Genomic DNA, 72,089 nt, shown 5'->3' on the forward strand with positions numbered 1-72,089 from the left:
ATACAGCTTTTTAAATATCAAGCAATAAAATAGTTTAAAAATAAACTACAGCTATTTGACTTTCAAGTCTAGGTCTTTTTCATTGTCTGAAGAGAACTTGGGTTTGTTTTGCTATTTGTTATAAACCATAGTGTCTAGCCACTTATACTTGAAGAACTTCAAGTCAGGCATTAGCAGCTGCTGGCTCCTATCTCTTCACAGGCCAGCCTCCTGCCCCCATGCCAGGGGTGGCAACCTTTTTGTGAGTGTGTGCCAAAACCAGCAAAATCTCTGACTCAGAATTCTTCTGCGTGCCAACCCTAATTTTTTGAGAACATGTTATGCCTACTTGATATCTCTTAAGTTGTACGTATGTGAAGAATCTTGAAGAAATAATAAAATTCATTCAAGCGACAAAAACAGTATATGATGATGAAAAATACATTTATTTTTTTTAATGTATACGTGTACACTGATAGTCCGACAGAAAACTTTATGACTCTGTTTGATATTATCAGTGGGACTTGCTGCTGCATCACTGATGACAGAGATTTTACATCAGGTTTATATTTCGTGACCTTCAGAGATATGCACGAGCTACTACTTTCATCCGTCAGGCTACTCCTATTATGAGACTTAACAAAATTCATCACTGAGAACAAAGATTCACAAGTGTATGTGGATGAAACGAAAACACTGGTCGGATTTAGGAAGGCAGGGAGAGTTAAGGCAGAGGCATAGAAATTGCTCTTCCCCTCTCTCGTCAATCCATGTCTATGGTCTTTAAGATAACTTGTTATGTAAAATTATTTATTTATCTAAGATGCACCTACACTGAATTTATCTGAAAAATAAAAAAGTCAATATTAAGAAAAAAAATTGTAAATGGAAGATTATAAGAGAGGGTTTCGTGTGCCAGCAAAAATTACTGGCATGCCATGTTTGGCACGTGTGCCAGGGGTTGCCCACCCCTGCCCCATGTTATAGTAGAGAGACAGGTTGGTCTGCTCAGTGTCAGTGAGGCTAGGAAAATAGCAGAGCTGTCCACAAAGAGAGAGTGGGTTCATGTCAGCTGCATATACATTCCAGGGTCCTCACAACTCTATGTGGAATTGGCATTTCCCTCACCTTTTTCCAATCATATTTTCTGCATTGTTTCTTAAAATTGCCCTGTGGAAGTCTGAAACAGGAGCTGCTTTTCTCACCATATACACTCTCCTCTTCTGTCACACACACAGACTGATCTGTTATTCCTAGGTTGTTCTTGAGTGCTGGAGTGTTGTTGATCATTGATTTTTTTTTTCTCAGAAAAAGGCACTACAAGGCATTGCCTTTCAAAAAAAAAAAAAAAAAAAAAAAAAAAGCAGAGCAAGGGAGAGAGAAAAAGAACACACATCTGAAGGATTCCATGGACTTTGTAAATAGATTTGTTTCCAAAAGTTTTTATTTTCACCCAATCAAAACATTTGAGCAACCTGAATGGCAACTCTGCCTTTAAAGGAATGTAGCTGCGATTTTGCAACAGAAACACACCATTCTGAAATTTAACTTGTGGGGGCATGCCTTTAGATTTAGTCACTAGGAGTGGAAAATTATCAGGGAAAGTGGCAACATGTGTCTCTTTCTAGTTGTTGGTTCCTCTTTTCTTCTCAGTGCATGATCTCCACATACTTTCCCTTTGAACAGACTTCAGTCCTAAATCAGCTTGGTCACCTCTTTCATCTTTCAAATCTCAGATTATGTTAATATCCACAGCTCCAATAGTTTAAATCTCTGCCCCCGCCCCCCCCCCCCAACAAAACAAAACAAAACACCCTGGAGAATTAACTGTGAGGTTAGGAACTGGAGCTCAGAGCACAGACATGTGAAACTCTGTTCTGCTCCACCACCATCACCATGGAAATAGCCAGTGGTCATCTGGAGCAGTCCATTAGGTGGAAGGTGGCTGTTAAAATAATTTCCTATTTTTGCTAAGGTGAGAGAATATAAGCAGGTGCAAAATAATTATCCCTTACTTTGCATTATGCTTTACTGCCAGTAAAAATTCATACATACATTGATTATTATATTTAACTTTATAATTCTTGAGGTGAAGAGTCAGACATTACTCTGTTTTGGAGATGAAGACAGTATGGCTAGGGATTTGAGGGTATTGTCTGTGATATATTACATTATTGGCTAAATCCCTCACCCTTCCCTGTATCAATCCCCTTTTCCATGTGACTTTAAGTTCCTCCCACAAAAGGAATGGATAATATTTGCCATCTTTAGACTGTGATTTTGCCTTTATCACTTGCATTGGCTAATGCAAGAGGGAAGCAATGGTATATCAGTTCTTTTACAGGGCCAAGAAACCTGTATGTTTACATTTACGCACTGATCCTCCACCAACAATATGAGAAGAACATGCCCCAGATGGCCAGTGGGTCCCAAGAGAAAGATGAGAGCAAGGTGAAGTAGAGCCACTCTGGCTAAGCCCAAGCTAGGTCACCTGGCCAGCAAACCCAGGAGAAATAGTATATGATTCGAATTTTAAACCACTGAGTTTGGGCTGGGTTTAATAAGTAATTGACAAATTGCCCAAGACCACACAGTTCTTCAGGAACAGTCAAACATTACTTTTTACTCCAAAACCATTGCTGTTCCATTACCCCAGGTTGCCTACTGAACTGTCATTAGAAACTAGACAGATTTTCAGTTACAAGATTAAGAAACTTTCTTTCAGGAAGCTGTACCTTAGCTAGTACAATTTATCTCTCATTATTCCCTCACATAGTTCTCTGATAAAGATAGGCTGGTGTCCTTCCCACCAGCCATTCATACACGTTATCTTTCCCTATATACTCAATCCTAGTGGCCACTTCTCCCTCTCTGCTCAATCAAATCTTTTACTTATTAAGACTCACTTCTAACCCATCCATTCATTCCTGAGTTCTCCCCTATTCACTTATTCTCTGCTTATGTGGCATTTAGCATTGATATATATAGTCTCAGTCCCACATAGTGACACTCTTAATCCCTGTTCTTGGTGACTGCATGCCCTGCCTCCATAGCTCAATATAAGAGCTTCCCATAGGGACCATGACCTCTGCTCCCTGGTGCACCTGTGAATAAATAGGAGAGTGAATTAACAAGTAATAATTAAATTCATAGCATATAAGTTATACTACAAGGAGGCTAAATTAGCATAGCATCTTTTTAACTGCTTGTATAATTGCTTCTCTTCTCTAGAATGCTAAAAATGAATGCAAAGATTCATGATCTCTTATCACCTGAAATATTATTGGAAAATAAGAAATCAGTACACCTTACCCAGAGAGAAAAATGCTTTCATTCTCCACCAGGTGTCTCCTCAGGTTCAGCCATTGTTAGCAGTATCCTCTGTACAAGATGAGGTGTAGCTAGTAAGCACAGTGCAGAGGAAGCCCACCTACTGTAAAGGACTGCAGGGCTTGTTACACACCGGAGCAAAGCAGGCAGATACCACCTCAAAAGGTTGCTTCCCTGTGTGTGTGTATGTGGGCGCAACAACTATTTCAAGCACAGATACCTTTTGAAAACATAGGTCATGGATCATTACTTATTAAAGATTACCAGTTCTTCTTTTAAAATGGCATCTCTACCTCAAGGAAATACTTAATTTCTTTGCATATCATAATCATTATCTTAGGTACATAGGTGGCCTATTAGCAGATTTGCATATTCTTCAAGATTGCTCTATCAGAACTTCTGCATTTGAAAGAAAACCAAATCGGCCAAAATAAGTCAGCATTCGCTCTGCCTTTCTTCTTTTTAACTGCTGCACTCCCAGTTGTAGGCATATGTGAGCCTGGCCCCAAACTGTCAACCCAAAGAAGGGTTGTTCTAACCCCAAGTAGTTACCTTTGTCGGTCCAGAAACCGGACGAGTTTCCCAAGATGCTTCCTGGGCCAGATCATTAGAGCTGTGTAGTTAGTGAAGGAGAAGGATGTGAATCTGCCGCTTCTGTACAAAAAGACACAGACTTGCTAGGGTCTTTATATAATGAGGCCTTCCTGGCAAGGAGCTTTTATTTTGTATTTAGCATGTGTGCCATGTAACCATTTCTTTTCAGGGTTTCCCCTGGATATTTTCACACAAATTTCTTAGACGTGTGTGTGTGTGGGGGGGGGGGGGCGGGGGGAAGGGCGGGTATTGTACATGCCCACATGTACAAGCATCCTGTACAATAAAACTCTAATATGCAATTCGACCAAACAGTGGAATGACCAGTGGAACGACTGGTCGCTCTGATGCACACTGACCACCAGGAGGCAGACACTCAACACAGCAGCTGCCCCCTGGTGATCTGTGCACTCCCACAGGGGGAGTGCTGCTCAGCCAGAAGCTGGGCTCAGGGCTGGTGAGCACAGTGGTGGTGGCGGGAGCCTCCCCCACCTCAGCAGCAGTGCTAAGGAGCAGTGAGCCAAGCTGTACGGAGCAGCAAGCAGATGGACAGTAATGAGTGAGGGGCTCCAGACTGGGAGAGGGATGCAAGTGGACATCCCCTGAGGGGTTCTGGACTGCGAGAGGGTGCAGACCGGGCTGAGGGACCTCCCCCCCCAGTGCATGAATTTCATGCATCAGGCCTCTAGTGATCTATAAAAGAGATTAAGTACTGCTTTGTCCTGAGCACTGTGTCTTCTAGTGATGGTCTAGTGAGAGGAGAAAGCATTATTTGCCCACTGATTAGATAATCCCCTTTCCCACAGAAACCCATGGGGTCGAATGATGTCATGTTATTATTCTACCTATAACCTAACATCAGGTAGATCAGATCAGAATGAGGATGGAGACTGTGCATGGTGAATGCCTGGCGCTGTGGGTTGAAATTTGCGCCTCCCACCCCCCACCCTCCAAAAAAAAGGATATGTTGAAGTCCTATATCCAATCTCTCAAAATATGGCCTTACTTTAATAGAGGTAATGAAGTTAAAATTAGGTCATTTGGGTAGCTCTTACTCAATATAACTGGTGTCCTTATAAAATGGGGAAATGTGGACACAGAGATAGACATAGGAAGAAGGCATATGACCATAAGGAAGAGATCAGGGTAATGTATCTAGAAGCCAAGCAACTCCAAAGACTGTCAGCAAACGACCAAGAAGCTAGAGGAAAGGCATGGGACAGATGGTCCCTCACAGCCCCTAGGAAGAGCCAACCCTGCTGACACCTGCACCTCAGATTTCTGGTCTCCAGAACTGGAATAGAATAAATTTCAGTTAAGCCGCCCAGTTTGGGGTCTTTTACAGCTGCCCTCAGAAACGAAAACAAATGGGGAGGGAACAGAGACTCAGTGCTTCTGGCCTGATTGATAAAAGGTGTTTAAACCTTGTTAAGAACTTTTCTTTAACCTGTGGTGGATGGAATGGGGGTCAAAGGAGGTGAGCAGGAAAGGCATTCCTGGTTGAGCGTTGCACTGTTCTAGTAATATTTATCAGTCAACTTGGACTCTGACTCCACCAAAATCAGGGTGACCTTTATCCAGTAGCAGAGTTTGTTAAGTAGAGTTTTCAGTAACTTACTAGCTATGTGTTTAATAGGCTTATTGTGAGACATAGAGTTCTGAATATAAATGCTTGATATTTCCTAATTTTATTGGATACTATTCAATCCATCATGACCATGGTGTATAATATGTCTTAGGAATTGGTCATTAGCTTGTCTACCCATTCTCAATTAGTCCTATCTAGTCATTAAATCCCAAGTAAATGCTGTGGTTAGGGTTATCATTGTTATGTTAAACAAAAATTCCACACAATCCCAAGGTAAAATAAAAACCTCTAGTGACAGCTTTGTCCTGCCTTTTACCTCACACAATGTTTAGATATGAAGGCATCATTAAGCTGTGAACAATTAAAATCAAATAGACACTATTGCAAAGTTCTTTTTCACTCTACTTATCACATTTCTCTCAACTCTGAAGCAGGTCTGCTGTATCATCCTGGGGTTATAATAAGGGCCTGGATACCAGCATTCCTTTCTTTTGTTACTGCCAAGATCTATTTCACATGTATCCACATTGTTTTTCTAATAAGATATGGAGTAAAATATTGTTATGGACATACAGTAATGATACTGAGTACTCATGGGTCTGGTCTTAGAACTATATAATCTGGTCAAAGCAGTTTAAGAGTTGAAGGGGGTGTGAGTAAACAACTCAGTATATTCAAGAACATCTAGAAAGAAATTATTATTTATCAATTAACCAGCTCTCCTTACTAGGTGAGAGTGCTTCCCAGTGCACACAGCACTACTCAGGTTTCCCTTTAGCCCAAGTTAAGTCAACATCTATTACACATCCACCATGCACAGAATGTTGCATTGGGGTTCTTGCAATGTTTCTCCTGTTTTAATTTCTTGCTTTCAAGAAAAAAGAATATTGCAAGATTACCTCCCCAGACATATTTATTTCTTGTTAAAAAATGATTTTTAAAGTAATAGAGGAAACCAAATTTCCCTTTGATGAATGCATTAGTAAGTGTCTTTTTTCTTGAGACCAGGGATTTGAAGCTGATACTATTTTACATGTATAGGAGTTTAAGTTCCAAGGGGCTTCACCGTGGGCCAAGTGGTACTTTGATTATGACACTCTCAAAAAAAAAAAAAGATAGTTTTGAATGTCCACATAAGAAGACACATGGCTTCAAAGTACGTTGTGATCAAAATAGTGTGTGGGCCTTCTGAAGGAGACTCCGTGAGGGCAGGGAGAGCATCTTCGCTATCTTTAATTCCCAGGAATGCCTGGCCCCAAATGAGACCTCATCAGTGGAACTGAAGGAGTAACATTTGGAGTGTTCCTGGCTGGACTTTTAACCATGAGGCTGCATACTCACATCTGGACATTGAGATTTTCTACCCTCTGAACCTCTTGTCTGTACTATTCTTTCTCACTCAGAGTCAGAGTGAAATTGTTAAATCAACAAATTTCAAATCCTGTATTGCTTGAGACTTGCCTCTGTTGGTTTGTCCTATGTGGGCATGGAGGCGCAAGCGTGGTATATTTGAGAGTGCTATAGTACAGTTGGGGAGCTTTTCTGAAAAATTCCTACAGAGACTGGCAGTTCCCTGTTTCTCTCCCTCTGTCCACACAACTCCCCCAACACTGAATAGGGTTTTCACACCATTACAGTCCAGCTCATGGCAAGTTAGGGTGGCGTGAGTAAAGGACCAAAACCTGAGAACTTTATAGCACACTGTGCATAGAAAAGTCATTCTCAGGATAGCAGACTATGCACATAGAGAAAAAAGAATTCACACTTCAGCTCTTGGCATTGCCTGAAATTTGTATAACAATCATTAGAAATGGCAGTGGCTATAGATACAGGAATAATTGATGTATTAATTATGAGTAAGCACAGAGACAAAATTCCCTGAAAAAAGGTCCATACTTTCAATACAAATAATTAATTCCATGTGGGCAAGTTTAGGACACAGGATTAGCAGAGAGGCCAAGACCAGGATTCATAACACAAAGGAGGGTCCAAATAAACCCAGGGCATAAAGACTAGTTCTCTCTCTCATAGCGAGGCAAGATTTGATAATAACATTGGAATCACAAGCATACCATTTGCAGTTGTAAATATATGTTTACTCTTCAGCTTACTTTATAGTTAACTCAGTCATTTACTCCACAGTATGGACCTGGTCATTCTTAAGCAAGCCTTGAGTGCTTATTTAATTCTGTTTCAAATAAAAGATCCTCTTGGTTATTATACAATTCTTTCTCTCTTTGGTGGCTTCCATTTGACAATTACAGCCAAGATTCCAGCTTCTAGGTGAGGGAAACAGGTGAAAAACACCTCTTAGAGAATGTTGGCTACTGCACTAAAGGTGTGCTTCTTACTATATTGCCTCACAAATTCCGAAGCTGGCTGTGCCTTAATTGCTATTTGGATTGCTAGCAAAGCAAAATGCTGAGAAAAACAGCATCTGCTTATAAAAACAAATTCTGGTTTTGAAGATCTAGGTAACAGAAATAGCCACATAGTCAATGGAGAAAGCAAGTTATTTTCTTTTAGTTGTGACAAATACTAAACGTATACCTTTTAGTCATTTTTCCCTTGGGAAAAGGACTGCTGCAGGCTCCTTGTGACTAATTCATTTTCCTCTTTTAACAATACAAAGAAAACATTTTCCATAAGTGGAAGTGAATTTGCTACATTATAACTCAATCACCAACAAGGAGAATTTTCCTTCTGCATCAGCTGAAAAAACATTTAAATCTTTCTCCATTCTTTGCAATGGAAAAAAATCTGTGTGCTTTTATATTAGTACTTTTAATCCTGAAAAAGTGGTTCCTTTCATTCTTGAAACCGAGTATCTTTATAAAGTTGGCATAACTTACATGGATCTGGGAAAGGCACTAACTCTGAAATTATTAAAAGTCTCCAAATGAGTAAGTCAGAGATAGAATTAGGAACCAAATAGAAACCATGCTGACACCCAGGTTTTCTGGGAAGTCTTCTCTTATTTTTTTTTTTTTTGTATTTGTAAGTATTCACTACCTAGATTGGATGCAGTTGAGCAGAAGATATATTAGAAAATAATATGTTTTCTTTTTCTTTTAAAATATCTAGGACACAAATGAGGCAAACATTTTAACATATGTTGCTTTCACAATGACCATTTAATTTAGAAGACAAAAGTCAGTTTTGTAATTAAATATCAGTTGATGCTGAAAGATTATTTTGGAGGATGTGTGTACCTAAATTTAGCTTAGTTATACTTTCTCCAAATTACACAAGTATTGATGTATAATTAGGGAAAATTGAAGATCTTTGTACTATAGGGATTTAAAATGATAATGTTGTGACTCTAGTAGCAAAGAGATCCCCATGCAGAAGACCAAAAGCAAAACTCACCACACCACAAAACATCTTGAGGTGCTCTAACACAACAGTGGTGTCTGTGTAGTCAAATTTAATTCAAGTGTCAGCATCCCCAAGATGTCCAGGCTTTCTCCATTGACATTCATGTCCCAGGAAATAACTGCAATAGGTTTATAAAATAGTCTTCAAAACTTTGCTGCACCCTAGAATCAATTGGGCAGTTTTATTGCTGACACCCAGTTCACATCCCACATGAAATAAATAAGAATTTCTGGGAGTGGGGGCCAGACTTCAATATTTTTTACAAACCTCCTAAGTGATTTCATTGTGCAATAGAATTTGAGCATCACTGAATTATTTTTTTTTAAAGTTTAAAAGATCAAAATGAAATCAAATGTTCAGGCAAATAATCACATTTTGACAGGATGGACATACGCATAGGTTCTCAATTCCTAATTCCTTATCTGAAATCTTTGGGAATGAATGTGTTTTGCTATTCAAAATTTTTCAGATTTTAGAAGTTAAGTTATATAGTGTGTGTGTGTGTGTGTGTGTGTGTGTGTGTATTTATAGTATGTAACTCCCTGATCAGGGTATGGGGATAGATCACTCTGTAACCACAAAGCTAGTATTTCTTCAGGAAATCATTCACACTAAGTGAGAAAACTGAAACTAGGTACAATTACATCTACTAAAGTCAAGTTTTGACACCAAATGAATTTATCCATACTTAAAAAGACATTTTTGTTTTTCAAACCATTTGTGATTTCATAGTTATTGATAAGGGCATGTAAACCTTTACTGAGTCAAACTTTCAGCTAACCAAATCAAGACCTAAAGCAACAGAGTGCACTTTGTTGTATGTGTTTACACACCAATGTACATACAACATACACACACGAGTGTATATAATTAAAATGCCAACGCATTTGGTCACATACCTTAAACAGTCAACCGACCACATTCCATAAGAGTAATCAGTAATCACAGATTCCCTGGTATGTATCTCTCAGGACTGTCAAACACAATCCTTATGATCATTGGCACGATCCTGTAGTTTAGTATCTGTAAACCACAGCTGTAGTTGGACATCTCATAGAGTCTAGTAGCCAATCTCATTACATCCTAAAACAGAGCATGCTGGTCAGTTACTATAAATAACCTATTGGCTTTCTGTCCTGGGGTGGGGTTGTTCACTGGTATTAATCAGATGAGGAGAAAACTCATAGATTTTTACTGGAGAAAGATGTATATGGTAAATGAAGATAGAACCAACCCAAAGGTTAAAGCTTTTAATCTATAGGCATCTTGAGAAAATACAATTTCATGGGATTGGGTAGAAGGTCCAAACTGGTTATTCAATTATGACAATATTTAGCCAGTTCAAGACACCCCATGATGAGGCTCTGATAGGATAATCAAATGACAAGAACTGAAATTGGAGGTCAACTGAATCCAGAGCTCAGTCTACCTGTCACTACTCGGGCAAAAAAAAACAGACAGAAATTGGATTATAAGTGAGTATTTAATAATATCACATGCCCAAAATCCTGTAATGTGAAGGGTAAAAACCCTAACATCTATCTTCCCCTTAAACTTGTTAGGAATAATTATATAGGGGAATCAGAGGAAGGGAATAAGAATAGAGAGCACAAGTGGGGTTCTGGTGATGTGCAGTCCTGGAATTTGAGTCCATGTAGTAGTAGTCTTGGTCTTTATAAATGTCTTTTTTTTTTTTTGCCTTTTATTTTTTCTTCTTGTCTGATCACAATGGCTAATACTTCCAGTACTGTGTCGAACAGGAGTGGTGAGAGTGGGCAACCCTGTCTTGTTCCTTTTCTTAGGGGAAATGGTTTTAGTTTTTGCCCATTGAGTATGATGTTGGCTGTGGGTCTGTCATATATGGCTTTTATTATGTTGAGGTATGATCCTTCTATTCCCACTTTGCTGAGCGTTTTTATCAACAATGGGTGTTGGATTTTGTCAGATGCTTTTTCTGCATCAATTGATATGACTATGTGGTTTGTTTTTTTATTTCTTTTTTTAAATTTTTTTTAATTATTGCTTAAAGTATTACAAAGGGTATTACATATGTGTCCATTTTTCCCCCCGCCTTAGACAGTCCCCTAGCCTCCCCTATCCCCCAGTGTCTTATGTCCATTGGTTATGCTTATATGCATGCATACAAGTCCTTTAGTTGATCTTTTACCCCCCTACCTCCTGCCCCCCAACCCTCCCTGGCCTTCCCGCTGCAGTTTGACAATCTGTTTGAGGCAGCTCTGCCTCTGTATCTATTATTGTTCAAAAGTTTATAATGGTCTCTATTATCCATGAATGAGTGAGATCATGTGGTATTTTTCCTTCATTGACTGGCTTATTTCACTTAGCATAATGCTCTCCAATTCCATCCATGCCGGTGCAAATGGTAAGAGTTCCTTCCTTTTTACAGCAGCATAGTATTCCATCATGTAGATGTACCACAGTTTTCTAATCCATTCATCTACTGATGGGCACTTAGGCTGTTTCCAGATCTTAGCTATGGTGAATTGTGCTGCTATGAACATAGGGGTGCATATATCCTTTCTGATTGGTGTTTCTGGTTTCTTGGGATATATTCCTAGAAGTGGGATCACTGGGTCAAATGGGAGTTCCATTTTCAGTTTTTTGAGGAAACTCCATACTGTCTTCCATAGTGGCTGCACCAGTCTGCATTCCCACCAGCAGTGCACAAGTGTTCCTTTTTCTCCACATCCTCTCCAGCACTTGTCGTTTGTTGATTTGTTGATGATAGCCAGTCTGACAGGTGTAAGATGGTACCTCATTGTTGTTTTGATTTGCATCTCTCAGATGATTAGTGACTTTGAGCATGTTTTCATATGTCTCTTGGCTTTCTGAATGTCCTCTTTTGAAAGGTGTCTATTTAGGTCCTTTGCCCATTTTTTGATTGGATTGTTTATCTTCCTTTTGTTAAGTTGTATGAGTTCCCTATAAATTTTGGAGATTAGGCCCTTATCAGATATAACATTGGCAAATATGTTTTCCCACACAGTGGGTTTTCTTGTTGTTTTGTTGATGGTTTCTTTTGCTGTGCAGAAGCTTTTTATTTTGATGTAGTCCCATTTGTTCATTTTCTCTTTAGTTTCAAGTGCCCTAGGAGCTGTATCAGTGAAGAAATTGCTTCGGCATATGTCTGAGATTTTGTGGCCTTTGGATTCTTCTAGAATTTTTATGGTTTCCTGTCGTACATTTAAGTCCTTTATCCATTTTGAGTTTATTTTTGTGTATGGTGTAAGTTGGTGGTCTAGTTTCATTTTCTTGCATATATCCATCCAATTTTCCCAACACCATTTATTGAAGAGACTGTCTTGGCTCCATTGTATGTTCTTGCCTCCTTTGTCAAATATTAATTGAGCATATTGGTTCGGGCCGATTTCTGGGCTCTCTATTCTATTCCATTGATCTATATGCCTATTCTTGTGCCAGTACCAGGCAGTTTTGAGAACAGTGGCTTTGTAATACAACTTGATATCTGGTATTGAGATCCCACCTACTTTGTTCTTTTTCAGGATTGATGCAGCTATTTGGGCTCTTTTTTTATTCCAGATGAATTTTTGGAGAGTTCGTTCTAGATCTCTGAAGTATGCCGTTGGTATTTTAATGGGAAGTGCGTTGAATTTATAGATTGCTTTGGGTAGTATGGACATTTTGATGATGTTGATTCTACCAATCCATGAACACGGTATGTTCTTCCATCTGTTTATGTCTTCCTCTATATCTTTTTTCAACGTCCTGTAGTTTTCTGAGTAGAGGTCTTTTACCTCTTTAGTTAAGTTTATTCCTAGGTAGCTTAATTTTTTTGGTGTGATGGTAAACGGGGTTGTTTTTATAATATCTCTTTCTGAAAGTTCACTATTGGTGTATACAAATGCCTCAGATTTCTTGGGATTAATTTTGTATCCTGCTACATTGCCAAATTCATGTATTAAGTCTAGTAGCTTTTTGATGGAGTCTCTAGGGTTTTGTATGTATAATATCATGTCGTCTGCAAATAAGGACAGTTTTACTTCCTCTTTTCCAATTTGGATGCCTTTTATTTCTTCTTCTTGCCTAATTGCAATGGCTAACACTTCCAGTACTATGTTGAACAGGAGTGGTGAGAGGGGGCATCCCTGTCTTGTTCCTGTTCTTAGGGGAAATGGTGTTAGTTTTTGTCCATTGAGTATGATGCTGGCTGTGGGCCTGTCATATATGGCTTTTATTATGTTGAGGTATGCTCCTTCTACTCCCACCTTACTGAGAGTTTTTATCAAAAATGGGTGTTGAATTTTGTCAAATGCTTTTTCTGCATCAATTGATATGACCATGTGGTTTTTTTCTTTCAATTTGTTTATGTGATGTATCACGTTTATTGATTTGCGGATATTGTACCATCCTTGCATCCCTGGGATAAATCCTACTTGGTCATGGTGTATGATCTTTCTGATGTACTGCTGGATCTGATTTGCTAAGATTTTGATGAGGATTTTGGCATCTATGTTCATGAGGGATATTGGCCTTTACTTCTCTTTCATTATGTTGTCTTTACCTGGTTTTGGTATTAGGGTGATGCTGGCTTCATAGAATGAGCTTGGAAGTGTTCCTTCCTCTTGAATTTTTTGTAGTAGTCTGAGGAGGATAGGTTTTAGTTCTTCCTTGAATGTTTGGTAAAACTCCCCTGTGAAGCCGTCTGGTCCTGGGCTTTTGTTTGATGCAAGCTTTTTGATGACTGCTCCAATTTCTTCCATAGTTATTGGCCTGTTGAGGTTTTTAGATTCTTCCTGATTGAGTTTTGGAATGTTGTATTTTTCTAGGAATTTGTCCATTTCCTCCAGGTTGTCTAGTTCGTTGGAGTAGAGCTGTCCATAGTATTTTTTAACAATCATTTGTATTTCTGTGGGGTCTGTTGTTATTTTGCCTCTGTCGTTTCTGATTTTGTTTATTTGGGTCCTCTCTCTTTGCTTCTTGGTGAGTCTGGCTAGAGGTTTGTCAATCTTGTTTATCCTTTCAAAGAACCAGCTCTTGGTTTCATTGATTTTCTGTATTGTTTTTTTGGTCTCTATGTCATTTATTTCTGCTCTAATCTTTATTATCTCCTTCCTTCTGCTCACTCTGGGGTTTTCTTGTTGCTGTCTTTCTAATTCTTTGAGTTGTAGAGTTAGATGATTTACTACCATTTTTTCTTGTTTGTTGAGATAGGACTGTAGAGCTATAAACTTCCCTCTCAGGACTGCTTTCATTGTGTCCCATAGGTTTTGGATTGTTGTGTTTTCGTTGTCATTAGTTTCCAGGATGTTTTTAATTTCTTCTTTGATCTCATTGGTAACCCAATCAATATTTAATAGCATGCTATTCAGCTTCCAGGTGTTTGAGTATTTTGGGTTGTTTTTATTATAGTTTATTTCTAATATTACGCCATCGTGGTCTGCGAAGACGCTTTTTATGATTTCAATCTTCTTGAATTTAGGTATACTTTGCTTGTGTCCAAATATATGGTCTATTTTTGAATATGTCTTATGAGCATTTGAGTAGAATGTATATTCCCTGGCTTTGGGGTGAAGTGTTCTGAAGATGTCTATTAAGTCCATCTGATCTAGTGAGTCATTTAGGATTGCTGTATCTTTGCTGATTGTTTGTCTAGCGGACTTTTCCAGTGATGTCAGAGGTGTATTTAAGTCCCCTACTATGATTGTATTTTTGTCGATCTCTCCTTTGATATCTTCCAGGAGTTGTTTTATGAATTTGGGTGCTCCTGCATTGGGTGCATATATGTTTACCAGAGTTATATCTTCTTGTTGTATTGATCCCTTTAGTATTATGAAGTGGCCTTCCTTATCTCTTGTTATGGCCTTCACTTTGAGGTCTATTTTGTCCGATATAAGTATTGCTACCCCAGCTTTCTTTTCCTTTCCATTTACCTGAAAGATATTTTTCCATCCCTTCACTTTCAGTCTCTGTGAGTCCCTTCTAATGAGGTGGGTCTCTTGTAGACAGCAGATGTATGGGTCATGTTTTTTTATTCATTCAGCCACTCGATGTCTTTTGGTTGGAGCATTTAGTCCGTTTACGTTTAAAGTTATTATTGAAAGGTACTTGTTTGTAGCCATTTCTTTTTTTGTGTGGCTGTTTTCTTCCTGAGCTTTTTATTTCTTCTTTTTACATCAGTCCCTTTAGCATTTCTTGCATTGCTGGCTTGGTGGTGATAAATCCCCTTAGTCTTTTTTTGTCTGTGAAGCTTCTTATTTCCCCTTCAATTTTGAATGATAGCCTTGCTGGATAGAGTATTCTTGGATTCAGTCGTTTGCTTTGCATCACTTTGTAAATTTCCGTCCATTCTTTTCTGGCCTAATGTGTTTCTGTTGAGAAGTCATTTGATAATCTAATGGGAGATCCCTTGTATGTAACTTTCCGTCTCTCTCTTGCAGCTTGTAAGATTCTCTCTTTGTCCTGAACATTTGCCATGGTAATTATGATGTGTCTTGGTGTGGGTCTTTTCGGGTTCACCTTGTTTGGGACTCTCTGGGCTTGTGTGACTTTTTTCTTCCCCACCTCAGGGAAGTTTTCTGATATTATTTCTTCAAGTAGGTTTTCTAATCCTTGTTCCTCTTTCTGTTGTTCTGGCACCCCTATTATTCATATGTTGTTCCGTTTCATGTTGTCCCAAAGCTCCCTTAGGCTCTCCTCCTGTCTTTTAATTTTTTTCTCCAATTGCAGTACAGTTTGGGTGTGTTTTGCTTCCTTGTCTTCTAATTCACTAATTCGGTCCTCCGCTTCTCCTAGTCTACTGTTGATACTTTCAATGGTGTTTTTTATTGCAGCTATATCACTCTTCATTTCTTCTTGGGTCTTACTTAAGTTGTTGATTTTTTCATCTGTTTCTTCTAGCTTCTTGCATATGTTATTGATTTTTTCCTCCGTCCAGTTTATGAACTCTAGGACCCTTATTCTGAATTCTTTTTCGGTCATGTTGCATGCCTCTGTATCACTTAGCTGCTTTTCTGGCGAGTCCTCTTTTTCTTTCCTTTGGGGGTTTCTTTGTCTACCCATGTTTGATCTCACTGACATATAGACGTTGAGTCGTTCAGTGGCTGCTCCCTTGGTGGCAGTGACTCCTTGGGCTGTGGTTGCTCTTCGGGCGGTTGCGGTAGCAGCTGCTTCTCAGTTGGCAGCAGCTCCTCTGGTGGGTGCTGTTCACAGCTGTGGTAGCTCTTCTGGCTGATAGGGGGAGGTTTCACATACAGCTGCTGTTCCTCAGACAGAGGGTGTGGTGCTCAGGAGGCTGCTGTTGTTTGGATCTGCTGCGTTGATTTAAAGGCACAAAATACAACACAACAAGGTACCGTGTACCAGGCACCACTCTCCTCTGTGTGTTATAGTTGTTTGTATATGTCTTGATTCTCCCAATCGATCTTCACACCATTCTTTGCCTAGTGCCATCCACTTTGCTAGTTCTCATTACATACTGGATGCGTGAATGAATGAATAAATGAATAGCTGAGAATAAAGATGCAAGAGTAACTAGGATTTAAAATGAGTCTTTGGAGATTTGCTAAGTGGCCTATTTCTTTAAAATATGTGGACTGCCAGAACTGGTTTGGCTCAGTGGATAGAGCGTCGGCCTGCGGACTCAAGGGTCCCAGGTTCGATTCCAGTCGGGGCCATGTGCCTTGGTTGCAGGCACATCCCCAGTGCAGGGCGTGCAGGAGGCAGCTGATCCGTGTTTCTCTCTCATCGATGTTTCTGGCTCTCTATCCCTCTCCCTTCCTCTCTGTAGAAAATCAATAAAACATATTTAAAAAAAAATAAAATAAGATATGTGGACTTCTAAACTGTGTAAATTTAGCAAACAAAATTAAATAATATGTCCTAAATTTTGCATTTAGTATTAGATCCATTTGATAGCCAAAGTCTCATTCATTTTTGACTGATTTTATACTGCAAGCAACTATACCAATGAAAAAGGACAAAGGATTGGAAAGTCTATTTGAAGTCTAACTAATCTTTACTATACAGATTTATGTTGTAAATGTTTATTTTACATGCCAACCAAAGAATTAGCAACCTTAGGTTAGCTATGTCCCAAAAAACATTTTTAACATAATCTTTTAAAAGCAATTTCAACAAATAGCTGCATTTCCTCTTAAAACATTTTTTCCATAAAAGACCTATATATATTCATCTACCAAGCCTTTAAAAATAAGTTAATAGAAGTAGGACTGGGATTGGAATGCATAATGGAGCCAGCCAAGATTAGAAACAGGTAAATGAGTTCATTGAAACAAGATGTTAATGAAGTTGGGGTTACATATTCAGTCCCCAAATTGATGAGTTTGCTGGACTCCATTCAAGTTCCAAAGTCTAAATTTTAGTCCCCAATCCAAGGAGAAAATAAAGCTGGGTCAGCAAAAATGTATCCTTTATTTAATTTAAAAGATTAAATAAAAATACTTCTCTTGTGTAAAGAGTATCGGAATAGCCATAAATTTATAAAATACATCTCATTAAATACATCAGGTTTGAAGATAGAGGGGTGGAGAAATCTTGGAAAGAAGAAAAACTGTTGTAGAGTTAAACAGGGAGCATACTAGCTATCATCCCAAAAGGAAGTTTGGAAGTTGAAGAATTGGGGTGGGATGGTTCAAAGAACCTTCATTTAAATAGAAAAATTATGTTGAAGGAGATCTATGAAAGTCTGAGTGGCATCAAAAGCTAGAGGAGAGTTTTATAAATTCTGCTCTAGCCCCTTTCTCAATTTTATGTATTATTGCATGCTTGTCATACTAGCTTATTGCATTTTTTTGAGGGGGTAATAGGAATAAGAACACTATCAAAGGGTTTACTCTCAAGATAGTTATGCTGCTAAAAAACAATTAAGTGCAAAACACCATTACTTGTAGGATGCAATGAAGCAAACATTTTTTCCTTTTATTTTAAATGTACCAGGGATTTTTTTCCCCAAGGCAAATACTGTGGGTTGCAGTTAAAAGTAAAAAAAAAAAATTAGAAGTTGGGAGCTGTATAAGCAATCAGAAACTGTTACTGGAATTTGAACTTTTCCTAAGCAAGTAACCATGCTTGTCTAGAAAACTGCTTCAAGTGAGAAAAAGAAAGGACAGTGATTGAGGCAAAGAAATCCACTGTGAAATGCTCTTGTCTCCTTGGTGAGCAGCACATTTAAAAGTACTGTTTCCAAATTACTTTATCCTGGGTGTGTATCCACTTCCTGTCTCTCCCTGTATCATATGTGTATAATGACATATTGATTTCAAGTCCAGCTTGAAATGGAATGGAAGCCCCCCCCCCCCCCCGGGAGAAGGGCATTTTTTTCTGAGTAAGCTCGTGCTGTGCACATTCTCAATGTACCATCTGTCTCCCGGATTATTGGTCATTGGACCACGTGGAAAAACGAGGTCGAAGAAGAGGGGATAGGAGAGGGACAAGAAAGAAAATGTGACCTTTCTCATTTCAGAGGTGAACTGAGTTCCAGGCCTGGGTTAGTAGTTGCCTATCAGATTTTGTCCAAACCCTTTCCAAGGTCAAACACTTTAAATCTAACAGCCTGGACAACACAGAATATACATTTTAAGCCACAAAGCTTACTCAGCATTCTGTCTCTGCATTGATAGCTACTGCCAGAATTATTATCCTGTCATGATTTCTGTAGAGGCTCAGGAATAAGACACTGGCGAAGCAAACAGATGACCTCAGAGAGTTTCCATTCTAATCTCAATTCAGTGAATGTCCTTAATTCTGAATAATTGGTAGTGAGCAAAGTACACTGTAAAATACTGCAGCAGCAAGTCATATGAGATGACACAGAAAATGTTAGCCATATAGAGGTCAAAATAAAATGCATACAAAAAATAAGCCAAAATGATAGATGTTTAAAGGCAAATACAGTTTTATTGCTTTCAGCTGCATAGAGTTACTATTATAGAAGAGTATTTACACTTCTATAATGTGTAAATACTCTTCTATAATAGTTACTGAGATGACTGGCTCCAATATAATGAACAGATAAGATGAGTTGGTTTCAATAACCTTCAGTTTTCATAGAAATACAGTGACATGTCTAAAATGCACTTTGATCTGAAGTAAGGTAAGGAGCAACTATTCATGGAATTATTACTAAATGTTGAAACCTATGTTATAAAATGTACATATGTCACCTCCTTTAATTTAATTCTAAGGTTTATTTGATGTCTTCTTTTTTATAGATGGGAAAACTGAGGTTTGGGAAGGTTAAGTAATGTCCAAGTTTATAAAACTAGTAAGTAATAGAGCTCAAATCTGAATTCAGTTTGAGCCAAAGAATGCACTTGTTTCTATTATTAAAATGCACCATAGGATATGTGATGAAAAAATAAAGATTGGTTTATCAGATAAGTAAAATTACTTGGTTCATTTTACATGAACAATTAATGTAGATAAATGCTTTACAAAAGTAAATTTGGAAGGCTTTTTAACTTATTCCACTAATGTAACAATCATTAAAAATCTTATATATTTAGAATTTCTTTTTGCAGTTTCCTTTACAGCCAGTATGAAACTATATTTATGACATTGAGCACCTTCTAAGTCACAGTCACTAAGTTAGAGAGAAATAAAAACATATAAAAATCAAGTAATGCAATTCCTGATCTCTGTTAATTTGAAATATAGGCTGAATGAAATATTTCTACATCTACCTCAACACAAGGCTGTATAGCAGTGCACACAGTGCACACACCCTGTGAGTGGCAAATGTTTTCATATTGCACATGAGAGAATAGATGAATACTCTGTAATTTGACCTACTGGAGCAGTGGTTCTCAGCCTTCTGGCCCTTTAAATACAGTTCCTCATGTTGTGAGCCAACCATAAAATTATTTTCGTTGCTACTTCATAACTGTAATGTTGCTACTGTTATGAATCATAATGTAGATATCTGATATGCAGGATGGTCTTAGGCAGCCCCTGTGAAAGGGTCGTTAGACCGCCAAAGAGGTCGCAACCCACAGGTTGAGAACCGCTGCTGGAGAATTTCGGCTTTAACACTAGAAAGACTGAAATTTAGTATATACCTATATTGCCCAAAAGCAGTCAAAATGACTGCATTGTGAAAGAATAATATCGGAGCACTCTTCACTTATGTTCCTTAGCTTTTCCAATAACTCACTTCTATTCGACATTTCTTTCATGAATTTAGGGCGCAAAAGAAATAAAACAACTTATTAGAACAAGTACTGCATAAAGATTCAAATAACAAGTACTAGTTTAGCTTATTGAGCAACTGCAACTTATCAAGTATCGACAATTTATCATGTACTTGTATGTTATGTGACGGTAATCGAAAAAAAATGAAAACTGTTATTTCAATACAGAGCCGAACTGGTCATATAAGAAATTTACTCAATTCAATAATAAGAGTCATTTGATTATTTAAAATTTCCCAAGCAGTCAAAATGACTGCTTTTGGGCAATATAGGTATAACACATATATATATACCGGAAATGAAGGAGGGGGAGGTAACTACAATTATTAATAAACGCATTTATATGTTTTACAAAAAGTCACAAAATTCTAAGACATTGTGTCCTTATATACATAATTGTTTTTCTAATTGAAATTAAAAAGCAATCAAAATGACTTCCTTGGGCAATCTAGTGTTAATTTATTTTAAAATTTTTCCTTGAATACCATTTCAATAATGTACAGAATGAGTAATTTACATACATTTGGAAGAATAGACAACAATATGCAAATAGAAGGAGTTAGTAAAGATTTTTTTTCCTTCCAGTCTAACAATGATTAGACATTATGTGTGTGTATTGAAAAGTAAAAAAATAAGTAAATTCTACATTAACTGATATGACTTAATTTTGAGGGTATTTTAACAATATTAATTGATCATCCTATTTTATCTACTGTGTCCTGGTTAAGATAATGGGTCTCATTACCTCATGGTAAATACAACCAAGAGTGGATTAAACTCCCAGGTTATCAGTTTAAATTTCATCTTTTAAGGGTAAGTTTTATTTTATTTTTTTAGAAATGAGCACAGTGTTCTGAGCTATAATAATTTAGAATTTGAAATATATCCTGTCACAGGTTCTGATGACAATTTTTAAAAAAAGAGTCAAAATGTGTACATGGCTCCTGGGAAGGGGGCCACCTGCCTTTGTCAGTGCATCACACATCACAGGTGGTATAGCACTTACTCTGAAATGTCAAGATCTTTCAGTCATTGGAGGCTAAACTAATACGATTTTATTGTTGCCATAAGTAAAATGATTTGGAGGTTGAGAGTCAGGCTTTCTTTACTTTTCTAATGAGTATAGGCAGGATTTTTTTTTTTAGTTCAGAGACCTTCCAAAACAGCCTTTGTATTATCCACAATATATTTTAAGCAATTGTTAGCTATTTCCTCTTGCTTTAGTTAATCTAATTCCATAAATGTATATGTGCTTATGGAACAAAAATGAGGGCACTTAGTAATTAAGTTGTTGTTTTTTGATGCAGAAATACATTCTAAATAATCCAATAATTCAGTCATGTGAGTGGATTTTGGTGGGGCCTGAATTGTTCAAATAGGCCATAGTAAGCCATTTGTAACCACAACAGTTTCTCTTTGTTAGTGCTGTAAATCAGTGGCAAAATGAAAACACTTCCTAGGAATAGTGCAGATAAAAAGGACACAAAAAGCAATTTTGATACTGTATTTTCCTTCCTAAGGCTTTAACATTTCTGATTATTAATCTGGTGTGGGAAGTTTCTATCTGTGCTTCTTTCCAGTTATCTTGCAAGCAGGTATTCCAGGAGACTTGCTCTTTCTAAATCTAACCTTTCAATGGATAAGTAAATATTCTAGAGGCTGGGAAATAAACAAAACCAGAAATATGTTTTCCCCACTAGTCACCAGAAAACAAATATCAATAGCATATTATAGGATGGAAATGGCTCAGGCATCCCCCTCTTTGTGGTTGAACCACCCACCTACACTGAGCCATGGAAAAGGAGAAAAAGTAACACTTTATTTCTGATTTCCATGGTGCAGTGTTGTAAAGATTTGCACAGGAGCCCTAACCAGTTTGACTCAGTGGATAGAGTGTTGGCCTGTGGACTAAGGGCTCCCTGGATCCATTCTAGTCAAGGGCATGCGCCTTGGTTCCTTCCCGGCCAGGGCCTGGTCGAGGCTGGTGCAGGAGGCAACTGATTGATGTGTTTTTCTCACATGGATGTTTCTCTCTGTCTTTCTCTCTCTCTTACACTCTCCCTAAAAATCAGTGGACATAAAACTTAACAAAAGGAAGAGAAACAATCCAATAAAAAATGGGCAAAGGACCTAAATAGACATTTTTTGAAAGTGGACATACAGAAGACCAAGAGACATAGGAAAACATGCTCAAAGTCACTAATCATACGAGGGATGCAAATTAAAATGACAGCGAGGTACCATCTCACACCTGTCAGAATGGCTATCATCAAAAAATCAAAGGACAAGTGCTGAGGAGGGTGTGGAGAAAAAAGAACCCTCGTGCACTGTTGGTGGGGATGCAGACTGGTGCAGCCACTGTGGGAAAATGTATGGAGTTTCCTCAAAAAATTAAAAGTGGAACTCCCATTTGACCCAGTAAGCCCATTTCTAGGAATATATCCCAAGAAATCAAAAACACCAATCAGAAAGAATATATGCATCCCTATGTTGATAACAGCATAATTTATAATAGCTAAGATCTGGAAACAGTCTAAGTACCAATCAGCAGATGGGCGGATTAAAAACTGTGGTACATCTGCACAGTGGAATACTACGCTACTGTAAAAAAGAAAGAACTCTTATCATTTGCAACAGCATGGATGGACCTGGAGAGCATTATGCTAAGGCGAAATAAGCAGTTAGAGAAAGATAAATATCACATGATCTCACTCATTTGTGGAATATAATGAACAACATAATCTGATGAACTAAAATAGACCCAGAGACATAGAAGCATTGAACAGACTATCGAGCTTTGGAGTAAAGGCAGGGGAGGGTTTAGATGGTGGGGGAGAGATCAACTAAAGGACTTGTATGAATGCATATAAACATAACCAAGGACCCAGACAGTAGGGGGGCAGAGACATGTGCTGGGGGTCAGGGAGGAATGGCAGGAGAGAGGTCAATGGGGGAAAAAGGAGACAGTGGAGAATTTTTTAAAAATCCATGGAAAAATGTCTTCTGGTGAGAACACACAAAAAAGATTTTCACAAGATATGCTTATGAAAGCCAAGTTTATTGCTGGGCCTAGAGTTTATAAAAAGGTAACCTGGTGGTTTGGAATAGTTGGAAAAATAATATAGTAAATATTTCTATCTCTCTGGCCATTAACTAAAATAAGAACTAAGCCAAATAGTAATTAAATCCCTATTCTGTCTTTCCTTACCTTCTATACCCATCCCTTCTTTATTATTAGGCTGCTGGTAGCATGCTCTCTCCCTCTTCCTTCTCTCCTTTACTCAAGTCCTTCATCATCACAGCCTCCTCTTGGAATTAGAAGACTCAGGTATGGGCACTAAGCTGACTGTTAGTACTCTCAACTTTGTTTTCTCTGGGCAGAGGGAGGTGATGCTATTCTCATTGTCCTAATTGGTGAGGGGGAGGGGCATTCTTATTGTAGAGGAGAGACTATGAGAGATATGAGCTATATCCAAGCTAAGACATGTTCTTATTTTTGAATAGTAATGGATTTGTGGCAATTTTACCATTTTCACAATCTCACTCTAATTAATACAAATTTTTTAAAAATTAATTATGATTCCAAACTGATTAATTACTCCTAATGAACAAAATTCATTCACTTGCACACACATACTCTCATGCTGGAATATGGCAAATAATTGGTCCCTTGATTCTTGTTAATGCATCTGAATATTGTTTAAGTGGCACCTGCTATTCAGGTAAATTAAAAAAGTACGCCGTTTTTCTGAGTGTAACATCTTCTTGAAATTTTGACTTGTTGGATTGTTTGTTGTTCTCATCATCTTCTCTTGTCCACAGAGCCGTATAACTAAAGGATCATCTTGGACAACCACCTAGGTAGTGCATGGATTTTCCTTCACAATATCTTCCAGCTTCTGCTTGAAGTATCCAAAGGGATTTGAAACTGACTGCGTTCAATTGCATCTTGAATGACTCCAGACATTAGACTATCTGCTTATATGAAATCTCCTTCGTGTAAGTCCCATCCCCTGGTCCTTTACTCTTTGTCACTGTGTCATTTAATTCCTCCATGGGAAAATTTTGATACATGTTACAAATGAAAAAAGTTACCACTTATATAATTTAGAAGGAATAGATATAGAAAAGCTACCCACTTGCCACTTTATGTATATTTTTATACATTTATGTTGTGAAGTAATTTTCTGTTAAAAACATAGTAGGATCACACACATGGGTAGAGAGTAGGGTTTTCCTGAAGGGAGTAGATATTCAGACTGTTGACTTTCCTGAAATGAATCAGAGCTTAGAAAAAAAGTTTTATGACACAGAATCAGGAGAAAACTCTATTTTCTCTAGTCTTGACTATTTGGAGACCAGTCTGCTAGAAATATAGAAAAACTAAGTACATTTCTAGGTGGTAGAGAGCTCTGTAACAAAGCATCCCTATGGTTGGGCATGAAAGTTGCTTTGCAGTTACTTAGATCTTCTGTTAGAGACTCAAGGGCTCCTGGGTCCTGAAAACAGCCACATCCAGTAGTCAGTTGCAGTATTTTTCTGGCTTAAGATATTCTTTAATCTTCAGATGTCCTTTACTGTCTTAACAATTGTATAATCTGGGATTAGGTAGGTTGAGAGTCAGATTCCTGAGGCCAGTGTATTAAAGGTAGCAACCTCTAAAGCAGTGGTTCTCAGTCAGGGCAAACCATTCTTGCCCTTCCAGGGATATTTGGCAGCATTTTTATTATCATAATTGGGGGTGCTACTGGGAACTAGTGGTAAAGGCCAGTGATTCTGCTAAATGTCCTATAATGCACAGGACACCTTCAAAGCGGAGAATCATCTGCTCCAAAAAGTTAACAATGCCAAGACTGAGAAACCCTGCTCTTATGAGAGCCTGCTAACTCAGACCTGAAGGAAGTCCAGAGTGGGGCCTATGTGTGAAGGCAAAACTGGCCACCTGGAACCAAATAAAGTGAGTGGGAGAAGCAGGGGTTGGGATGATATCATGGGTGACACTCACTGTGGATACAGTGAAGTTTCCTGGAGTGGAGAACATTTGAAAGGGAGATTGAGTTCCTTATATCATCCTGATGACTCTGAGAAGTTAGGTTCTAGGAGTTAGCCACTTCAGTCAGCAGAATTCTTCTAAGATTCTGACTTAGAATCTTAGACCACTCCTAGACCACTCTGAAACAGGCAACCATGACCTGGACTTGGATGTCACTGCCTCAGGCCTTGATCTGCTGCAGCTTTTAAGGCAAAATATCAGCACCTCATTGTCCAGAGCCTCGCTGTGGTCATTGCCCTGTGCATGTGTCCTGCATGAACTTTCACAATGATTTACTGAATGGCTTCTCAGTCTCTAACAGGAAAATGTTTCATCTTTCCTTCCTCAGCCTTATGTAGCTGTTAGTTTAGTGTTTGTCAGTATTTTTAATTCTTTTTATCTGATTCTTAGGCTTATTTTTAACTTGCATTTTTCTGAGTCTTTGATTCCACCTCAGTACATGTCTATATATTTTCTGTTATTTTGGCACAGTAGATATTTTCCTGGATTGAATCACAATGACAATAGATTTCTTTAGTGTTCTAAGGTTGATTCTGAGTATTACTGTACCATTTAATATGTTGCATCATTTCTATACCCCACATTGTAGTTATTTATCTAGTATTTGTTAACAGGCCTATGCCCATTGCAAATTAAAATGCAATAAATATTATTATAGTGTTGATAATGTTTAGGACATATATTTGTAATAACAATGAATGTCATAAATCATCTGCTTTGTTTCTAAAATAGATGTCTTTTCTATAACCATGTAATTATTAATATCTACTAGTATATATCATGTCCTTAGTAATTTTTCAGTTTTCTTAAATGACTGTCTCACTTGATTTAAACATTTTGCCTATCCTTTTTTATATTAATGAGTATGTTTAGGTAATCATAGTCATTTATATTTTTACGTCTCCTAGGGTTGTAGAACTTTATTTATCACTAACCAGAACTGAATGACTGTCCACTATGTGCCTGGGAATTTAAAGGAGGAAGGTTACAAATGGTAAATAAAATCCACCAGTGTTTAAATTCAGGGCAATTATAATCTAGGTTGAAACCAAACCTAGATTTCTCATTTCCTGATATCAGTTATTGCTATGTAATAATTTTTATGCAAATTTTTGAGATAAGATTTACCCTGGATTTAGGTTTTCAAATTATGACCTCCAAAAGGTCATTTTGGAAAAAAGGGAGAATGAAGATACTTGGTCTATATATCCTTCTCAAGCTTTGCAAAGTTGTCTTGAGGACCCTTTAAGGGTTGGTAATGCATGAATTGTTCCCCCTCCCCCTTCTATAGTTGATTTGGTAAACTCAAGGTTCTATGATGCAATTTGAAACAGAAGAAACAGAGAGAATACGGAAGAGTGGTTTATTAGGAATGTATTATATTCCATGCTAATGTCAATATAAATGCAAAATGAAAGCCTTGGAAAGATTTTGTTATTCTTCAGAATTTCATTAATCCATTCACAAGTAACAGAGGGCTGGTCTGTTTCCCCATTCCACCTCCATTCCCCCACCTCTATTCATTGTTCATTTTAAACAGTTTAATGGCTGGGAAGTATTCATGAATTCTAGTTGCTTCACTCTCCTAATCATGTTGTCGGCTTAAAATTCACATTTAATTAACCTCTTCACCCAAGGCATAAATCAATAATAAAACTCCAAATGCCTACCATGCCAATAGTGATTTTCATTTTGAGGAAAACTGTTGAAAATTAGACATTAGAACGCCCAAAGAAAAGCAGAGAGCTAGTGGCGTGGAGCAAAAAAGGAGCTAACATAAATTGTGGTGATGAAAGCCCTGGACTTGAGAGAGAATATTTATTTATTCAGATTTCAGAGACCAGTATACGTTTAAGATGGGTTCAGAAAATAATTTTTTCTCTAGAAAAATTAGAGGCAGTCTGACACTGATAAAGGAATAATGTAGCACTCAAATTCTTAGTAGAGGAATTTCTAAAAGAAGAGATGTTGTTTCAAGAAAGGAACAAAGGCTTGACACACTCAGTTCAAAATCTGGCACTAACATTTTAGATATATGACCTTCATTATATATTTTAATATCTCTACATGATAAATTTTCTTTATGTGACATGGAAATATTGGCTTCTACCTCATAGAAGTGTCCTAAGAATTAATTAAGATTAAATAGATTAATAGATGGAAAAGAAATTCCATGTGTGTATGTGTGTAATTAAGAGCACATACACAACACACACACATATACACAATATAGCAGAGAGAGTCTGACCTTCTAATTGCTATTGATTATTGATTGATACAAGGAGAATTCACACCCAAACCAAGATAATTGAAGTTTTTAACCAAGTAGTAAGTTAGTTTCAGCCCCTCTCCACTAAAAATGCTATCCTAATAAAGAGGAAATATGCTAATTGACTCTCATGCTGTTGCAATGATGGCAGAGCCCACAGCCAGTAAGGAGGGAATATGCTAATTAACTGCCCCACCCTCAAAGATGGCAGCACCCACAGCCAAAAGATGGCTGGCAGGGGAGGGCAGTTGTGGGCGATCAGGCCAGCAGGGCAGGGCAGTTAGGGGCAACCAGGCCAATAGGGGAGGGCAGTTGGGGGGACCAGGCTGGCAGGGGAGGGCATTTGGGGGCAATCAGGCCGGCAGGGGAGCGATTAGGTGTCGATCAGACTGGCAGGGGAGTAGTTAGGGGGTGATCAGGTTGGCAGGCAGAAGCAGTTAGGGGCAGTCAGGTGAGCGGTTGGGAGCCAGCAGTCCCAGATTGTGAGAGGGATGTCCAACTGCCGGTTTAGGCCTGATCCCACAGTGATCAGGCCTAAACCAGTAGTTGGACATCCCCCAAGGGTTCCAAGATTAGAGAGGGTGCAGGCTGGGCTGAGCCCCTCCCCCCCCCAGTGCATAAATTTCATGCACCGGGCCTCTAGTTAAACATAGCCAAGAAACCATGTCTCCTGACCACAAAAAGTGGTATGTAGGAAGTTTAGGTGAAATACATATACACACAGACATACACACACATACACATACAGAAGTTGAGATGGAGGATATAGAGATTGATTCATGGTATTCAAGTTAAGGGTTACTGTGGTTCCCAAAGAACTAGCTATATTGCTGTTTCACTTGTGTTTGATTGAATGACCTCTCCCCTTCATTCTCATTTTTTTAAACAGTTTTGTTGAGGTATAAGTTACATATCTTAAAATACGCCCATTTTAGGCATACAATTTAATGAATTTTAGTAAAATTTTAAGAGTTACGCAACTAATAACATATTTCAATTTACACTATTCCCATTACTCCAAAAAGTTTTCTTGTGCTGTATTACAGCCAATTTCTATTCCTACCTCCAGTTCTAGGCAGCCACTGATCTGCTTTCTGTCTCTTAAAGATTTTTTAAAATAAAAATTTATATATAAAGAATCATACAGTAACTGGTCTTCTGAATATGATGTCTTTCATTCAGTATAATGTTTTGCAGGCTCATTCATGTTGAGTCATCTATTAATATTTTGTTTCTTTTAATTGCTGAATAATATTCCATTATATGAATGTACCACATTTTGTTTATCCTTTCACCAGCTGATAAACATTTGGACTCTTTAGTTTGGGGCTATTATGAATAATGATGCTAAAAAAAGTTCATATAAAAATTTTTGAGTGGACATGTTTTCACTTCTTTTTCTTGGGTAGAATTTAGAGTATAATTATTAGGTTATATAATAAATTTATGTTCAAATTTTTCAGAAAAAATCTGTTTTCCAAAGTGATTTTATCATTTTATATCCCTATCAATAACATTTCATCACTTCCTGGACAATGCTTCATTTGTCAAACTTTTAAGTCAGTCATTTTATTGGGTATGTGTGTGGTGTTATTTCATTGTGGTTTTAATTGGCATTACCCTAGTGACTAATGATGCTGAGCTCCTTTTGTGTTTATTGGCCATTCATACATCTCTTTGGTGAATTGACTATTCAAATATTTTTCCCATGTTTTAATTGGGCTGTTTGTCTTCTTACTATACTCCTGTAGTAAGCGTATATTGTACATTTGGGATACAAGTACTGTATTAGAAATAAAATTAGAAAATATTTCCTTGTATTCTATGATTTGCTTTCCATGATTACAGTGATATCTTTTGAAAAGGAAATATTTGGATGAAGTTCAATTATCAATTATTTTATGAATTGTGTTTGTGGTGTTGTATCCAACAATCTTTGCCTAATCCAAAGTTACAATTTTTTTTCCTTTTTTTCTTCTAAAAATGTTATATTTAAGCTTTCATATTTAGTTCTATGATCCGTTTTAATTGATTTTTGTGGTATGAGTTAAGAAGCTAAGATTAGTTCTTGTGTGTGTACTCATGTGCGTGTGTATATTTGTAAAATTCTATGGGGAAAAAAGCTTGCTGTGATTTTTTTTTCAAATGAGTATTTTGTTACTTTATTTTTTTTAATTTATCTTTATTGTTGAAATCATTATGATGTCCCCTTTTTTCACCAGAGATTCCCTCCCCCTTTCATCCTTCCCCCCATGCCATGCATTAAATCTATAGATCAGTTTGGAGAGAACTGCCCTCTTAAGAATATTGAGTCATCCAAAATGTAATCTCCTTTCAAATTTTGTCTTTGAATTGGATTTCTGCCAGTTAAAACTAAAAGATTCTTTTATTTATATATCATTGTTTCACTTTCTCTTTCCAATTTCTTCTGATTGGTGATTTCTAGACAAAATTACCCTATGATCAAATACATTATCAAAATTTCTAAAAACACCAGAAGTGAGGAAAAATCAGGATGGTAGAAAATAAAACAGAACCGTAACTATTGCAGAGGTAAATGGAGAATAGACCACATGAAGTGGTAAAACTTGTTTCTGGATCACTCTCTGGTGATTGCAAAAATACCACAGAAGTCTATTATTATAGGCCAAGATTTTCTTCTTCCAGACACAATTAGTTAATCAGTTATTTATAAAAGTGGGTTCTAAGCAGGCATATATTAATAGTTCCTTTTAATTTCTGAATAATACTCCATTATATAAATGTACCATGTTTTGTTAATTTTTTCACCAGATGATAAACATTGGATTATTTTCAGTTTTCTGCTGTTATAAATAATGCTGCTAAAAGAATTGCATGCAAATCTTTGTATGGACTTGTTTTCATTTCTTTCTCTTGGGTAGAACTTAGAGTATAATTGTTAGGTTGTATGGTAAGTTTATGTTCAAATTTTTAAGAAAATTGAATTGAGTATAGAATTACATAGTGATAATTATAACTCCTTTGATCTGATCACATATTTCTATGAAGGTTTTTTTGAAGATTACATTTTAAAAAATAATCTTCTTGATAAAACACCCTGCACAGAACTTTTATAAAATTATCAAAAGCTGAGCAGTATGTTTACATAAACAGCTATTAAACCATGGTTCCCATACCTTGCTTCCCTTCCCATTTTTACCTGAACAATTGATTTAATTGAGCCTAAGTGATGAAATTGATATTTACCAGTATAATTTTGAATTCCTTGAATATTGATTCTATTGTTCAACTTCTTAGCTATTCCTCTTAAATTTTGTAATTTGCATAATAAATGACCATGATATTTTATGTCTTCACTACATTTAAAAAATTATCAAGAGTAAGAAAACTTTCAGACATGAAAAAACAATAGGGACCAGATTCACGCTCAAACCTTACATAGCTGGAAAATTGGAAAAAATATATGAAACTATGGTTATCAGATCTTGGACACTAAGCAGTTGTAGACTGTGGTTCCTGAAAGAAGAGAAACAAATGAAATCAGGTTTATTTTACCCCAATTTATTGTCTAGACTAAGTTTTCAGGCTGCAGCACAGAGAGGGAATACATAGTTGCAACCTAATGGCTCTCTTCAGCTAAAGAGATTGAGATCAGAGTTAAAAACAACAAAAAGACAAAGCAAAACAAAAACCCTAGAATTTGTGAAGCAGATTACTCCAGAGATCTGCATAGGTAGAGAGTCCCCTTCTCTCTCTCCCTCTCCCTTCCTTTCTCTCTAATATCAATGGAAACATACATAAAAAAGAAGAATGATGACATATTGCTCATAAGAAACTATGCAAGGCAGACAATGAAGGCAGACAATTAAAAATATATTTTTAAAAATTGTTAATCTAAATTCTATATTCAGTGGAATTTTTTTTTTCAAATGAACGTGAAATCCTTTCAGAAAAATAAAATCTGAGACAAGCAGTTGCTGGCAGACATGCTGTACATAAAATGTAACGGAAGTTTTTATTAGGCAGAATCATATACACAACACAATGAAGAATTCTGTTGAAAAACTGGTCAACAATCCAAACAATCTAAATATATATTGCATATAGAACGAATGAACTAATTATGGAATTGTGGTATATGCAATGAAATACTGATTGGTAATAAGAAATAATGAACTACTGATACATTAAATAACATAGATAAATTGTGAAAAAATTATTCTAAATGAAGGCAGAGAGGGAGGGAGGGGGGAGGGAGGGAGGGAGGGGGAGAGAGAGAGAGAGAAAGAGAGAGAGAATTTCCATGCTTTATGATTCCATTTATATGAAATTTTACAAAAATTAAAATCTGGTGCTCACTTCGGCAGCACATATACTAAAATTGGAATGATACAGAGAAGATTAGCATGGCCCCTGTGCAAGGATGACATGCAAATTTGTGAAGCATTCATATTTTTAAAAAAATTAAAATCTGGTGACAGAAAGAAGCAGATCAGCAATTTCAGGGTCATAGACTGGTTGGGGAAGCAATTGATTTCAAAGACATGAAGGTGTACTAAAGAGTGGTGAAATTATTCTGTATCTTTGTATGTTGATGGTGGTTATGGTTACATGCCTGGAACTCACTATATAGTACTCTCATAATTGTCATTTTTAATGATATGTAAATTTTATGTCCATAAAACTAATTTTAAAAAATTATTAAGCATTTCTTGATCTAAGCCTTGTGCTGGATATCAAAATAAACGTGACACAATTCCTTCTTTCATAGTCTAGTTGGGGAGATAGACAACTAATTTAGTAATTGCAATATATTATGTGATATGTGTATACACAGAGTTCTACAGGAACAGAATATTAGAGACTCAGGAAAAATTACCAGATGAGGGGCTAAGGATGACAAAGCACATATCCCTATTTGAGCAACCTATTAAAGCATGTCTTCTACTAATATACAAAGGCAAAGAAATTTATATATCAGAATTTTGAAATTTTGGTGTACAGGAAAACATTTAAATTCTTAAGAGAGTGCACTATTTTGGTGTGCATCCCTTGTACTCCTATACTCTTATCTTACCTTGATTTTTGTGAATGATAAAATAGATATACTAAACCACAGAAAGCTTAGTTGTACTGTACAATTAATATTCACATATATGTGGTTCCTCATAACCATGATCAAGATTTAAAGCATTCTTAGACTCTTCACTTTATTGAAGCCTTTGATTGCTGGTTGACTATTTATTGGTATTTTGGAATATGGGATATCAGGTGATGCTGTCACTTTATGGAAAAACTGCAGAGGAAGATAAAAATTGTCATTGCTACTTATAGGAACTGTTCAGGTTGATCAATTTTGACTCTGTCAGCTTCATTATGAAGATCACTAAATTTAGATAACATTTGTAAGTGCTCCCAGGGTGAAGCATGTCTTTCCATCAGAGGTAAATATCAATATTCTGCCCCTAAGAGAGCTATAGGAATTGTAAAAACATTTTACTGCAGCTAGAAAATTTATACTTTTCAGTGGGAGCATGTAGAACACTGAATAGGATGGGTGCTTTATAGCAAGTCTCTCCTATGCTTTTGTGTAAAAAGAAAATATACCTTTGTGAATTGACCTTAAAATGCACTTTATGGCAATAATATATGGCTAGCCACTTGACATAATAATTAATGCTAATGAAATCGATAATTAGGAGCCGTTCTCAAATTTAATTGGACATACAAGTATTCTAATTAACCAGTTTTGGACTTGGTCTTGAAGTTGAAGGTCTTCTATTCCTTGACAGGATGAGGACAGCTCAGGAAAAAGATCAGTTGGTACCACAAATTCTCTTATCAGTTCTAAACATTCTACCTTCATACTTTTAGTAGAACTTTTCTGCTTCTAGATCTTAACTGGAACTATTTCTGTCATGAATCACAAGCTTACAGTGAATGAGAACTGGGTATGTGCTAAGGTCTGAGGGAGAGATGAAATACAATGCTGTCAAGGTAGATTAGGGAAATGTCAGAAATGTCCTTGGCTTCAGGGTTTCCTTTCCCTAACCCCCATGATTCAAAAGTGATTTGAGAATCTCACTTTTTCTTAATCTTTCTCTAGTAATGGGACCATGTTTGCCAGCACATTGTTTCACTGAAGCAACATTTTAAAAGATGCTTTTTAGGATCTATCCTAAACCAAAGGAGTGAGTAATGAGAATGTCAAGACCTTTCCAGCTTTAGCCAGGCAGCCTTTTGCCTTCCTTCAGATTTCCTTGTATGGACAATCATCTGTCTGTCTCCACACAATTCAGGGCTTGCTTTGGTGACCTGAGTACCTCAGCACCTAGGTGGCAAGTAGATGACATTGAGGAGGTCATGTCTAACACAGGGAGAATTATACATCTCAGCTTGTTCAGCCAGTCTCTTCTGAAAAATATCTTTGGACAACTTACCCTGCTTTCTTTAGTGGAAGGGGACACTGGGGCACCATGTAAGGTAGTGTCTTTTCATAGCATCTTACTGGCTTTCTCTGAGTTCACTTAAGGCTGCCTCACTGCTTGGGATTCAAGCAGGTTAATTTTCATAGTGCCATCATTCCAGCATCTCTCCTTGATCACTGGAAGATGATTGTCTCAGTATCCAATTCCAAAGACGCGAGCCTCCAGTTACAAACATCCTAGCCTCTGAGCATCCCCACTTCAGTTATCAGTATTACAATACACAACATTAGAATGAGAGAGGTCTGTTTCACTTTCAAACAAAATAAAGGAGTACGGCATGCTGCCCAGTCTGCTCATTCAAGAATCTAATAGATCTCTGGGCATCCTCTTTGCAAGACAGGCGTTCAGAGTGCCCTGGGCCTCACACGGAAGGAGACTGTGTACCTGCCTCCAGACATTTTTTTAATGGAGTATTTATTTAGAATAATTGGGCAGGGGGGATATTATTTGTGTTAATTTTAGATGTATAGTACAGAAAGTTCCTGCATACCCTTCAGCTGGTTTTAATGTTCCCTGGTGTTGTCATCTTATATTACTGTGTTACATTAGTCAAAACTAAGGAATTAACAGTGATATGTTAACTGAATCCCAATTTTTTTTTATTTGACCAGTTTTTCTATGAATGCCATTTTTTCTGTTTCAGGATCTAATTCTGGCAGGTTTTAAAATCAGTCCTCTTCCCATCTACTATGAAGTCCTTTTTATCTTCAGATATCAATGTTTTCTGCTCAGTAATTCTTTGGCATGCCTTGGATCTTAATGGAAACAGTAATTAAGCCCTACGCTCTATGTTGTCCATTGTTTTGTTCCTTTCACTATCTAACACGCCTCCTAACACTTACTGCTCTACATTAAACCAAAAAAGTGGTAGAAGAATGATAGGTTTTTAAATGTTCTTCATTCGGTTTTTACCAAGGACAGAATGGATGTAAGCCAGTCTTATTTCATTCATTCTTTCTCTTTTTCTTCTGAGTGAAAACTTTTAGGTCAAAAAAAATTTTATCTGAACTGAAAAGCAGCTGAAATTTCCCCTAGAATCAATAGAATGCTTCTACAGCATCCACACTACAACAGAGAAAAATCCCTAATGCGCACACCCCTGGCTTGCCAAGCATTCTCTCCGCTCTGCACCTGCAGGGCCACTCTTAGGCTGCAGCCTTTAATAACAGAGCCCTTCTGACCTCAAAGAATAACAGTAAGGGAAATGTTTCCTTGGTGTGGGAAGTTATAATGCATGTCAATAGATTCCGTTTGCAAAACCATTCTTGCTAAGATAAGCTCACCAAGTATGCAGCTCTGGTGGTATCTCTTTTGAAGCTTATATAAGCAGACACATTTAGTTGCTTTTTTTTTTTTCTTAAACTTTGAACCTGAAGTTTTCCTTCCCTCTCACCAATGTCAGTTCAAACACAGTAATTCAGTTTATTGGTGCATGTAACAAGAAAGAACGCAATTATTTCTGAGAGTAGCCAAACCTGTGTTCATGGGGCAGGAGGAAATTGTGATGAGGATTTTAGTACATTTAATTCACTTACTCATCAAGGGAAGGAAAGGGCAGGAGTCAGGAGGAAATTAAATTATAGAGGGTCTTTTTATGTCCACTGCCTAGAGAATTATTACAGGCCTATGCTATTACACAGTTGCATGGACATCACAACCAGTTAAAACAACCACATAGAATTGATAACAAACTATTCTGGTTAAAATTTTAAGTATGGGTTAGGTTAAAGCTTAATTGGCACTACTGTAAAGGCATGTTTTTTTTCTTAGTAAATTAATACTATAAACAAAAACTGCTGTGTAAAGATTTGACCTTTACAAATACCTCACAAATGCTTGAATAAAATGAAGAAAAGCAAAGATCATGTCATCAATTTCAAACTTTAGTAGTGGGTTTTTTGTTTGTTTAGTTGGTTGTGGATTATTGTTTTTTATCTCATTAATGTAAAGTACATAAATAGTTTTCAAGGGGGAAAGTATATACATGTTTTTAAAATTGTTTATGAATTAAGCCAAAGAAGTCAGGGTTAGTATCCAAATAAGCTGCTAGCCTAAATCTTTTAGCTATGTTTTTCTCTTTATCTTATTTATTGTAGTAATGTAGCAAGGTTGAAATGAACACACTTCAAATGAAATTCAGTTGGTGATGACAATAAAGCTTTTTTTATTTAATATGACTGATTTAATTATTTTTATTTTACACTAGAGGCCCGGTGCATGAAATTCATGCACAGGTAGGATCCGTAGGCCTGGCCAGAGATCAGGGCCGATCAGGGCCTTCCGGCTGCTGGTGGGACCTTCCTTTGTTCCGTGCTGCCCCCTGCATTCTGCACCACCCCTTGGTGGTCAGAGCACGTCATTGCGAGTATTCGAACTCTCAAGGGGACAATTTGCATATTAGCCTTTTATTATATAGGATAATTGATTTAATTCTATTCTCAATCTCAGAAGCCCCAAGGAGAGAGAAATAAAGAAACCACTGGGACTTTCTCAGGACAGCCCAGATATTTCTAACCCTTTATTCCAAAAGGATTTTGATTTCAAGGGGAAAAAACAAGAACTCAACTCTGACCTCTTAATGCTTATACTGTTTCCCCATTTCCTCTTACCACTAGAAGCTCTCTTCTTCCCCTTCCTATGCAGCCAGACCTCCACTTCTGTCACCTTTTTCATCTTACATCGTATGGATTCTTTTCATATATTGTATTTCTTTCCCTGGGACCACAAACCTCATGTCTAGCTTTCATGTTAGATATACTACTAAGGAAAGAAAAACATGGATTGCTAACCAGTAAAATATTTCCAAAATATTATTCTCACTACAGAAATATTTGAGAGTAAGTTCACGGTCAGAGAAATGTTCCCAACATAATTCTTTCTTTAATCCTGTGCTATTATCAGTGACTATGCTTTCATTAAATTGGAGCATGTGGATGATATTTGCACTCTAGGTCTTTTCCAAAGTGGCTGATAAACACAATTTTCATACAAATGATGATTGTATTTTGCTACTTATTTATCTAGGAGCCACCCTGCTATGTAAATCAATGTTTTCTAATCTTTATTTCATTTAAAAGGCAATAAAGATGCCTACTCAGTACACACACAGGACCACAGGGAACACTCTCAGAGCCACTATAAAACATTGCTAAGCAATTGGGAAGGTAGATGGTAGCCTGGACATAAATTTGCATAATGTTTGAGTGGAATTCACTTGACCATATTAGAACAACCATATGCAACGCTGCCTGTGAGGGAAAAGGTTCCTGGGTACTGTAAAGTGTCCTGTTACAAAATTAGAGAGTGTATGCTCCTAATAGAATTACTTTTCATTGCTTCTCAAAGTTTATAAGTTTACTACACCTAAGTGAGAATTAAATATATGGATATAGATCTTAAAAGTTCGCAGTTCTCATTTGTTTCCTGTGAATTCAATAAATGGCATTTAGCTGCTGACATGGAGGCTTTAGAAGGAAATTGAAACTGCATTTATATTTCTAAATACATATATAGTTCTCTGCCATCATAAAAAGTCCATCATCTTTGACCAAGCTCTCTGCTTTGGGAGGGAAACACATGGAAAACCAGAGAAAGATAGTGGCTTTTTGGTTGAATTGAGCCGTACAACATCTGGGGACACAGCCATAATAGAGAACCCCTGAATCCATAGAGTCTATATTTTTAAAATCAATATTTTAATGATCAATTTATTCTAAATTATGGCAATTTAACGATATCCCCTAAAAACAGGCTTCTCTAGGCACCAGTTTTTCTTATATTCTAACCTCAGAGATTTAAAGTTCATCTTCTTAAAATGAGTTAAAGAGATACTTTCCAAGACCACATCAGAGATGTATAAAAGTGACCTAAATTCTCTAGGTGAAATGAAGGGGAGAGAGAAGTCAGGTCTCCATCTTTAGCTTGTATCATAAAGTATGGTAACAGAGACAGATCTTGAGCTTATATTTTATGACTGATTTCCTTAACAGCAAAATGAGAATAGGGCTCAATGGAAATCAGTGGCCTGCTAAGCATGTACCTTGATGATTTCTCTCCTGTTTCTCCTCCTGCCTTGAAGATGAAAGGGCTTTGCCAAAGGTTGGAGTAGTCCCCTGAGAGGTACCCAAGGGCAGAAATAACAAGAAGACTTTGCATGTAGTTAGTCTGGGTGAGAGGTATAGTTAAATTTAAATTAATTTGAACTTTCTAGTATTAAACAAAAGAACATCTCACTCTATTAAAAGATCCCAGAGAGTGCAACTTAACCTTGACAGGGACTTTTTAAACAGTGATACTGTATAATGGGCCTGAATGGCTAGAGATTGGGGAATTGCCCCAACAGAGTTTGTGAGAATCACCAGCAGCATATGGGGCATAGTTTAGGGAAAGTTCAGGTATCCCTGACTGGTTCTGGTAGGCTTGGACAAGTAATTTGTGGGTTTTCTTGAGCCTCTGTTTATCATCAGTAAAATGAAGAAGCAGTGGCTACTAAGGACCTTCCCTTTCAACCTCTATTATTACAGGTCATACAGTAGACTCAGCATTAGAGTCCCAATTGTTGCTTTAACCCAGTGATGGCGAACCTTTTGAGCTTGGCGTGTCAGCATTTTGAAAAACCCTAACTTAACTCTGGTGCCGTGTCACATATAGAAATTTTTTGATATTTGCAACCATAGTAAAACAAAGACTTATATTTTTGATATTTATTTTACATATTTAAATGCCATTTAACAAAGAAAAATCAACCAAAAAAATGAGTTCGCATGTCACCTCTGACATGCGTGTCACAGGTTCGCCATCACTGCTTTAACCCTTCCTTTGATTAACACAAACAATTCCATGGAGAGTCAAGGGATGACATCATGCAGGCCAGTTCTCAAGAAGGAAAAGAGATGAGAATTCCATCCATAAAAAGTTACCAACACCCCATCCATGACAGCACAAAACACTAGGAATTCATAAGGGACAAAACATAACCATGTGAGTTCAGTACCCTAGCACTTAAAAGACACACACACACATAAATACTTTGGGGCAAGGTGAATTTGAAGTATTGAAATGGATAACTTTCAGAGTATTTTCAAATTAATAAAATTTTATTAGGCATTCAAACTTAAAACAATTTGGATTACAGGGGCAAAGTGAAAATCTTTACAGCTTAAACAATTCAAAATAACAAACTGACATAAAGGTTAGCAATAAGAGTTTCAAAAGCACTTGATACTTCTTACAAAAAGTTTATTCTCTCAAATATTTTGGACCTTTTAGTACCATTTAATAAAGATACATACTTTTTAAAGCAAAATAAAAAAACATGGAGTTAATATGAAGGTAAATTAGAGCTAGTTTTATTCCATTTATCACCAATTCTGAGTCATTATAGTGCTATTTAACAAAAAGTACCAAAGAAAAGTATTAAAACAAAAAAATTGATTACAAGAGATCTCATGAAGGAAAGAGTAAGCAAATCATCAAATATGTGCCTTAAATATCCTGTTTATCTTTACAATGTAGTATAGTGTTCTTTTCAAAAACAGTTGGAAATGCTTTTCTTTTTCATATGTGTTTTTCTTGCTCTCATCCTTTACTTCAAGCCAGTGTCCTCCTTCACTAGGCACATATTTCAGTCTCTCTAACATGATTGGCAAGTATGGCTGCTGCCCTGAGATTTCTGCCTTTTACCAACCAGATGGTGACAGTTTTGCTGATAACCTCACGTTTAAATAGACCACATATCACAGAGCCCCTGACAGTTCCTCACTTACTCATCCTTCCAACACTTCAGAGGAGAAGACATGGTTTGGCTAATCATACCCTGAAGTGGAGAAATTAGAGATCCATGAGGATAAAGTGGTGACAGGGAAAGGCAACGTAATCGAATGTCACAAAGAGAGCCACCATAAGAAATCAGAAATGGTGAAATAAGATTTCCTTCAGTTTTACGGCTGAATAGTATTCCATCATGTAAATGTACCATAGCTTTTTTATCTACTCATCTACTGATGGTCACTTGGGCTGATTCCAAATCTTGGCTATTGTGAATATCGCTGCAATGAACATAAGAGAGGATAAATGATGGCAGAAAGAGACTTGACTTTGGGTGGTGAGTGCATGATGCACTAGGCAGGTGGTGTGTTATTGAGTTGTACACCTGAAACCTGTATGGTTTTATTAACCAATATCATCTCAACAAACTCAATTAAATAATAAATGCTGAAATATTTCCAAGGTCAAATTTATACTTCTGAATATATTCCCTTTAAAGTCTTCTTCTTATTCATCATTTAGGAATGGAAAGGAAAATTCACATTATACCATTCTTTATTTGGTAGATTGTTTTGCTTGAAGGTATTTGAGAAGCCCTTCGCTCTTGAGTTTCTGCCTGTAAGAAAATAGGCAGATCTCTTTCCAAAAATCTAACCTGGTTTAACCCTTTGAAGTAACCCTGGCACCAGGACTTTCAGATAGTTTATACCTTTCAAACTACTGCTTTCTGGGCTAAGCCAGGAAGCAAGGACTATGGATGAGTTTGCTTAATCTTTGACGCTGCAAATTAGTTATAGGTAGTATGTAGAGAGTATTGACAAGCCACGTTTGCAATGAAAATATTTTAATAGACTTGTAAGGTGGGTTTATGCACTATTCATTCAAAATTTTAGAATTGTTTTGAGGTCTATAAAGGATCACAAGACTGTACTTATGGAAAAAACAAGACTGTTTCTTATGCCTCAGCAAATATTTGTTTTTATTTCTTTATCCAGAGAAAAGATAATTAAGAATTTTTCCCCTTGTAATCAACATATATTGAGAATTTCATGTTTGGTGCTAGGAAGACTGTGAAGGCTTTCAGGGACTTGAGATAGCTATAATGAACTCTGCTATAAGAAACAGATTTCTTCCTGCCCTAACTCACAAAGGAATAATACTTCAGTACCAGATATTAAAGTCATAGAGCAATAAAAAGCTAATATGTATAATCTAGTTCAACCATGTCATTTTTAAATGCTTAAAGTATTTTACTTTAGTGTTAAATGTACAAAAAAGATGCAATGATAGTACAGAGAGTTCCCATATGCCCACCTAATATCCCCTATTATTAATATCTTACATTATTATGGTCCATTTCTCACAAATAATGAACTAATGCTGATACATTATTATTCACTAAATTTTATTCTTTATTTTGCATCTCATTAATGTTTTCTTAACCTCCTTTTTCTGTTCCAGGATCTTATCCAACATATCACATTACATTTAGTTGTTATGTCTCCTTAGGCTCCTCATGGCTATGATGATTTCTCCCTCTCCTTGTTTTTTATGACCCTGACAGCATTGAGAAATACTGGTTAGCTATGTTGTATTATGCCTCTCTGTTTGTGTTTGTCTGATGCTTTTCTCATGATCAGGCTGGAGTTACAAGTTTTGGGGAGAAAGATGATGAAGATGAAGGCATTATTATGTTATATCAAGGATACCTGCTACCAACATGCCTCATTAATACTGATCTTAACCTTGATCCTAACTATAGTGTTTGCTAGATTTCTCCACTTTAAAGTTACATTTTTTGTTTCATTGTCCATATACTCTTTGGGAGCAAGTCAAAAAGTGTAGTACTCATTTAGAGGCTAAGTAGCTATGCTCTACCTTTGATGGAGAGCAATCTATAGAAATTATTTATAATTCTCTGTATGGAAGACTTGTCTCTTATTCCCTACTTATTTATTTATTTATTTATTCAATTACTTATTTATATCAGTATAAATTCATGGATAGATATTTTATATTTCGGCTTATACTTTGAGATTTAATTTAACATTATATTACGTATTTTGTTGTTCAAATTGCTCTAGCTTTAGCCATTGGGAGCTTTTTCAATTGGCTCCTGTGCCCTATTATATTGTGTGTTTTTTTGAGATCTTTCTTACTTTCTGTCACTATAAGGTCTTCCTGACTCATCTGATATATTCCCTGCCTCAATCCTCCTATCAGGCATTTGTTAAAGTGGCCCTGGTTTCTTGTATGGGTATTAGAAATCAAGATCTGAGCACTGGCCATCATGTCAGCCTACAGATTACATAACTGAAGATCAGAGAAGTTAAGAGATTCGTTCAAGTTCAAAAGTGACTAGTTGCAAAACTAACACTGAAACACAAGTATCTTGATGCCTGTGTCACTAACTTGCCATTACATCATTCTGCCTCTCCTTTCACGTTCTGGGGCATGCAGCTTTCATGGGCATATAAATGAAAATAATATGTCCTTTGTTCCTGTAGTCTAGACATTTTAAGTGTCCTGCAGCTACATGTACTTTTGTTTATGCAAGACTTTGAATGCTTGCCATGAAAGAAAAGATGAAAGTAAGAAAAATATAGTTATCTTAATAATGACAAAGGAAATAATGAAGGGTCCTTTCCCCAAGCAGGGTAAGGTTTAGGTTACATAGAGAATATCAGCATGTCATTTTATGCTCAGAAAATCTGCCATGTCACGTATATGTGTGCATGGCCTATCACTTTCAAGATCTTCATCAGATTGCTACATTTATTTATTTATTTAATTATTTATTTTAGAGAGAGATGAAAGAAGAGAGAGAAAAATAGAGAAACATCAATTTGTTATTCCACTCATTATGGAATGTCCGTTGGAAGGAGGAGTTGACAAACTATGGTCTACTAGCCAAATGTGCTCATTCATTTACACATTACCCATGGCTGCTTTGGTGTCACAACAGCAGAGTTTATTAGTTCCAACAGAGATTGTATGGCCCACAATGCCTAATTTCCTACCTGATCCTTTACTGAAAAAGTTTGTTAATTCTGAACTGAAGGATCAACTGATAACTTTGGATTTGCAAACATTACAGTATTTTCTGGCTCAAAAAACCAGCATAATCATATATATCACATATTTCTTCATTAAATGATACACAGTTCAAATCTTAGATCATTTTCTCATTTTCACTCTGCAAAGAGAACTATATACAACATGTTAGTGAAGAAAATAAATAGCTCAGCAGGAAGGAAACTCAGAATACTTTATCTGACTTCATTACTTCTCTCCACATAAGTGACTTGAAAACTATGCAAATATTGAGAACAACAGCATTTCTTATTTCCTTACAACTTATTACAGGGGTTGCAAAAATGCACAGATTTCTCAAGACTTCATGGCAGAGTAGGATTCCTTGGTATGCATACACACACAGATGCACACAACACACACACACACACACACACACACACACACACACATATACACGGCTAGCCTGCATGGACATCCAGCTCCTTCTCATATTTTACATCCACTCAGGTACTGACCAACATCTGGCATAAATGACAGATGATCCTAGCTTCCAACAGATGTCTTTCTGATCCCAAAGATAAAGGAAATGACAAATAATAACTTGGTAATTACCTTAACTTCAACCAAAACATAAGATGAAAATTAACCAGATGAGAGCATGTGGGGATGACTTCCCATTTAAGCCTGTTTAAGTGTTCCTCTGCTGTGCAGCTCAGGAACTGTGCCAAGAGAACAGAGAAGGCAGCTAAACATGCACCCAACCATAAATCTTCTTGGCCCCATGATAAACAAATAAGATTTCAGCATCTGCAAGCACAGCTGACAAGAAATGGGAAAATGAAGATTAAATGGGAACTAGGGCAGACAGAGCATGGAGTTTTCCAGTGCTCTGGATCAAATAAAAGTCCTCTAATTTAAAATACATTTTAAATGTTCACATTCTCTTTTCTGTTCGCTGGGTCTAGTCCTTGAGAAGAAACAATGGAAGACTAAAATAGCAAGATGAACTGATGAGAAGAGAGTTTAGTTTGCCTTTTGCTGACATTCTTGGTTTGGCAAGTGGGTCAGACAACAATTGTGAAATACATTGCACAATTTCTACCGTGGACCAATGCCCTGGCTGTCTGGGCTTCGTGTTAGAGGAGAACAGAGAGACCTCTGAACATGGTGATACTTTTCTTTATTTTCAAGAATCTGGACTTTGAGTAAACATCCAAGTCTTTGAGTAAACACCCAGAAGTAAATTCGTTTAGTTGGACTCAAAATCCTAATCATGCTGTCTAGAGATCAAACAACCCATGGGTAGAAACCATTTTTACTTGTGAGGGTTCATTTTCTGTATCAATATGATTGGTCCATGGGGGTATCCAGCTGTTTGGTCTGTAATTATTCTGGGTATTTTTGTTATGGTTTTTGGATAAGATAAACATTTTAATTGGTAAAGTGAGTAAGGCAAATTGCACCCTCACTGCAGGTTGGTGCCATGAGCACCTTCTGTGTAAACAAACATCTCACCTTGATGTAACCATACCTCATTAGACATGGTATAAGTTCTTCCATCCTCATAGTCACTATAATTTGGTACAGAGCCTTCTTTAGGTACAGAGTAGCATTATCATCATCTGGATTCTAATGCTATATGTTAGCTAATAAAACATGAATTGGCACAATTTTCTATGATTGTATTAGTTTTGACCCACATTATCCTAAATATTCCTGCTATATAAAATGTTTCTGCTAAACTACATCTTTCTATGTAGTAAAAAGAAAATGTTTAAGTACAGAAATGTAGTAAGCCATGGTTTCAATTGTTACCTATAAGCTGTTTTCTCTTGGATCATTTCTAAACCAAATCTCTCATTTAAGTCCAGCACCAATTCAGTCACCTACTGGAGTGTCCATAGATATACTACTATATATAAGCTATTTCAAGGATATGAATGTTGTTTGTTTTATTTACTGCTGTATCTACAGTGCCTATAGTAGTCTCTGGCATCTAGTAGGTAGAGTCTCTACAAATATTTTTAAACAGATATGTAAATGAATTTTAAAGTGAACATGTTCTAATGCAGTCTTATGAAGGTATTCTACTTTCTATATACCTTCTCAGGAGAATGCTAACACCATATATACATTTATTAAAACCAAAAATTTGAGAGTCATTCTGTATTCCACTCTCAATTTTAACACATATATCTAATTAGATTTCAAGGAACACTGATTTTTCCTGAATGTCTCTCAAATTAATCTCTGTTCTCTTTCTGACCTTAGTTTAGGCCTTCATCTTCTCCCTATTGTTGTTATTTAGTAGCCCTCTAAATAACTTAATAACTCCATTCTTGCCTCTACTCTTTTAATCCACCCATTCTTTATACTTCTGTAAAAATCCGATCCTTTATGTGGCTTCCCATGATGGTCACAAATTACAAATCCTTTAGCAAGGCATTCATCATTCACAGCTCTTTAATGATCTGACTCATTCCTAACCTTTCCAGATTTATTTTTATTAGCATGCCACACACTCACCTCTCACCTGTGCATGTGTTGTTTTTGTTTCTTCTCTTTATGTATAGAGTTAACTTTAACTCACTGAACTATTCTGGAGGTAGTTGCTGATTATCCGAGGCTGGGTAAAATACTTTGTCTACACTCACAGAACACCTTTGCCTAAGCCAGGGGTGGGCAAACTTTTTGACTCGAGGGCTACAATGGGTTCTTAAACTGGACCGGAGGGCAGGAACAAAAGCATGGATGGAGTGTTTGTGTGAACTAATACATGTTAACACTGCTGCTGTGAAGGAGCGGAGAGGAGAGCAAGAGAACCCTCTGCTCTTTCGGCTCCGCTGGCCGGATAGAACAGCCGAATGGGCCGGATCCGGCCCGCGGGCCATAGTTTGCCCACGGCTAGAAGCCATCGGTTCTCAACCTGTGGGTCGAGACCCCCTTGGGGGTCGGACGACCCTTTCACAGGGGTTGCCTAAATACATCCCACATATGAGATACTTACATTATGATTCATAACAGTAGCAAAATTACAGTTATGAAGTAGCAACGAAAATAATTTTATGGTTGGGGGTCACCATAATATGAGGAACTGTATTAAAGGGTCGCAGCATTAGGAAGATTGAGAACCACTGGCTATTGCAGACAATAATAATAAAGTGTGATAAGGGAACTACCTCACACTTGATTGTAAAATTGTGTGAATTTGTATTCTCAGTGTTCATCTCAGTGTTCAGGACATAGTAAGTGCTCAGCTGAATGAATTGCACTCTGTTAACACATTTCGTACCGCTCAGGAGTTTTCTCGTGTTTCGCGCGCCATCTGTTAAGGATCGCTCATGAGTGTTCTCGTTTTTCACGCCCATGGAAAAAGGAGCGATTCTAGATACTTATCTAAATTTTGTTTGTTCCCTCTTCATAGAGGAAAATGTTTTACGCAGTACCATACGTTAAAAAAGTACTAGGAACTTTAATTGTTTAATTGTTTTTGTAAATAAAAATGTTATAATTATTGAAAAACATCTAAAGTGCATTATGATGATTTAAACAACGTGCAGTTTGCCCCAAAACGTGCGGTCCCTGGCGTATGTCTTAGAGATTTCTATGTGGTACTCAATGTGTTAAGTGTGTTTAAAAAAATGGATGGTAGAGGAAAAGTCTCATGTGCATGGGAGACATTCTGAACAAGTAATCCACATGAGAGAAGTCACAGGGGCAAAAGAACTCTGCTTGTGTCTGGGAGAGCCAGGCACATGGAATTCAGGCAGTGAAGTGGGGAGCAGAGGGCTAGAAAAAAAATCTTCTTGGAAAAGAGGATTTCTGAGGTCAGTGAGTTGCCATCTGGCTGTCCTGCTGACCTAGTGTTCCATTTTAGTCTTCCAGCAAGCAATAAATTATGTGCAGCACACAAACTTTCCTCTGAGTGTCCCATGTCTCACATTTTGCACTGTCTCCTCTTCATCAGCAATAACAGACAAACTGCTGAGTTCAGCAAATATTATCTTATTAGCAAGGTTTTCCCTTCAGTGCTGCCTCTTTGCAACTCAGTCTCTCTAATGCTGACTCCTAAAACAGCTTGATGTCCAGATAGAGATTCAACATCAGAGTCAGGAGCACTAAAATCTGTGCCAGCATTGTGCAAATATGCTGGCAGATGTGATAATGCTTTATCTTTCATAAAATACTAGACCCGGTGTACAAAATTCATACATGGGGGCGGGGAGGGGAGTGTCCCTCAGCCTGACCTGCACCCTCTCCAATCTGGGACCGCTCTGGGGATGTCCGACTGCCAGTTGTCGGACAACCCTCTCAACAATCCGGGACTGCTGGCTCCTAACAGCTCGCCTGCCTGCCTGCCTGATTGCCCCTAACTGCTTCTGCCTGTCAGCCTGATTGCCCCCTAACCACTCCCCTGCTGGCCTGATCACCCCCAACTGCCCTCCCCTGCTGGCCTGATTGCCCACAACAGCCCTTCCCTGCCACAACCTGCCTCCTCCACCAGGACCCGCTTCCTCCACGCAAGGCAGTGGAGATGCCAGGACCAGCCGCCTCCGCGCAGTGCAGCGCAGAGCCGCAGGACCCCAGGCCTCACCACACAGAGCGTCCAGCTGGCCCCGCCTCCGCTGTGCATGCGGACATCTTGTGATGATATCACGCAAGGGCATGACTCCACTTATGCTTTTATTACCTAGGATTGGAACATTCCAAAGCCCTCAGTCAAAATGACTTACAATTATGGAGTACTTCCCTTGTACTAGGTATCGTTCTAAGTACTCTACAAGTATCACTTCACAGCATTTATATAAGATATTTACTATTGTTACCCCCATTTTACAGATGATGTCACTGAGGCACAGAAAAGTTAGGAAAACTCTATAGGGTCACAGTGTTGACAAGGTTTGGAGTTAGAATTATTTTAAAAAATATATATTTCTATATCAGAAATGAAGGGAGAGGGAGAGAGAAATAGAAACATCAATAATGAGAGAGAATCATTGATTAGGTAATTCCTGCAAAGCCCCCCACTAGGGATTGAGCCCGCAACCTGAGCATGTGTCCTGAATAGGAATCGTAAGGTGACCTCTTGGTTCAAAGGTCAGCACTCAACCACTGAACCATGCCAGCAGGGCTGAGTTAGAATTTTGTAAATGTAGCTCTAAATTCCATGAGCTTAATCATCATCCTGTGGTGCCTCTTTAAAATGGGCAAGAAATGCAGGACCAAGAAAGAGAGCACGGCTTCTAATATTGACTTTGCTATAACTGTGTAATTTTGAATGTCAGAAACCCACGATACTTAATTTATTCTCTGTATACTGGAAGAACTGGTATAGAAGAGCAGACTTCTAACATTTTTACTTCCATAGCCCCTAACAGAATTAAAAAAAAAATATATTGTATTCCTTTGTACATTTTAAAGTTGCATCTATATTTTCAAATATGCTTAAATATTTGCAAAAAAAGTACATTCTAGCATTTTATAAATACTGATGTTTAAATAAAAATTTTTATTATAGGCACTTCAGCTCTCTCTGGTTAACTGTGTGCATTGTATATATTTTCCATCCTTTAACTTTCAACCTATGTTTTTAAATCAAAACTTTAAATCAGAACATGTAATTAAATCTTGCTTTTTCTTATCTAAACTGATTATTTGTGCCTTTTGATTGGTCTTTAGTGCATTCATACTTAATGTAATTTTTTATATGGTTAGATTTATGTCTGTCATTTTGCTATTTGTTTTCTATATGTCTCACATATTTTTGTTGTTATTATTCCACTATTTTTCCTTTGTTGTCTTTTTTTATAGTAAATCAGTATTTTTTTAATAAACCATTTAAATTATTCTGATGAGTTTTTTTGAGTTAACTTTCAAAATGGTTTACACAATAGATTACAATATTCATTTAAAATAAAATTATATATATTTAAGATGTACAGCACAATATTTTGATATACATATACATAATGCAGTGATTATAACAGTCAAGCTAATTAATATTTCCATCTCCTCACATACTTACCATTTTTTATGTGCACCTAAGCACCCGAGATCTACTCTCTTAGCAAATTTCCAATATTCAATACAGTATTATATTGTTAAACATTATTATGCATTCGATTCCTAAACTTATTCATCCTACATAGTTGCAACTTTGTATTCTTTAACCAACATCTCTCTATTTTCCCACTTCTCCACCTTAATTTATCAAAATCTACTTCAAATTAATACTGACCTAATTCTAGTTAAATATAGCTCAGTTTCCTCCTCCTTTAGGCTAATATTGTCATGTATATCACACCTATATACGCTATGAACACAGTAATTGTATTTTAATCATTGCTTTAAACAATATGGATTTTCTTAAAATTAAGAATGTTTATATATATATATATGTAAAGTATAGATATTATATGTATATATATATACATATAATATATATATGTAAAGAGTATAGATATTTATATGTATATATGTATGGAGTGGTCAGATTATTATGACCACCCCATCAGTACTTCGTTGGGCCACCTTTTGTCTTCAATACTGCAGCGATTCTTCTTGACATTGACTCCACAAGATGTTGAAAGGTGATGTGAGGAATCTGACACCATGCCTGATGAATAGCACTGTCCAGTTCTATGAGATTTGATGGTTGTGGAACCAGCTGCCTGACGGCTCTTTTAACTTAGTCCCACAAATGCTAAATTGCATTGAGATCTGGTGTTTGTGGGGGCCACCTAAGCAAGGTAAAGTCTCCCTCATGTTCTTGAAACCACGCCTGCACAATACGAGCACCGTGGCATGGTGCATTGTCTTGTTGGAAGAAGCCATCTCCATTGGGATATACCATCAACATGATAGGATGAATTTGATCAGTAACGATACTTAGGTATGTTGTGCTATTCAGATGTTGTTCCACATGAATTAAAGTACCCAAATCATGCCAGGAAAACATGCCCCAACCATAACACTGCCCCCACCAGCTTGAAGGGTTGTACTCATGCATGTGGAGTGCATGCTTTCATTTTGTTTCCACCAAATTCTCACTCTGCCATCTGCATTATGCAACTGGAAACGTGATTCATCGGACCACATGACTTTTTTCCAATGCTCGACTGTCCAATCCTTGTGTTCCTGTGCGAACTGGAGACGTTTTATCTTGGTAACTGCAGACAGCAAAGGTGTTCGAACAGGCCTTCGGCTTCCATATCCCATATGATGCAGTGTACGGCTAATTTGCCTATAAACGTCAGGTGGTCATAATCCGGCCACTCAGTGTATATGTATACATGTGTACATGTGTATATTTATATATGTATACATATTTATATATAAAGCGTGATACTTAACCATATATTTTTCATTTCCTGCTCTATTTTTTCTTGTGTATTTTACTTCACACCTGGTGTCATTTCATTTCGACCTAAAGAACTTTTTTTGTAGGACAGATGCGTTAGCAAAAAATTCTCTCCGTTTTTGTTTATCTAAGAATGCTTTTATTTTGCCTCATGTTTAAAGGATAGTTTTTCTAGATAAAGAATCCTTGATTGGAACTTCATGAATGTCTACAATCCACTAAAACTGATAGCGAACCTATGACACGCGTGTCAGAGGTGACACGTGAACTCATTTTGGGTGACACGCATTGACAGAGACAAAAAATTGCATAATTCAAGTATATGTCTCTAGCAATGGCCAGAGTTGGGCATCACTCGAGTAATATTATTACTCACGTTACTCAGGATCAATAATGCAATTCTAAAACTGGATGTAAACATGTACATCGGTGTTGCGTAGCAAAGATACATAGTGAAAACATCCAAGCTACATTGTTCCAATATTGACATTAATATAAAAAGTTTAAGAATTGCACTATAAAGAGATTAATCTTTACTCATGACATTTTATTTTTACTCGAGTGACAAAATGCCCAGTTCTGGAAACGGCCTCATTATTGTCAATATGTGCCTCAGATAAGCTTCCCGTGTGTTCGGGTGCATTCGGCAAATGGATGCACTTGATCGCCATGTTCGTTAGGAGACAGGAGTGGGAGGGTTAGAAGAAAAAGATACACAGTGCAACAGTGCTCGACGAGACATTCTGCGTGTCGGATAATTGATTACAGCACCATATATTTGTTGGTTATACATACTATGTTTGAATTGTTTTGCACCAGGAGTCAGTGCAACAACACTGCAAAAAGTTAATAGGTAAGAAACCTATCAACCTTTTATAAAAAACGCCATGATTTATATTTATTTATTTTTGCAGCCTTGTCATGGAGAATCAAAAAAATAAAAAAGGAAGATTGAATGATAAAGGAAGTGAAAGTAGCAGTAGCTGACCCTTTCAAGACATATGGACTGAGATGTATGGGATTGTCGAGAGAAACAACAGATCATTATGCATACTGTGTAATGAAACAGTAGTAAGCAGAGCTGCCGGGAGCTGGAGCCTCTCTGGAGATCAAGACCAGAACTTGGCTGGAGATCCTGGCTAGGCTGCTGATCAACTGAACGCTGTCTCCGTGTCATTCTTTCTTCGCCGACTCCATCTACGCCTTTGGGAACCCCTGGACCTGCTGGGGTTGGACCCCGGCATCTGGCGCCCGAACAGGGACCCCTAGGTAAGCGCCCCACACTCGGGACGGATCGGACTCCACCATAGGAAGAGGGTGGATAATCTTCGCCGACTCCGTCCACACCTTTGGGAACCCCTGGAACAGGATTCCCTTAGGTAAGCCGCCCCATTGAGAACCTCCACACTCGGTACGGATAGGACTCCACCATAGGAAGAGGGTGGATAGTCTTCGCTGACTCCGTCCACACCTTTGGGAACCCCTGGAACAGGATTCACTTAGGTAAGCCGCCCCATTGAGAACCTCCACACTCGGGATGGATAGGACTCCACCATAGGAAGAGGGTGGATAGTCTTCGCCGACTCTGTCCACACCTTTGGGAAACCCTGGAACAGGATTCCCTTAGGTAAGCCCCCCCCCCATTGAGAACCCCACACTCGGGACGGATAGGACTCCACCAGGGTGCTACAGACCCCCCTACAGAGGATAAGTAGGGTAAGAAGGTGGATAGTACAGAACTTAGATTGAGAAGATGTGCCATACTGAGTCCAAAGAAAGAAGACTCTGTATTGATCTTTAGATTAAGAAGATGTGCCATACTGAGTCTAAAGAAAAAAGACTCCGTATTATCTTTTAACGTATATGCTTGTTAGCAGAGGAATTAAGGTTACTCCCAGTCAGACAGAACATTTTATACAAGAAATACGTCCATGCTTTTCTGAGGAAGGAAAGGTGCCGGAAAGGTAAATGTAGAGGCATGGGAGAAGGTAGGCCCAAGGAGCCTTATCCTTAACCCCACTGCAGCCTTTCCACCCCGGGAAAGTGCAGGATTGGCAAGCTCTCCCTGGGGTGATAGATCAGGACTCAGGTAATAGCAGAAAGCGCCAATCCTACTCTTAAAATGGATACAAGAGAGCGTTTCAGGTTTTTCTTTTTAATGCTTGCTTTTAAAAAATAAAAAAGGGGGAATTTGCCGGGAGCTGGTCCATCCTTGCTGTTTCAAGGGACCTGGCATATATGGCATACTGTTCTTAATATGTTTGCTCACCTTCTTGGCACTATGTGTTTTAACCAAGGTCTTTGAGAAAGGTTGTTTTCCCCAGGTAGGGATTTTCCCCTGAAGTTAGGGAGGGAATAAAACCCCTCAACTAAGTGCCAGGCGGGTAATTAATCCCTTTAACTATGAACAATCATGCTTAAACTACATAATCTTTTCTCCCTGGAATGGAGATAAGAAACGCCCTAACCTTTGTAATAGAGATTGATAGGATTGAATCAACTGGTATAAATACAGTTGTAACAAGACAGAAACACTCAGAACTCAGAACACAGAACTCATAAGACAGAAAGACTCAGAACTTAGAACAGAATCAAGAAGACAGAACCTACACCGAGCCTAGGGACAGAAGAACTTCGCTGGCAAGAGCATGCCAGAGGATCCTGGACAGGGACTGGCCTCGGAGCCTGGAGGCGGAGCCTGGCGAGAGAGCATGGCAGGGGATCCTGGACTGAACCTGACTGCAGAGGTTGGCAAGAGAGCCTGACTAGAAGCTGGTGACCGAACCTGGCTGGAGATCTCAGACAGAACCTGGCTGGAGAACCTAGCGAGGGAACATGGCTACAGAACCTCGCTGGAGATCCGAAGCAGAGCCTCTCTGGAGATCAAGACCAGAACTTGGCTGGAGATCCTGGCTAGGCTGCTGATCAACTGAACGCTGTCTCCGTGTCATTCTTTCTTCGCCGACTCCATCTACGCCTTTGGGAACCCCTGGACCTGCTGGGGTTGGACCCTGGCACAGAGCGTGGAATGTAAAGAGACATTTTAAAACTAATCATTGTCAGCTCTTGAAAAAAAAAGTATTGAAAGGACGGAATACATTTCTAGGCATCTACACCTCTATAAAAGTCAATCAAATTCCATAATTAAATTTGTAAGATGCTCTACAAATTTAACATCAGCAAGTTACTGTATTGCTCACTCCATAGCTCAGCATGGAAAAGCCCTCAGTGACGGAGAATTTATTAAGGAAACATTTCTAAGATGTGCACCAGCTCTATTTCACGATATGAAAAATAAAGATGATATTATTGAAAGAATTTCTGAGTTACCACTCAGTAGAAATATTATCAAAGACAGAATAATAGATCTTAACGAAAACGTACATCAATTTAAAAAAGACAGATAGTTGTAAATATTTTCTGATTTCTCTTGATGAAACTACTGATGTCACATCAAATGCTCGGTTGGCCATTATTGCTAAATATTCTGATAGTTTCACAATGAGAGAAGAGTTGATGAAGTTAGAATCAGTCTCGATAAGTACATCAGGAAACGAAATATGTAAGGTTGCTATAAAAACATTCAGTGACCTAAACATTGATATCTCTAAAATTGTGTCAGTCATGACAGATGGGGCACCAAATATGGTGGGGAAAAATGTGGGATTCCTGAAATTGTTTATGGAAGCTATTAGGCATCCACTTGTACCTTTTCATTGCATTATCCATCAGGAGGTGTTGTGTGCCAAATCAGGATTCTCAGAATTGAATGATTTAATGTCAGTTGTAACAAAAATTGTGAATTTTATAGTTTCTCAATCCCTTCGCAAGCGAGAATTTTCTGCACTTTTACAGGAAGTTGATTCAACCTACAGTGGACTACTGATGTTCAATAATGTGAGATGGCTGAGTCGAGGTAAAGTACTTGAGCTATTTGTGGAGTGCTTTGAAGAAATTACGGTATTTATTGAGAATAAGGATCTGGCAAACTTTCCTCAGATCAATGATCATAAGTGGGTCAGCAATTTGATGTTTTTACAGATCTCTCTGTTCATGTGAATGAACTGAACTTAAAATTACAAGTTTTTGGCAAAAGTATTGACGTTATGTTTGGATACATCAAATCTTTTGAAAGTAAACTTAAAATTTTCAAGCGAGATATTGAAACTAAAACTTTTAAGTATTTTCCTCGGATAAAAAAGTATTTCGAGAAGGCCACTACGAGTGTAATGGACTCCATACTTATGTACCAGAATATAGTAAACTTGTTATTTGAACAGTTCAGCGAAAGATTCGACCAATTTAGAAGCCTAGAACAGACCATTAAAATAATGAAGTATCTGGATATAGTTGTTTACAGTACTTTGGAATTAAAGGATTTCCAATGGATGCAAATTGACGATTTAGAGATGCAACTTGCAGATTTTCAAGGTAGCATTTGGACTTATGTGTTTGTCGACTTGAGGTTGAAAATTGAAAATCTGGAACGAATCGTTTGAATGATGAAGAAGAGTGCAACTACGAACAAGAAATTTTGAGTTCTTGGAACTGAGTACCTGACACTTTTAGCAACATAAAAAATCTAGCGATGGCTTTGCTAACAATTTTTAGACCAACATATTTTTGTGAGACTTTGTTCTCAGCATTAAATAATATTAAAACGAACAAAAGAAACCGGCTAACAGATGAAGTTAGTGGCTCTTGCTTGGCTTTGAAATGCACTAAATATGAACCTGCAATCAAAGAATTAGCAGACAAACTTCAGCACCAAAGAAGTCACTAATTTCTAGTTTTTGTACCTTTTGATTATCATTGTTTTTATTATTTTTTCCTAAATGTACATTGTTTTTCTGTTTTTGTCCATTTTATACATATTTTTGGTTGATTTTTCTTTGTTAACTGGCATTTAAATACATAAAATAAATATCAAAAATATAATTTTTTTTTACTGTGGTTGCAAATATCAAAAAAAATTATGAATATTTCTATATGTGACATGGCACCAGAGTTGAGTTAGGGTTTTTCAAAATTTTGACACGCTGAGCTCAAAAGGTTCACCATCACTGCACTAAAATGAGGCAATTAGGACTTGGAGCATAATTCCCTAAGGAAGTATACCCTTTGAAAGTTCAGTTGCTATGGAATATTCAGGGTCTTTAATAGTTAGAAAACTGGTTTCTTTACAGTTGGGATTCTTAGAGTCTTTCAAATGATGTGAGCCTTGACTCTTGAAAGAGAAAGTAGAACTTAAAATACTTCCAGAACTTTTTTGACTATAGGAATTTTTCCTACTAAGTATCTCTCTTTACTAGTGTTCTACAAATAACATGTTGAACAAAATTAATTTAATTTAGATAAGTAAACTGAGGCTTAGAAAGGAATTAGCCTAATGGATCAAGCAATGGTACAATGAAAAGCAAGATGACTATATTTCTATCCTATTCACTCCCAGCAGCATCACAGCCAGGATTATATTATTGGAGCAGCATGGGTTATGACATTTATTGACAGTCAAGAAAATATATTATTAATTTATTATTGGGTTGTTTTGTTGTAAACTATTACTATATACTTGACCATACAGGTTGATCAGTGGTCTGGAACTTAGTTTTATCTTCACTTTAATGCAACTGCATGCTTAACTATTATAGTTCACACTGAATAGAATATATACATATACACACACACATACATACATACATATTTTGTAGTTGAAATATCCTTGATTTATAATTACATTTTGATTGCTGAGGCATTATCAGGGCTTCTGCAAAGCTCAACTAATGCAAACATAATTCTCCTTTAATACCAATCTCAGGAAGAATTTAGCTTGAAAACAGTAAGATTTATTTTTGAATCTGTAGATAATTTATATACTCAGTTGCTAGATTTTATGCACTGTATACAAGGGAGAGAATAGATAATCAGTGAGTTCTATTGTTTCTACTCTTTGGAAGGGGGCAGGGAAAGGTACAATGCTCACAGCAGTTAAGCTGCATAGTCTGAAAGATGAGTGTAGGAAATCTGGAAGATAATTGCAGAACAAATGAACAAGTATACCATTACACACAGCATCTAACTCCTCGGGGTAAGATATATGAGAATAGGGCTGTGTCTTTTATAGAACTAATTAATATGTTAACATTTATTGAACTCTAGCTATATGTCATTTAATCCACACAATAATCTAATGAGGTAGCTGCTATTAATTATCTTTTATGAAGATTAGGAAACAAAGCCAAAAAGATGAAGTGACATGTTTAAGATTCACCCAGTACCTTGCCTATGACTTAGTAATATCTCTGCTTTTAACGACTGTTCTACATTGAAATAACTATTATAGCAGTGGTTCTCAAAGTGTTCTCTCCAAAATACACCAACATGACTTGGGAAATTATAGAAATGCAAATATTTTCAAATACCCCAGACCGCACTAAGTCAAAAACTCTGGGAGTAGGACTCAGCAATTTATGTTTCCACCAGCCTTCCAGATGAGGACCTCTAAAATTTGAGAACTACTGCTATTTAGCATGATATCTGGTAAATATATTTTTGGTTGAGGTATATTTTAAGAGACCATGTAAGGAATTATTTTTATGACACAGAAATTTATCAAATTTTCAGTATCAAACTACAGAGCACATTATAGCATTCACGTTAAGTTGTATTTATAAAGGTACAGTACAAGATTTTGTTTTGTTTCTTTTTGTCCTTTTTTCCTTTATCAGCAGGTGTTCCAGTGCCACTGCATTGTATGGATATCTGACTGCTGCCTTTGGAAAAGCCAGTCCTACTTACATTCAAGTCTCCTGTGCTTTAATTTGCTCATGTACTTACCTCATCTATTGACTGGAATTCATCAGTATCCAGCACAGTCTCTAGCACATAGAAGATCATTAATAATCATTAATTAAATAATTTGTTAAATTGTTATAAGCTCTGATGCAAGTTTTAATTCCTGTTGACTATCTGACTGGTTTGGGTATAACAAGAGTCTCCCAAAGCCAGGCGTCATCATATATCAATAAGGTATCCATGATAAAGTTGGTCATTGGTCTTCAAAGATGGATTACCCAGTGAACTATGCTTCCCAGAAATCATGTCCTGTATAGTGGCATTGCGTTGATTTCAAGACTACATCATTAAAAAACCACTTAATTTCTGCATTGGTCTCTTGGAACACATTGGTGTGTTCAAGGGAAAATCAGCCAACGTGTAAGAAGTCTAAACTGGAACCTCCATGCAGTAAGGAAGCTGAAACTAATGGAGAGGCTGTGTGGATAGAGAGAAATGCCCCGTCATCCTCAAGTGTTCTGGGCTTCCCAGGTTGCCGGGGTCCAACCCCAGCAGGTCAAGGGGTCCCCAAAGGTGTGGACGGAGTTGGCGAAGAAAAAAGGACACGGAGACAGTGTTCAGTTCATCAGCAGCCTAGCCAGGATCTCCAACCAGGATCTCCAGCCAAGTTCTGGTCTGGATCTCCAGAGAGGTTCTGCTCTGGATCTCCAGCGAAGTTCTGGTTAGGATCTCCAGCCAGGTTCTGTGTCCATGTTCTCTTGCTAGGTTCTTCAGGTTCTCCAGCCAGGTTCTGTAGCCGTGTTCCCTCGCTAGGTTCTCCAGCCAGGTTCTGTCCAGGTTCTCCAGCCAGGTTCAGTCACCAGGTTCTAGTCAGGTTCTCTTGCCAATTTCTGTAGTCAGGTTCAGTCCAGGATCTTTTGCCATGTTCTCTCGCTAGGTTCTGTCTCTAGGTTCTGAGGCCAGTTTCTGTCCAGGATCTTTTGCCATGTTCTCTCCAGCGAAGTTCTTCTGTCTGTAGGTTCTGTGTAGGTTCTGTCTTCTGAGTTCTGACTTCTAAGTTCTGTGTCTTGCTGTCTTGTTACATCTGTATTTACACCAGTTGATTCAATCCTATCAATCTCTATTACAAAGGTTAGGGCGTTTCTTATCTCCATTATTATGTAGCTTAAGCATGATTGTTCATAGTTAAAGTGATTAATTACCCGCCTGGCACTTAGTTGAGGGGTTTTATTCCCTCCCTAACTTCAGGGGAAAATCCCTACCTGGGGAAACAACCTTTCTCAGAGAGGAGACCTTGGTTAAAACACATAGTGCCAAGAAGGTGAGCAAACATTTTAAGAACAGTATGCCATATATGCCAGGTCCCTTGAAACAGCAAGCATGGACCGGCTCCCGGCACCAGGTGAGGCACAAGACTTGTGAGTTAAGAAGCTATCATGGACATCCAGCTTAGCTGAACCTTTCAGTTGGTCCCTAGTTTCCATCTGACTGCAACTCTGTGAATGACCTCAGGCAACAATAGCTCAAGTAAGCTAGCCACTCATAAAACAGTATAATAAATCTTGTTTTAAGTCACTATATTTTGGGATAATTTGTTATATAGTGATACATAACTCTAACAATAGGTCAGGATTTAAAAGTATTCCATATATTGAACATCTGTCATAGTGCCTAAATATAATACAATAAGCTAAGGGAGAAGGGTCAGGTTTATGCATAATTTATTTTCTTTTGCTAGCTTTAGAAATACCATGGTGTTGCTTAAATGTGGATTGTAAGTGCTCTTATTCTAAGTATAAAAACTAAATTTGCATGACAGACAGTATTGCATATTGCATATTTCAGTTGAGTTAAAAATTTCATTAACAGAACAGGGAATATCCTTATGAGTGTCCATGAAAGAAAGAAGGATAAAATTTGCATCCTGCTTAAAATTTTATAATGTGAGTTACACTGTACATTAAGTATCTCAGTTTCTAATACAGCCTAAGAAAAATGACTAAAGGTTGACTGAGACTGCTTCCATAAAGCTGTAAAGACTTGTATTATATGAAGTAACACCTAGTTCTTATATGATCACTTGCTTGTGGAGTCAGATAGACACACATTATACCTTCCACACTGGGGCTTTCTCTGTGACAACTGGAAAACCCATCTAATTAGCATACTACAGCTTAATATTTGTCAGATCCCTGACCCTGCAAAAACTATCTTTTATATTAAAATTCTTTTTTATCTACCCCCCTCCTTTTCTGATATATAGTGAACTAAGTACATACCTTTATATACCACTTATCACTTACTACATAGTATATATGCTAGTTTTATCCTATATACAACTAAATTTAATGTATTTATAATCAAAAATTATTTTTTCAAGTTTTATTAAGATATATAATTGGCCGAAACCGGTTTGGCTTAGTGGATAGAGCGTCGGCCTGCGGACTGAAAGGTCCCAGGTTCGATTCTGGTCAAGAGCATGTACCTGGGTTGCGGGCACATCCCCAGTAGGAGATGTGCAGGAGGCAGCTGATCGATGTTTCTCTCTCATCGATGTTTCTAACTCTCTATCTCTCTCCCTTCCTCTCTGTAAAAAATCAATAAAATATATAAATTAAAAAAGGTATATAATTGACATATAACATTGTGTAAGTTTAAGGTGTACCATGTGCTGATTTGATACACTCATATATTGCAAAATGATTACCATCATAACATTAGCTAACACCTCTATCATGTAACATAATTACCATTTCTTTTTTATGATGAGAACATTTAAGATCTACTCTCTTAGCATCTTTGAAGCACATAATAAAATATTATTGACTATAATCACCATGCTGTACATTAGGTTCCCAGAACTTATCCATTTATAACTGAAAGTTTATATCTTTGGACCAACATCTCTTCATTTTCCCTAACCCCCACCATTCTACTTTCAGTTTCTATGACTTAGGGTTTTTAGATTACACAAATGCATGAGAACATAGAGTACATGTCTTAACTCTGTCTCACATATTTTCCTTAGCATAATGCCCTCAAGGTTCAGCCATGTTGTTGCAAATGGCAAGATTTCCTTCTTTCTCATCTTTGTTATCAACTTAGCCACTGACATGTTATTTTCATATCTTGGCTTTTGTGAATAATACTGCAACAAATATGAGAGTGCAGATATTTCATCAAGTTACTGATTTCAATTGCCTTATATATATGCCCACAAGTGAATTGATGGATCGATCATATAGCAGTACTATTTTCAATTTTTTCAGGAATGTCCATACTGTTTTCCATAGTGTTTATACCACTTTACACTTCTACCAATAGTACACTAAGTACCAAAAATTTCTTTTCTCCATATCTTTGTGAACACATTATCTCTTGCCTTTTTGACAATAGCCATTGTAAAGGTGTGAGATCTCATTGTGGTTTTGATTAGTGTTCCCTAATAATTAGTGATTTCCAGCACCTCTTAATGTACCTATCAGTCATTTGTATAGTGGTGGGTAAAAGCAGGTTTACAGTTATAATACAGATAAATATGCAATAAATAATAATTAGAAGAATAAATTCTCTGTTTCATGTACTCACTACTCTAAGCCTACTTTTGCCAATCCCTGTATATCTTTTTTGGAAAAAATATATACTCAGTTCCTCTGTGCTGGTGAGAATGCTCCTCTTGGTTTTCAGTCAACTACCTTCTTATTGTATCTTCACATGGTAAAGAGAGATATAATTTCTCTCATGTCGCTTCCTATGGGGCTACCAATCCCACTTATGAGGGCACCACCCTCATTATCTAATTACTTCCCAAAGACTCCACCTTTAAATACCTTTATATTTCAGGCAGGGCTTCAGTATATAAATGTATGGGGATGGGACACAAACATACAGTCCATAGTAGTGGCTTTAGAGGGGCGGACTGTGAAGTAGGGTAGCAGAGTACAGGTATGTATTTTGCTGTGAGATCTGGGCTCCTAGTAACAAAGTCTACAAAAATATGGAATTCTGTATTCATTCTACTTAACCTATTTCCTCTCTCCATGCCATTCTCCTCCTCAGAAATAATTTTTTAAACTTACATGTGCAAAATTCTCAACAGTACATATTGACAGCTCTGCATAAAAAACATAAAAGTTATGTTATAATGGTAATAATGCTTCTGAAAAAAAATTAAGTCAGCACTTTCTCATTTACATACAAGTCCCAAGAAAGCAGCACATCTGTGTAGCTAGCTACTGGAAACATCTTTCTGTGCTTTTCAAAACATGAAGCCTTAATTCTTTCCCAGAAAATCACAGGTGATGCTGTTGGAGCTGTCAAGTAGCAAGGAAATACTAATCTTTAGCATCCTTACATTTCAAATTTGTTAGCTATGGAAGTTACATCTGTTTTTTAAATGAATATATGCAGTTGAAACATTCAGATACAATAGACAATCAATGAGCAGCTGATACAGTCACCTGTGTTCTTCCCCACAATTCAATCACTCCTCTTGTCCAGTCATCCCATCCTGCCAAAAAGCCTGAGCCCCCATTTTAGATGCCAATGAATCTTGGGCACCTTCCTTCCTCCTCAAATCAGATATGCTCTCTTCCATCCTGCACTTTCACTACTGTGGCCTTTATGGCATCCTGCCTTGGATTCTACTTATGCGTCTGCATTCTAACTCTCTTTGTAAACTGTCTACTTTCTGAAGGCAGGGAGTAAAGCTTGTTAACCTTAGTATTACCCTTAGATTTTAATATACAATGGGTTTCTGTGATAGGTACTCCATTATGCCTTCTAGTGCATTTTCTTGGTCTTTAGGACACCACAGTTGTAGCTGTTGATGTCCCACCCTTATGTCCTTGAACCTGGAAATTGTGATGCTCCTAGGACTTCCAGCTGCCAGGACCAATATCTTTTTGCTAAGAAACTACTCTGAAACCTGCTCTGCCCAAAGGTGCCACAGGCAAAAGTGTTGAAGAATTAATGTTCATTTCCAACTCCTTCTCCTTAACAGTCTTCAGTAATGACTGATAGGAGTTGGTGTATAAATATCCCAGTTACTTTTTCCCTCATGGTGGAATAACTCTGGGAAAGGTGTTCTGCACATGGTCCCAAAGTTTCCTAGCTCATCAGTTCTCAAACTTGAGTGAGCCACAAAATTACCTGCAGCGTGTTTAGACCAGATTGATGGGCTCACATGCTGAGTTTCTGATTCAGTAGGTCTGGAGTGGGGCCTGAGAATTCGCATTTCTAACTAATCAGTGCTCAGATGATGCTTGTCAACCATGAACCATACTTTGAGAATGAATCCTCGCTCCAGGTATTACAGTGACAACTTGCTTCATAGCTTATCCTTCGTTAGTTGCCTTCTCTTCCCTCCCTCCCTTGCTCTTTTGTTTCTGAGATCACCTTGCAGTTTACCAATTTGAACCCAATTGTAGTTTTGGGGTCTGCTTCCAGGGAAACACAAAATAAGACAACCACTTCAGCGGTTCTCAACCTCTGGTCGCCAATAATAAAAATACATCCTGCATATCAGATATTTATGATTCATAGCAGTAGCAAAATTACAGTTATGAAGTAGCAACAAAAATACTTTTATGGTTGGGGGTCACTACAACATGAGGAGAACTGTATTAAAGGGTCGCAGCATTTGGAAGGTTGAGAACCACTGATCTAGATAATTATTCTTGCCATGATACACATGAGAACCTCCTTGCTTAGAGAGATTAGGCTACTTGTTCCAGGTATCAAAAGATAAAAAGTCCAGCTATTAATCACCATATGAAGCTGTCTACTTGACATAATGCTTTCCCCAGGTAAAGTGCTCTATAAATGTTTGTAGAATTTAATTGAATGATGTTGATCAACTATCTGACAAGTATCAGGATCAGAACCTGTTTATGGTTTAGAAATCTCAGTGGTATCAGTATGAATATTTTATGTTTTAGAGAAGAACCATTTATCTAGAAAAGTGACCAGATTTGTTTATGCAAGTCTCCTAGCACCTAAGAGTAGCATTGGCTTGGTTCTGCATTGATACTATAGTCTTTTGGTGAAACTGAGTTCTGCTCTTATGCTTTAAAAATGCAAATTCTAGACTTCAGAAGTTTACAGCTGCTTGACAGCTGGAGTTCGGACATTATAATGCCCCTCTGGAGATAATCAGACCCATCATCTGCTGTCACTGCTGCATTTGGACTCATTGTTTTACCAGTATATTAGCCAAGATCTCAGATGCATCTCAATCCAATATGCATCATCTTTGCCACAGCTGAACACTCAAAAAATTTTATGTTTTTCCTTTTTCTCTTTTTGTGGATGATGGGAGTTATTTTCCCCACACAGAGTATAGCATATGTTGCTGATTTGGAGTGGTCTTTTGCTTCCATCACACCACTCCTTTAACAACCTTATCAAAACTTTAGAGGTGGTTGAATACTCAAAGCTCAAAATCAGATAGGTCTCCAGCTTCATAGGTCAATCACTGAGCAATGGGCACCCAGAAAGAATTGTACATAACAGGAAAATAGTATGTAATTGTCTGTCTGAACAATTCACTTTATTAGTTTCCTTGGGATTAAGCTTGTACCATCTGTAGTAGCTTTGACAGCAAGAGAAGAAAAAAGGAAAAACTATGTGCAATTCTCATAACTTATTCTGTTATAGAAAAGAATTTGAATTGAATTGTGTGATAAGCTAAAGAAAAAATAAATATTAAAGTGAATGTAAGTTCAACTTGATTTATTTTTAATTAATTTCAGTGATGGTGAAACAAGCCAGATTAACAGCTTGGGAGTTAGGACAATACCCAGAAAAATGGAAAAAGTGAGGAAAGAAGGGGGTTTTGCATATTTCATTTAAAATGTCAATAGCATTTCTACCATGAGAATAAATACTTTAAGTCAATGGTTTGGAGTTCTTATAGACAGTCCTTTGGAACAGCATCGTTGAATATAACATGCCTCTGTATCAGGTCCCATTTCTTAAGTACATTTGTACAAAATTAGATTAAGACAGGTTTTTTGTAGCAACTAAGCATTTTCTCTACTAAGTGACTGTGTCCACAAAATACTACTACTATCACTAAAAATATAACAGGAAATCCTTCCATAGTGCCTATTTCCGGGGCCAGCTTCATGGGTATGTGATCAGCACAGTCACAGGTTTTCACACTCAGAAGGGAGACCCTCCCACTGGGTTTTAATACTCTGTAGTCACCATTTTAACTTTGTAAGAGAAATCCAGTGGGACAATGGAGCATGAACTGGAGGTTTAGAGTCCCAGCACATATGCAGAGCCCCTCCCTATGACCACTGTGTCTCTGGGATGTGTGCTCAACCACCTGCTCTCCACACCTGATGGCCTCCCTCTCCTGCTCCTGCCCAAGGACCACTGCCACCCTCTGCCCCCAGCAGGGGCTCAGGTGGAGATTGATCCCTAGTCTCTAATACTATGAACATGATGAGATATCGTATCTATGACTATGTTATGCTACATGGCAGAAATGGTTTTAAGAGGTTATTCAGGTTACTAATCAGTTCACTTTGAGTTAATGTAAAGGGAGATTATTCAAGTGGTCCCAATATACTCACAGAACTTAAAAGCAATGTGTTTTCTCTGGCTGAGAGCTTCAGAAGTCAGAGATATTCAAAGTGTGAGAAGGACTTGGTGTATCATTGCTGCACTGAGGATGGTGAGGGCCAAGTAAGAAGGAATGTGGGGGTCTCTGGAAGCAAAGAGCAGCCTTTTCCTAACCATCAGAAACTAGTACCCCAGACCTAGAGCTACAAGCAAATGGATTTTGAAAACAACCTGGATAATCTTAGAAAAGGATTCTTCCCCAGTTCCCAGGTAAAAGCTCAGCCTGGCCTTGATTTTGACCTTCTGAGAGCCCAGCCAAGTCAGCCTGGGCATCTAACCTATAAAACTGTAAACTAATAAATGAGTATTGTTTTAAGATGCTAAGTATGTGGTGATTTGTTACACAACAATGGAAAACTAATACACCTTTGTTCTTTCTAAGTGGCCCTTTGGCATTTTTTTTTTTAAAGAGGAAGCTAGTTACTATATAAAATTAATTGTTGGTTCAAGTAGACTCTCCAATGACAGCTTTTCTGTGTTTATATCCACCTATAAACAGTATTTTTCCATAAAATAATTTATGACAATGCTGAATAGTTTTATGAGTGATAATATTTATAGTCATGTTAAGTAAAAGTAATTAAATATGCATTAAAACATAACTCTGTAATGTTCTAAAACAAATTTCTGGCCTCACTTATGTCAAACCCATATTTTGTGGAGGATATTATGAAACTTAAGAGGAATATTATAATTTTCTACCTCTCAGAGGGCCATACTTATTCTAAAGATGTGTCAGAGAAAGAGAGAACAAGAGAGAGAGTGAGACTGGTAGAGAGGGTTATATCATGTTTCTGTTTTTTGCCTTAATCTGCTCATTGTGTCTTTTTGATAAAAAATATTTTACTGTGAAGTAAGATGCAGTTAAATTTTCAGTTCCTATGAGAAAGGTGTCGGTGAATAAATGGGACAAGAAAAAGGAAGGGGAATTTGTGTTGAACTGAAGGGATTCAAATTCATGTGCATCCAGGATTCAGGCTTGGACCAATGAGAGTTGGCCCCAGTCACCAACTTATCCTATCTAATAAAAGAGTAATATGCAAATTAACCATCACTCCCTCACTCCCTCACAAAGATGGCTACTGCCACGGAGCTGGAGCGAGCAGGAGGCTTGGGTTGCCCCCAGCGATGGAGAAAGCCAAACTTCCCGCCTGCCCTGGCTGGACCTGGGCTCTGCTCAAGGCTACAAAGTTTCAATTATAGAAGATAAATAAATCCCAGATACCTGCTTCCAGCCGGCAGTGGCCTCTGCTCAAGGAGGGGCTGGGAGCTGGGTTGCCAGGGGGCGTTGCCAGCCTGAGGCCCTCAGGCCCTCACTCAGGCTGGCCAGGCACTTCAGTAGGGACCCACGACTCTGGAGGGGGTGTGGCAATCCTGAAAACAGACCTCAGCCCCTCACCCAAGCTGGCCACACCCCCATGGGGTGGGGTCCTCACTTGGGGGCTTGACCAGCCTGCAAACAGCCATCAGCCCGTCAGCCAGGCTGGCCAGGCACCCCAGCGGGATCCCCCACCCTGAAGGGGCTGTGGCCAGCCTGCAAACAGCCATCAGCCCCTCACCCAGGCTGGCCAGGCACCCCAGCAGGACCCCCACCCTGATCCGGGACACCCTTCAGGACAAACCAGCCAGACTCCACCTGTGCACCAGGCCTCTATCCTATATAGTAAAAGGGTAATATGCAAATTGACCCTAACAGCAGAGCAACTGGGAGTGACTGGTCACTATGACACACACTGACCACCAGGGGGCAGACGCTCAATGCAGGAGCTGCCCTCTGGTGGTCAGTGTGCTCCCACAGGGGGAGCTCTGCTCAGCCACAAGCCGGGCTGATGGCTGCCAGCACAGCGGTGTTGGTGGGAGCCTCTCCTGCCTCCTCAGCACTGGTAAGGATGTCTGACTGCAGCTTAGGCCTGCTCCTTGCTGGCAAGTAGACATCCCCCAAGGGCTCCCGGGCTGCCAGAAGGATGTGTGACTGCCAGCTTAGGCCCGATCCCCCAGGGAGCAGGCCTAAGCCAGCAGGTGGACATCCCCCAAGAGGTCCCAGACTGTGAGAGGGCACAGGCCAGACTGAGGGACCCCCCTGAGTGCACAAATTTTTGTGCACCAGGCCTCTATACTAATAAAAGAGTAATATGCTAATTAGACTGGGATACCTTCTGGACATTTTTCCGGACAAAGCTGGGTGCTTGGCCGGCCTGCAAACAACCAGTAAACGGCCCTCAACCCCTGACCAGGCCCACCCGGCCTCCAGAGGGGACCCTCACTCTGAAGGGGGCATGGGCAGTCTACAGACCACCATCAGCCCCTCTTCCAGGCTGGCCACACCCCCCCAGTTGAGAACCCCCACCCTGAAGGGGATGTGGCCAGCCTGAAAATGGCTCTCAGCCCCTCACCCAGACTGGCCATGCTCCCCAGTGGGGACCCCCACCCTGAATGGGGCATGGCCAACCTGCAAACGGCCATCAGCCCCTTGCCCAGGCCCACCCTAGCCCCAGCAGAGACCTTCACCCTGATGGGGGCATGGCCAGCCTGCAAACGGCCCTCAGGCTGGGGAGTGGCCAGCCTGCAAAAGGCCCCAGCCCCTTGCCCCTGGCCGGCACCGCCTCCAGTGGGGACCCCCACCCTGATGGGGGCATGGCTGGCCTGCAAACTGCCCCAGGCCCCTCACCCAAGATGGCCCCACCCCCAAGGGGACCCCCACCTTGATCTGGAACCCCCTTCAGGGTAGACCAGCCAGCCCCCACCCATGCACCAGGTCTCTATACTAATAAAAGGGTAATATGCTAATTAGATTGGGAAACCTTCCAGACATCCTTCCGGATAAAGACATAGTGGCGGGCTGAGGCAGAGGCAGTTAGGGGCTATCAGGCCAGGAGGAGAGGGCAGTTGGGGGCAAGCAGGCTGGCGGGGGTGGGGGGCATGGGGGGCAAGCAGGCTGGTGGAGGGGTAGTTGTGGGTGAGCAGGCTGTCAGGGGTGCAGTTGGGGGTGATATGGCCAGCAGGGAGAGGGGGGCAGTTGGGGGGACCAGGCCTGCAGGGGAGGGCACTTAGGGACAACCAGGTTGGCAGGGGAGTGGTTAGGGGGTGATCAGGCTGGCAGGCAGGAGCAGTTAGGGGCAATCAGGCAGGCAGGCAGGTGAGCAGTTGGGAGCCAGCAGTCCTGGATTGTGAGAGGGATCCTGATTTAAGAGGATGCAGGCTGGGCTGAGGGGCACCCTTCCTGCCCCCACCCCACACCCCAGTGCAAGAATTTTGTGCACCAGACCTCTAGTATTTAAGTATATTTAAGCTCATCATAACTCAGTTTCCATGCTTTCTTTGCACATCAACCTGGTCTTCCTCAATGTGGGGCCCTCCAAAATCTGACTTTTGAAATGTTTAAAGAAAATTTTCCATCTATTCTTCTGAACTCTATTAGCCAATCATCCTCTCAAAGCTGATATTCTTCTCTTTGTGGTATAATCTCACCATCACAATTTCAAACTTCCCTTCTGAAACATGTGAGTCATCCAGAAAATAAAATAAATCAATAATCCACTCCGAATTAATTAAATTTAAGTCAAGACCCATATTATTATTTTTTATTTAATCTCCAGTGGAGAAACATTGATTTCACTTTTTTTTTTATTTTTATTGTGACACTCAGCCAGGAGACCCTTAAACACAGCCTGCTACCAACCATTATTTATCCTCCTTCTCTGAACAGTACCTAATAATTGCTAATTAAGTCTTTTGTAGCCTGACTCTGAACTAATTAGGGTTAATTGAGCCTGCTTGTGCATTAGCTATTCTAGCTCTTGTTCTGATAATCAGGATTTTGGAGCACATTGAATATTTAGTCAGTTAGCTTAGACTTCTCTCCACTAGGCATTCTGCTGCAGGCCTTTGTCTTCTGTTAATGGACAACAGTGGGCCACTTTCTGTTTGACTTAAATTTTGCTTTATCGTGTGTGTGTGTGTGTGTGTGTGTGTGTGTGTGTGGTGTGAGCAGCCAAGGAATGTGATAGATGAATGAGTAACAAAAGAATGGACAAGCAACCTGGCTGGTATGGTTCAGTGGTTGAGCATCCACCCATGAACCAAGAAGTCACCGGTTTGATTCCCGGTCAGGCACATGCCCAGGTTGCGGGCTTGATCCCTAGTAGGGGACATGCATTAGGCAGCTGATAGCTGATGTTTCTCTCTCATCGATGTGTCTATCTCAGTACCTGCCGGGAGCCGGTCCATCCTTGCTGTTTCAAGGGACCTGGCATATATGGCATACGGTTCTTAATATGTTTGCTCACCTTGGCGCTGTGTTTTAACCAAGGTCACCTCTCCGAGAAAGGTTGAATCCCCAGGTAGGGATTTTCCCCTGAAGTTAGGGAGGGAATAAAACCCCTCAACTAAGAGCCAGGCGGGTAATTAATCCCTTTAACTACAGTCATGCTTAAACTACATAATCTTTTCTCCCTGGAATGGAGATAAGAAACGCCCTAACCTTTGTAATAGAGATTGATAGGATTGAATCAACTGGTATAAATACAGTTGTAACAAGACAGAATCACTCAGAACTTAGAACAGAATCAAGAAGACAGAACCTACACGGAGCCTAGAGACAGAAGAACTTCGCTGGAGAGAGCATGCCGGAGGATCCTGGAGAGGGACTGGCCTCGGAGCCTAGAGACAGAGCCTAGCGGGAGAACATGGCAAGGGATCCTGGACTGAACCTGACTACAGAGATTGGCAGGAGAACCTGACTGGAACCTGGACACTAAACCTGACTGGAGAGCCTGGACAGAACCTGGCTGGAGAACCTAGCGAGGGAACATGGCCACAGAACCTGGCTGGAGATCCGAAGCAGAACCTCTCTGGAGATCCAGACCAGAACTTGGCTGGAGATCCTGGCTGGAGATCCTGGCTAGGCTGCTGATCAACTGAACGCTATCTCCGTGTCATTCCTTCTTCGCCGACTCCGTCCACACCTTTGGGAACCCCTGGACCTGCTGGGGTTGGACCCCGGCAAGTACCCCTCTCTCTATCTAGATATACATAAAAATATTTAAAAACAAAAAGATAGAGTAGCAAAAGGGTTGGTGTCATGTTATTTCAGCTTTGGTTTTAATCACTAAGAGTTATCTCTTTGAGGAGAATGAGAATGGAATCTCTGAGTTCCTGTGTTTGTGGTCCATAAGTAAGACTTATCCTAGTCTTTCTTCCTCATCCTATTCCTTAGTTAGATGTCTATATCTTAGAACTGGTTCTGGATTGTGGTGTACCTGTTATCGAGGGATCCATGAGAGTGAGCTCCATTTCATGTCATTTAAGACCATTGACAATCCAGTCCATTTTTTAAACTTAAATAAAAGATTTGATCATTCAGCTTGGAATCCCATTCAATTATCCAGCTATCTTTATTATAAAAACAATTCTACATAAACACAAATTTCAAAACATTTACTCTTTAGTTTCTCATGGTTGTACTGCACAAGGCAATTAAGTTGAACAATAAGAACTGAAAGATAATTTTTAACATAAAGTAACAATTTGCTAATCTCACCAAGATAACTATTTATTCAATAATTTATGTCTGAATGTTATCTGATGAGCCAGAATTCAAAGCAAATAATCTGGCCATGACAAAGATTAAAATGGTATTCTTTGATGAACCTCTAACAGGGACGTAGAGAAAGGTCATCCTTGAAGCAAGAAGCTCTTCCTATTGTTCTTGCAATATCTAATATAGAGCTAACAAGTGTTTGCTAAATAACGAGTGACTGAATAAATAAGATAATGAATGTATATAAACAACATAGTGAAAGATAGTTACCTTCTTTATATGTGCAATTAAGATATTTATGTTATGTAATTATTTAACTCTATACCTTTGTTAGGTTAGCAGTTTAAAAGGCCCTACAAATCATTAATTTTAACCTCTCCATTTACAGATGATGAAGTTAATGGTTATGCGGGTCAAGTAATGGATCCAAGTTCGCTCACAATCAAATAATGGCAAAGCTGAAATCTAGGAGCAAAGCTGTCCTCTTGCAGGTAGGTTTCATTATGAATGGAAATTCTGAGCACTGATACTGTCTGTGTCTTGATATTAGCTGGAAACTCCTTAACTTTAGAAATATGACCCAGCCAGTTACGAAGACCTGAATCACAAACCTCCATCTCTACACTATTGTGTAGCAACAGCCCATTTACCAGCACACTATTAATGAATATTTCTTTGACTGTATGAAATGTATGTAAATGTGTCCAAAGAAAAATCTTTATTACAAAGCTTTTAATTTAGCATAAAAAACTACCGATAAAAACATTCCAAATTACATAATACCTAGTTATCTATAAACAGATGTTACCATACATGTAAAGATTCAAAAGTTATATATAAAAAGTATATAACTTTGTGAGTAAAGGCTATGAGTAATTTTGGTTTCTTTTTAATTGAGTCTAAAATTAATCAATGAATTTAATATTAATATATTGCCATTGAGCTCTCAAAAATCTTGTTTCAGTGGTTTTAAACCAATGATTTTTTACATGCATTAAAAAAGTACTGCCAACAATTGGCAGTGCATTGAAATAATATCTAATTACTTCAGTAGGTAGGGGAAATAATAGAATCTATAACTGTAGCCTAAAAATATGCAGTTTAAAGCATGCATGCTGCTGTTAAGACTTATGATCATACTAATCAAGTTGATGTCAGGGTGTATTTTATAATGGGAATTTTATGATTCAGGAAAACAGCTGTGATGGGTAAGAACAAGTTAAATGGATTTTGTCCAAAGTGGTGTTTCAGAGAATGATGTGAACATATATTGCCGTGTTTCTCAGGGAAGTCCTCCATTTCTTTTCCTCCTAGCTCCCTGCATTCTGATGTGATTATATTATAGGCGATTTTTATTTTTCTGGTATGCTTGCTATTACAGGCAGTTCTTGGGGGGGAAAGGCATACAGCATGTTGATAATTAGAATTAAATCATTCAAGGATTTATTACCAGTTCTTGTTTTATCTACATTGAACCATTGTCTTGATTGTACCTGGAACTTAATTTATAAAAACCTATTTTAATTCATAGAGGTGATAGCACAGAGAGGCAATGCCATTTAAAGAAGCTTTATTACTCACAGTTCACAAGAGAAGGAGCCATGTTGTGCCGTGCCATGCAGTTCTACATGGGGAAATGCCCAGGTTGGTCAGGAGGCAGAAGGAGCAGAGGAGAAAGTATGGCCCAGAACTTTACTGTGGTTTCCTTGAGAAGGAATGGGCAAGGTAAGGTAGGCAAGTTTGAGCAAGTTTAGCATTAGACAGATTAAAATTTTCAGCAGGCTCTGGGCTAGTTATCTGGTACATAACCCTGGGGTGACTTAGGGTAGGGGAAGCATGGACTTGGTGTGTGAGAGTTAGGTAAAAGAGGTCTTTGGGGTGTAGGTTTTGGATTGTTTGGTTTGCATCTGAAAGGTATGCTTTCTCTTGAGTCCTTTACTTTTGGGGATTAACTAGCCCTGGGAGAGGCAGTCTTTCCCAGCCAGCAAGATACCAAGGTATCAACGCATCATAAAATATAGAAAAGTTTTAAAAAATGATTACTACAACTATCCATTAAGCTCTTTTTCTACTCTTCTTGGTTTGTATAATTAAAAAAAAAAAAAAGATTG

The 72,089-nt window shown here is 38.3% G+C and overlaps 1 non-coding gene across 1 annotated transcript; it reads left to right on the forward strand.

Moving 5' to 3' along the window:
• The first annotated feature begins 31,713 nt into the window (after positions 1 to 31,713).
• LOC132228860 (U6 spliceosomal RNA) lies at positions 31,714 to 31,820 on the forward strand. The gene has a single exon (XR_009451471.1). It is a non-coding gene; the product is annotated as a U6 spliceosomal RNA (small nuclear RNA).
• The last annotated feature ends 40,269 nt before the right edge of the window (positions 31,821 to 72,089 follow it).

Source organism: Myotis daubentonii, chromosome 2 (assembly GCF_963259705.1).
Source record: "Myotis daubentonii chromosome 2, mMyoDau2.1, whole genome shotgun sequence".
In the NCBI taxonomy this organism is placed as follows: domain Eukaryota; kingdom Metazoa; phylum Chordata; class Mammalia; order Chiroptera; family Vespertilionidae; genus Myotis; species Myotis daubentonii.